This window comes from Cryptomeria japonica, chromosome 5, assembly GCF_030272615.1.
Source record: "Cryptomeria japonica chromosome 5, Sugi_1.0, whole genome shotgun sequence".
Lineage (NCBI taxonomy): Eukaryota > Viridiplantae > Streptophyta > Pinopsida > Cupressales > Cupressaceae > Cryptomeria > Cryptomeria japonica.
The window spans coordinates 435,320,782-435,392,870 of NC_081409.1; positions in this window are offsets into that span (position 1 = coordinate 435,320,782).

Consider the following 72,089-nt stretch of genomic DNA (forward strand, 5'->3'; position numbering starts at 1 on the left):
TTACAGAGAACAAAGGCTTCAACAGCTTGAGATGCTTGATGAACAGTGTATAAATGCTCTTGAGCATATTCAAGCGTATCACAAAACTCTACAACGAAGCTATAATGATAAGGTTATTCAACGTTCCTTCTCAGTAGGTGACTTAGTCCTCTATGAGAATCAGCGCAATGTGAATGCCTTACCTGAAGAAAGGGGAAAATTCAGTCCTAATTGGCTTGGACCGTATATTGTTATTGAACATTATGGATCAGCTACTTACAAAATAGCGGGTGTAGACGGTACGCCTCTTAAAGACCCTATAAACGCTATGCACTTGCGTAGATACTATGCTTAATTCCTCATTCCTTATCATTCATCTATTTCCTTTCTCACTTCTTCAAAATTGGATAATATGTTAGCATATCTTTGTTAGAGCAAATAGAATTAAATGATGTTTTGTTTAATCTATATTGCTTCATTCCTGACAAGCATGTTTCTTTACTTTATGGTTTGTCTTGAATTCATTTATGTAAATTACAAAAGATTTACATTTTCATTATATTGACATATTATACAATGTTTTTATGTGTTAAGTTGAATCATGTCATGTTGTGTTTAAATTCAAATTAAATCACATTAGTTATATGATTCGTAAGCTTAATACATACTTTCTTCCTTATCATCAATGTAGTACTTGATCAAATATTTTAATTAAGTCACACATATATCAATTTAATCATGGAGCATTGAGAAATCAATCACATGGAAATTAGATTCAGAACATACATGTACATCTACCAAATGTGTTAGCATTAATCAAAGCAAAATATACATTGTTTTAGACATTAAAGATAACACGTTTGAGACAAAGAAGCATGTATATATATATATATGTGTGGATCAATATACAAAGGTAGGTCCCTATACATCCAAAATGTGACCTACCCTCCATCATAAAATCATCTCCTATCCCTAGGGCTGGTGGCTGGAGAGTGACGACTAGATGCTCCCTCCTGATCTGGCCATGCAGGTGGACCCATAGGGGTATACCGTGATATAGATCGTGAATGGCTCCGAGAGGAACTCCTACGATCCCTATCCATAAGGATCACGCGATACAAGGTAGCCTCGGCCTGAGCAGCTGCTAGATCACGCTGTGCCCGCTGAAGGTCCTCTGATAGAGCCCGCTCTCTCTCCCTCCATATCTCTACCTGTACTCGAAATGGGGAAAACAAATCATCATGCCGACCCGCGTTCCCTTGAGGTCTATAAGCAACCTGTGAGGAACTAGGGATCTACACTGTCGTGGAGATATCTGTCACTGCTTGCTAGATCAAGGAGTGCCACTCCTGCACATTAGCTGTAGCAGTAGAATAAATTTTGTGTTAGTACCATTTTATATCATCAAAACATCAATCAATCAATATAAACCTACTATACCTGGATCTCCCTCACACCAGTAGGGATCGTGATATGGAAGCATCTGTGACTAGGAACTACTAGGCTCCCCACGCTCGAACGATCTGTGCTCAATAGGTGCAGGTCTCCGTATCGCCTCATGTTCCCCCTTCTGGGGAATAACAGGAGGATCTAAGGCTATGGTATCATCTCCTGAATGGTGAGGAGCTACATCTGACTCCTCCTCATCATCTCTATCCTCCTCCTCGTCATCCCCATCCTCATCTGCATCCTCATTCTCCTCATCATCATCTCTCTCCTCCTCCTCGTCATCCTCGTCCTCCTCCTCCTCGGCGCTAGGCTGATCTCCTATAGGCGGATCAGGACCTCCTGCCTCCTCATGACCCTCTCCCTCCTCTGGCTCCTCCAATCTAGATCCCTGATCCTCATCTCGATCTCCATGCCTCCATGGACCTGGATGGCCTGTCGGGTGATCTGGTGGAAAGATAGGCCATGGGTATGATCTCACAAACCAGGAATGATACCTGCGTTGTGCCCTGGGATCTGCGGCATAATCAGTGACCACATCCTGGTCGGACCCCTCTATATCTATGATCTCGATATCGTCTATCGTCGATCTCGCTACTGCTCTGGGTCTAGGAAGGACTCGTGAGTGTCGAGTGTAGATGGGCACATTGGCTGGAACACACTGCTCTAGCCCAAACTGCCTCCGTACTCGGTCAAAGTAGAATGGGACTATGATGTGTGGATATCACCCTCTCAATAGGCAGTTCCTTTGTAGGCATGCTAACTGTCTCTCCATCCCATCCCATCTGTGCATCCGCAGATATGGTCTCCACATAGTCACCTCAGCTGTCAATCTGTCAAATGTCACTCTCCAATACAATAGATCTCCAAATCTCCACTCGCTGGTAAGTGGATAAGCAAATACCCTAGGTCGCTCGCTAGCCGCACTCATCAGATAGCTGACAGGCCTGGTGCATGTAAAGTGCTCAAATATCCACACCTGCAGAAGTGTGCATATCATCAAGCTGCAACCCTATCCAAAAACATACTCCTTGAGGTCGTGATAGAGATGTGCAAGCATACTCCGACCCCAGGTGTATACTCTCCTGTGTCTCTCCATAGCCCTGATGCACCATGTGAGACCCCCATGCATGTGCATACCTCACCTGTTAGGGCAGACAGCTAGTGCAATGATGGCTATCATAAGACGTCTCATGAGGGGCACCTCTCCTGTAGGATGTAAGAGCCAGCTGACCATGATACGACCTCTCGTCTCACTTGGCATGACTCTCCCTATGCAATATACCTGCTCCCTCTGATGATCCTCTACTGACCGATCGGTCGCATATGTCACGGTAGCTCCTCTGATTGGTAGGCAAAGAATGTGGTACACATCCTTAAGTGTCACCGTCATCTCCCCTACTGGAGGCTGGAACGTGCATGTGTCAGGATCCCATCGCTCCATGAGTGCCATCAGCATCGCGGGATGAAATAGAATGGCCGGCATAAGAATCATAGACCACAAACCTACTATCAACAATGTGTCTCTCTCTGCCTGAGTAAGCCAAGGAATCTGATCTCGCAAACTGCGAAGAATATGCCCCGCCGTGTGCTCTCTCATGTACGGGAGACCCTGCATCACAAAAACATAACTATAATCAATACTCAATCATCAAAATCATTCATGCAAATTGTCGAACATCATATGCTAACCCTGACATCTCTCGCCAAGTCCTGATTGGGACCATGGCACCCTGTCAAGGACCATGGCGCCCTGTCAGGGACCATGGCGCCCTGAGGGGACCATGGCGCCCTGTCAGGGACCATGGCGCCCCACAGGGACCGTGGCACCCTGAAGGGACCATGGTGCCCCACAGGGACCATGGCACCCTGGGTGGGACCCAGGGTCAGGTTCCAGGGCCCGCAAATGATCACAGAAAGTCAAATGCAGAAAATCAAAAGTTAACGTTCAGTCAACTCACCTCGTCCAGTGGCTCGTCGTCGATCACGGCCTGTCGCATGGTCTCAATCCTCGTAGGACGCTCCGATCGTCGTGAAGGCATGATGATGGCTATGTGGGCTCCGCTGCAATGAACAGTACTCAGAATCAACAAAGTGACAAATGCAAATGTCACTTTCAAGGTATATACTTTCATTCCTTTACCTTTACTTTCAAAACCCTAATTTTCCTCTTTCACTCATTTCATCATAACTTGAGTTTGGGAGATGTGATTTTCGAACCGTTTATTGCATAGGAATCGTATTTTCATCCCCCTACTCTCGGGATGTTCCAAAAAGTGCTCTGATGAAGCCTTTTCAGTGAACATCCCTCATCAATACTCTCTTACACAATTTGTCGTAAGTAAACATGTTACCCTGTTTCACCTCCCTAATAAGCAAGTCGAAACAGGGGGGGGCATATAGGTACTCACAAATTTCATCACTTTCCTTAGTAAGCATTAGGTTATTTTGTGATCTAACGTGTGTTTTGTAGGGTGCGGTTCCTAACTGTGTACTGCAGATACTGCTGGGGGCTTCGTCCGACAATTTATGGATATATCCTTTTTCAAATAATGTTTACTTTTCTGTACTTTAGCTTGCATATGCATGTAGTACTCATATGACCGCTAAAGTGGGGGCTAAATGTAACATCATAAATTGTATGCACTTGCTAAAGCAGTACAATTTAACACCTAGTTTAGCACCCGCCTTGGCGCAGTTGCATTTTGCATTTCATTTCCCCTTTAGCACTTAATTAATCAAATTAATTAGGTCTAAAGGTTCTATTTCATCATCTTCCACATCATAAAGTTGGGCACTTTCATTAAAGCGTGCCCCTTTCATTTTATTCATCCAATACATCACTTAATCAAAAACCCTAATTAGGCCCTATTCTGAGCTTGGGGGCTTGATTTCGGGGTCAAAACATCTCGAAATCACTTGTAACTTCGGGATTCTCTCTAAAATCATCATGTCTGAAGGACCTGAAAATTTGGTGAAAAGTTGTCGGGACCGTGGCGCCCGGAGTGCACACGGTTTCGGACATTTTTCTCAAAATTTTAGGAGCGCGATCCAATCATAAAATAAAGCTTAACCCCAAGAAATTGGCGGGATATTCAATCTCTAGGTCAGCCAAAAGTTGGAATTAAGACCTAGGGTTTCATACATAAGAGCTCTCTTTCTTCATTTGAAAGGATCCGAATTTTGTTTTCAGGAACCTCATATGCATTGAAAGAATAGATCTTTGAAGACTTCAACCACTCTCAACATTCATTCTCCAAGCATTCATCAAATCCATTCATTCACTTAGGGCTTTGAAGGCATTGAAGAGCAATAAGGGATCACCGACTGAAGATTGGCTTGTACCCCTCCCTTGGGGTTGGGTATGATTTCATGTTGTTTTCATGTCTTGGCATAAGCCTCATTATATCACTTACATTCATGCTTTAGATCACTTGGCATCTTGATTTGGAGCATTTACATTGTCATTTACAAGCAATTAGGGTTTACTTTCTAGGTTGCTCTAGTTTGCTTACTTGCATTTTAGACCTTGCACACACACAAGGTCTGCACACACATTACTTTTACAATACAACTTGGCTATTCGTGGAGGTGGAAATCACCGAAGTGGGGGTTTGACTAAGGCAAAACCCTATATAGCCACCCAAACACCTTTTTCAGATATAAGTGCAGATTTCGGGATTCAGACGACGCCGCAAGTTACAAATCCGAAAGAAGCAGACGGAGACGGAACCACACACCTAGTTTCAGAGTAGAAGACCAGGACAGGAGCGTGGGGTGCCCTGGTCCTGCCAGGACAGGGGTGCTAGGTGCCCTGGTACCTGGGACAGGGGCGCTTGGTGCCCTGGTCCTCCTGACAGACAGCAATTTTTAGTAGTTCGGACAGTTTTCCAGAGTGCAAAACAGCAGTTTCAGGTGCAGTTTCAGGTGCAAAATCAGGATAGTGGCACCCGCACCCCCATCCCGAACATTTCCACTCAGATTTTGACTCTGGGTACGCATTTTCATTCTTGTCTTATCTTTGTATTTACAGCTTTCCATAGTTTAAGTTCAATTCTTCAATCTTGTTATTAGTTCATACTTGCATTTTAGGGTTAGGAATTGAACTTGCACAATCTTACCTTTCAATTACAACAAAGGAATAGAAACCCTAATAGGTAGCCCATAGCTCTCTCTTTCACCAAAAATAAGTAGCCAATTGTGCGATACCTCTAGGCTCTTTCGTATTCCGTAATGTGTGACAAAAGGTAGGATTAGGACATGTTAGCATAGTCTCGCTTTTTCCCCCACACACAACCTCATTCTCCATTTGCATCTGATAAACCTACTCCTCCATGGCATCCATGGTACTCATCTCTTGAGTAATCGTTAGGACATCTAAATTGAGGTAGCATTTCTGGCAGTAGGACTAGTTGAAGTTCCTAAAAATTACGTGTCTGGTTGCTTATCTCTGCCTCTATTCTTACAGACTGAAGTTGAAACTAGTGATTAGTTTTTCCATATGTGGAGAAGGAATCATATGGCATCTTGAAGGTGCTAATAAATGACTGCATATTAGATTGCAGTTTGTCCTTCTGAGTGAGCACATCATCACAGAATAAATGAGGTTGACAAATCTTGTTGAGTAGTAGATTGCCCTCATCCATTGCATCTCTGATATCCTTTTGTGCCTTCTGAAATTCTGTCTGAAGCTCATTCAACTTCTTCACTAAGGCAATGTTTAGAGCCTTTTCATGCTCCTTTTTGGCATTTTTTTCTGCAATTTCTTCCAAGATTTGGACCTGGTCTTCCACAACTATACATAGAAACTTTAATTGAGCAAGTAAGGAATCGGTACTGGGGAGGTTTGTACTGGGTATCAAATTGGTGAGTGTTTCCACTGCAGTTTGGATAACATCTTCCTCCTTTTTCCTCCTTAGAGCATCCAATCGCTCTTGAGCAAGCTTAATGCTCTGCAGTAGCTCTGATTCATTTGCAGACTGGAGGTCAATAGGACTGGTAATGTCAGTCGATTTGGCTTGACTATCGGTTGCCTTTGGAGTCTCCATCTGAGTGCTCTATGCTACTTCTTCTTTCTCTTTGGCTCTTTTCTTGTCTTCTTATGCCTTCTTTTTCTCTTCTACTTTCTACTTCTCTTCCTCTTCATCCTTCTTCTTCTTCTTCTCTTCTTCCTACTTCTTCTTCTCTTGCTCCTTTCTCTTCTCCTCTTCCTTTCTCTTCTCCTCTTCCTGTTTCTCTTCCTTCTTCTTCTTTTCTTCCTCTTGTTTTTTCTTCTCCTCTTCTTTTCTTTTCTTTTCCTCTTCTAGTTTCCTCTTCTCTTCTTCCTTTTTCTTTTCTTCATCTTGTTTCAATTTCTCTCTCTCTCTGCCTGTTTTCTCTTGTCTTCCTCTTGTTTCTCATTCTCCTCTTCTTTTCTCTTTTCTCCCTCTTTCTTTTTCTTCTCATCCTCTTTCTTCTTTTCCTATTCTGCTTGTTTTGTCTTTTCTTTCTCCTATTTCTTCTTCTCTCCCTCTGCCTGTTTTGTCTTTTCTTTCTCTTATTTCTTCTTCTCTTCCTCTACCTATTTTCTCTTGTCTTCCTTTTGTTTCTCCTGACCTTCTATTTCTACTAGTGCATCCAGAGTAACATTGTCACCGTTTAAGGCATCAAAATCAATCGGTTCCATTTGAGTGGTGACCAGTTCTCCTTCACTGTTGTATACTTCATCCGATTGAGTGACTTCCGGTTCTTGCTCTGCTTTCCTGTTGGCTTCAACCACTCCATGCAGTATTAAAGTTGATTGAGCAAGGGAGTGGGTATCTTTGACCACTTCCAGAACTTTTCCTTCCAATAACAGGAGTCTTCGTCTTCTCATGAAGAAGAGGCCCTTATATCTCTCCACCACTTCATACAGTTCTATTTTAGGCACATCAGGAAAGTATTGTGCAAATACTTCCTCTCTTATTTCTTGTTCCTTTTCTATGGAAATTCACCACTTGTTGTTTAAAGAATTATATAAAGAATTAGGTGTCTCAGACTTAATTTATGATGGCCATCGGTTATTAATACATAAATAATTGATAACTTCCTATTCAACTTCTTTCTTTTCATCATCATTAAAATCATCAAAGCACTCTTTCAAATCACACAAGTAATTTTCTTCTAATATTCTTAATTGTTCTTTGACAATGTATTAAAGGTTTGTAAGAGGAAATATCAATATTTACCGGTGCAGATGTTGCCAGTTCATTCTTTGTCTTTTTCCTCGTTTGCCTAGTCTTCTTAGGCTATTCATCAGAGATAGTGTCCTCTGAGTCTAGTGTATTGCTTTTTGTCTTCCGCTTCCTCTTGAAGACTTTGGCAGGTGTCGTTTCCGGTTTCTTCTTTACTGGTGACCACTTGGTCACATTGGGACTTGCTGGAGTAACCGGTGCTGATGCTGAAGGCACTTCCTTTCCCTTCTTTACTGAGGGTTCTTGAACAGGTGTAACCCTTTCTAGATAGGTTTCGGTTCTCTTTGCTTTTGGATCAAGAGGTGAGGCAAGTGGGGTAGAGGCATATCCATCCAACATATCATACATTACCTCATATCCCATTGGTTCCACTTCTTCCTATCTAGGCTCAACTGCCTCCATTATGCACTCATCAACTTTGATGGCGAAGCAGATGTCTTCCTCATACTTTTTGACTATATCACTGTATATTCTTACCCTTTGGTTCATTTTGCATTTAAACTCATGAAAGTATTTGTTCAGCACTTCCGGATAGCTAGTTCCAACCGCTTGTAGGCTTTCCTTGATTTGCTTTGTCACCGATTGGTCAGCAGACCACTAAATATCACCTACTCCAGGAAAGTAGCCTTGGAAGTAAAAGAACAACCCAACCAATAGTTGTCCAAACTTAAATTTCAGGGCATTATCCTATTTGATCAACTTGAGGTTCAACAAAAGTTGTCTTTGCATACCAATGCATAGATCAAATGATGCATCTTCCTTGATCATCCTGTGGGTGGCATTTACCACTATAGTAGAGACAAAGTTGATTCTGCTAGCATGGAACATCCAGTATCCTATCACCATACATGCATATTTGACTAGATCATCCTTGATGGAATTGATAGTCATTCCCCATGAATCACTCATAAAACCGATGAGCTTGGTCATTTCCATCTTGCTGATCTTCCTTAGGGCTAGCACTTCACTGACGTTGTAGGAACTAGTGATGGCATGAATTGCTTCTAGTGTGATATCATGCATCTGCTCTAAGTACATCTTATCACCTTGTACTCTATTCAGAATGATTTGAATGTGATCATCTAAAAATTCTTCAAGAAAATAGGTTGCGTTGTGAAGTTTCTTCTTTTCTAGAATGTTGAATTTCGGTTTAATCTTCTTATCCTTTCTATAGAATAGAATCAATTGGGAATGGATCATCAGAGATCCTAGGTTTTCAATCTTGCAGTCAATGAAATCTAAAATGCCTTCTTCCACTATGACACTAGCGGGTATTTGAGATAGGGCATTGTATTTTGCCCTCCATTGAATGAAGTCTACAGAATCAATGGGTGCGCTAGAGCTAGCATGTGATGCTGAAGCCATGATAAACAAGGAATTTTGAAAAATACCTTCGTAGATTGAAATTTAGGGCTTTGCAATTTGAACTTCACTACACAGTCCTTTGGTTGCTGAAATACCGCTTTGTGTTCTACTCTTGTCCAACAGATGTTTGCTTCAGATTCTTCTTCAGGATTTTGATAAATTCTTTGAATCGCAATGTAAATCGCTTTTCTTCACTCTACACTTGAAAACTTCTTTGCTCAAAAAATGATAGTGAGAAATGATTTGAAAATTCCTTTTAAACAGATTCTCCACCTACCATAATAAATGCTCCACTATTAGGGTGTAAACCTTAATTTTGCCTTATACCATTTTCGGTCTTCTGCCAATCTGACATGTATCTCATACCGGTTAAGGTCTTTTACTGATGTCAACTGGGGGTTCGATATATTTCATCGTTTGCTCCCCCTAAGCTTTTCTAATGCTTAGTTTTCCAGTTCAGTGACTTCCACACTGGGTGCAGAAATTGGTTCTTCTTGAATCACTTCTTCTGGCTTCTTCTTCCAGGTTTTCTTCATATCTACTTGAACAATTTCAACATCAATTTTTCCTTCTAAAGTGACCGGTATATCGTCCGATATACTCTTTCTACTTCTGTAGAATCTTGCTGAATGACTCGGTTTGTTGCAATGATAGCAAACCATTCCAGGTGCTCTCCAAGGTCCATTATCCATATTTCCATTCTTCCTTCTGCATGTTGCAACAATGTGACCATGACCATGGAAAATCATACATATTTCTCTCTATCTAGTTTCTGCTTGATAGCAACTGCTACCTGACTAATGACTATAGGTATTAAACCGGTTTGGGTTCCGATTCCCAGAGGGTTCAGGAAAAACTCCTTGATTCCTTTGAGGATACCTTCCTGTATTGTGCATGACACACCTGCATTCAAATGCTCTATGCCCAGACTTGTTGCATGCATAACAATTACCATTGAATCTATTGGATCTAGGCTTATCATTTAGAAGATAAGGAAAATTATTGTAAGCCTTACTTCTACATACATTAGCAGTGTGTCCTTCCTTGAGACAGTTAAAGCAAACAGGTTTGAACTTTTGCTTACCTTTATCCTTTGATGCTGGTTGTTTCTTTGATGCTCCACTTTTTGTTCCAGAGGTCTCACCTTCCTCATATTCAGAGAAACCAAGTCCATTGGTATTCTTTTTTGGTTTAGTTGATTCAATCTTATGCTCTAGCTTGATAGAGCTCTTGTTGAATTTGGCAAGTATTTCCTTTGACTCAATGAGTTCTTTGGAAATGGTAGCATTGGATTTCTTCAAGGTTGCATTCTCAGAGATAGCCATGTTTAGTTCACCTTGCACTTCTTCATTTTCCATTTTGCTTCCATGAAGATAAGCGGTAAGTGCACTGATCTCTTGCTTCAGCTTGGAGATCTCATGATCTTTTTCTTTTACCAGATCTTCAACTTTCCTCTGGTTCTCAAGCTCTTGACACATTCTAATAGTTAGGCCTTCAAGTTCCCTTCTTAGGTTGGCATTGGACTCATTCAGTTTTTCAACTTCTTGAATTAGGGATTCCATGTCCGCTTCATCAGAAGAACTGTTTTCAGTTAGCTCCATCATTTTTTTAGCATGCTCTCTTCTTTTTGCCTGAGAAGCCTTATATTTGACCATAAGTTCATCATAGGCTAGCTCAGGCTAAGTGAGCCGATGAGTAAGTTCCCTCATAGTGTATTCCCCCATATCTCTTTCCAAGTGGTTAGACTTATAGAAAGGCTGGCTCTGATACCAATTGATGAATACTAAGAGGGGGGGGGGGTGAATTAGTATACAAAAAAATACTGTACTTTAACACTTTAATAGTCTAGCAGTAAACCGGTAAAATAGTTTAGCAAACAAACCGGTTAACACACATGCAAACCAAATAGCAAATAATGCATTCACCCATAGAAGCACAATCACCATAACACAAGATATTTTGACATGGAAACCCAAATGGGAAAAATCATGGTGAGATGAAACTCACAAGTAACTATCTGCAGAATAGTAACCAGACTGGTTAAGGTCATACAATGTTCTTTACTAGAATAGATCCTATTAGGAATCTCAATCTCTATTAGGAAATAAGTCCAATTAAAGACTACCTTGTGAGAGGATTTCAGATACACGAATGTGAACCACCTTGTTACATGATTTACAAAGGCTTTTCTGAGCCTACCTGGTTAAGGGTTTCTAACTTGTCAAAGATGTGAGTAATCAACAAGTGAATGATCTAGCAAATGGAACAGTCTACTTGATTAGATCCATTTTAGCTCATAGCTAATGCATTTCAGAATTACTTCAGTCTTTAGTAACTCCTTACTCTATTACAACTCACAGACTTGATCTTCTTAGTTAAGATAACACATTCAAGAGCTCATCAACCACCACGAACCCTATTAGCTACACACATATACTAAAACCCTAGACATGATGTCCTTAAAAGGAATCTGATTTCATGTCGGTCCAATAGGATTACATTGCAAGTTCCTAGGTTCATTGTATCTAAACACATTTGGTAACACGACACAAAATCACCATCAAAGTGTCGGTGGATGGTAACTCATCACAAAAATATACTGGTTGGTAACCCATCACAGAGTATTACCAGTTTGTCCAACTTTCTGATTACCAGTTGGTCACTCGAAGTAATACCGTTTTAACGGATTACCGATTGACAAAAAATGAAGACTAGGAAAAAGATAACTGCCGCTTCTGGCTCCTTTGCTCCACTCCACTTGAGATCCTTAAACCACTTGATCTCTCTATGCTGCTAGGGTCTTTATACTGCATGAGATCAGTAAACACTTTCTGCATAACAACAGTAGTCTAAAGACTATAACATGATACCGGTTTGGAACAATTACCGGTTGAGCATAATTCATACATTCTCAAAGTGATCTCATAGCAAGTGTGTGTCCATCAATGACAAACACAACATAATAATCAAAATGCCAACAGGAGGTGCTTGTATATTGCATTCTTGTAAAAGATTGTTAGTGTGCAAAGTACAACATATATGATGATAAATATGATAGTGCATAGAAAATTCAATATGCATCCTACAACAACATGTGGTGTGTACATGATTGATCTTAACATAAAAAGGTTTTACCATTTCAAAAAATCTTTGGCTAATTCTTATTTGAGGATGTTGGAGATTGTTGGACATTGTTGGACATTGTTGCTGCTAAGGATATATTGTTGTCATTGATGTCAACCTATTCCTATTTTTTTCCCAAGTGTTTGCAAATTGAGAAGATCTTATGATCCATTTTGCAATTTTGTTTTGTTGTATTGGTCCTTTGCAGAGCTCGGTATTTCCTCTAGTACATTCTGATGTGATCTGATAATGAGCTATTATTTTGGTATATTGTTTGGGATGGTCTTGTGCATCTTTCTTTCACAGGGATCATGATTCAGTGTTCTGCAAGTTATCTTTCTTCGTGATAGTTGTTGATTGGTTGTATTTTTGAGTTTCAGAAGTTGACAGATGAAGATTTGATCAGTGGTATTGATGCAGTTGTTCTTGATGATTCTAACATGCTTGCTGATGTTTCCTAATTTTGTCCTATTTGTTTTGATGATCTGCATTGATTGTTGTGTGAGTTTTTGGTGGTTTTCATGAACCGGTGATGTTCTTCGTGTTATGCGGTTTTCCTGGTGGTGTAGTGTGTTGCGGTTGGTATTAGCATGATTTCCATTGGAGTTGTGCATTTGGGAATTTGAATTAGGTCCATGTTATGTCATATAAATCATTATATTGGTCTGATGGTTGATCTTTGTATCATGTGTTGTAATTTTATAATTGTGAGTTGAGGGTTTAGCCGACCTTGTTGTCAAGGTTGATGATTTGTATATATAGGTGATATTATCATGTGATTTAGGTGTTGAGGTTGTGTTTGCATTATTAGAGAGTGGTGTATGTGTGATCAAGTGATTCATCCTTTGGTGTTGTGATTGAGGAGAGATTAGTGTTGCTGAGTAGACATCTGTGCTTAACCAAAACTATAATCAGGCATTTGGAGGTGCTATTCTTTCAGGTCATTTCTTCTGGATTGTAGTCTGAAACTTGTTGTAAGTCAATGAGACTTCCCTAAGGGTTGTAGCCTTCTGGGGCATTGTATTTGAGTAGTGAGCTCTAAGTAGTGTGGTTGAATGCATGTGCATTCCCCATTGTAATATTATCACATACTACTGTAGAGTATTATCTTACTGTGGGTAGGTTCCAACCATGTTTTTTCCCTTAACCAGTTTTTCCACGTCAAAATCTTGGTGTTGTGTGTTGTTCTTTCAATTTTTTTATCTTTGTTGTTACTATTGTTTATCAGATCTGTACTTGTGATTAAGTTTGTAGATCTGGTGAAGACTGATTCCCCTGGACCCCCCTCTCAGTCTTCCTTCATTGTTGCTACCAACAAAGGAAACTTTTGAAGGAATCTTTCATATAATTTTATTTCAGTCATACCCAAATAGTGTTTGGCATGTGGCTCATGATTTCTAGATCCAATTTTCCTTCTAACAACATCTCTTTGGTTGGGAGAAACCCTTGTTTTTTCATGCCAAAAAAAATCAATAAATGTTCTCAGTGCATCAACAACAACCTTGTCTTTGTGTGGCAGTCTACCCAAGAATGCCCAAAGAGAATTATTGTTAGGATCCTCTATTTTCTCATGCCTCTCTAATACTTTATGTAATGTTGTTCTACTTATGTTTAATGACTTACTTGTTTTACTTATCAAACAATCTTTTTAAATGTCTTGCTCATTATGGTTGATGTAATAACATGTCGAGTAACATTAGAATCTTTGGTACATGAATTTGAACCAATTGCTCAATATGCATCAAATAGATTTCTCACAATAGTTCTTTCACTATTACTTTCAGATGATATTAAGCCTAGAATTTTCATTGTCTCTCTAAATTTCAAATTTGTAATCATTTCAATAATTAATTGGCATCTTGCAGTTTGATTTAAGTTTTCAAAATAGTTTTGCCATATTCTTTTAACCATTATTCTACAAGTTAGTTCGTGTAATTTATTGGACATTGGCTTCAAAATATTCTCATCAATGTCAATTAGATACTTTAGTTTCCTATGAATAATTCTATGAGGTGTTAACGTTGGTGCATTACATGCATTAGGTACATTCATTCCATCAAATTGAGTCGGTGTATGTTCATCATTTGATTGATTATTCATTGTGGTCTCTTCTTCAATTGCATTAGGTTCATTTGATAAATCAAATGTTTTTGGTGCATATTTATTGTTTGTTTGATTATTGATTGTGATTTCTTCTTCAATTGCATTAGGTTCATTTGGTACATCTAATTGAGATGTTGTAGATGACATATCATGTCCCATTGTTCTTAGTTCATGTAATCTCTTTATATGCTACCTTTCTCTTTCCTTTTCAGCCTCTCGATGTTCGGTTGTTCGTCACTCATTCTTCCCCATCGTTAATAACTATTGTCCTAAATAGAATCATTTTGCACATATATGTTACAAAAACTTATACACCATAAAAATAAGTATTATCCTTATTTTTAATAATAAAAGCTATTAAACAATCAAAATAACATTAAACAAACTAATTAGAGCAGCAATTCAATCATTTGAACTCATGTAAAACAAAATGTTCACTTAATTTAATATAAACTATCATAGAATCACAGAATCAGTTGCAATGGGGCCTTCAACGAGTTCCAAAACTCCTTTTGTGGCCATTGAGGTCATTGACCAAAAAAAAATATGTGAAAGAAACATGTATGAGTTACTTTTAGTTAACCTGTATGCATATTTAGTCACTAAATATACCCCAACAAACCAACATTCATATTTCCCATAACCCATATGTGCTTCTTATGTTAAAAAACTGTATGCGTTACTTATAGTAAAGAAAGGGAGAAGGAAAAGGGAGAGAGAGATAGAGAGAGAGAGAGAGGGGCATAGGGAAATAGAGTTGGGGAGGGAGGGAGAGGGGGAGAGGGAGAGAGAGAGAGGATGGGAAAGGAAGGGAGGTAGAGGGGGGAGGGAGAGAGAAAGAGTGGGGAGAGAGAGAGAGAGAGAGAGAGAGAGAGAGAGAGAGAGAGAGATGGGAAAGGGAGGGAGGGAGAGGGAGAGGGAGAGAGAGGTTGAGAAAGGAAGCGACACCATATGACCCCTTAGGACACCATACAACCCCTTAGGATATCATATGGTTCTACTTGGGGTCGTATGGCATGCTAAGGGGTCATATGGTGTCATTAGTTTTCATGTAGGGTCATAAGGGGTCGTATAGTGTGCTAAGGGCCTGAGTGATCTGAACTTATTTTTGTAAGAAGTATTAGCACTGCATTTAATATGTAATAATGGTTCATCTTTCCCCCTTAGGACACCATATGACCCCTTAGGACACCATACGACACTACATGACCCGTGATGACACAATATGATTTCTTAGGACATCGTATGGTCCTAAGGGGTCGTATGGTGTGCTAAGCGGTCTTATGGTGTTGTTAGGGGTCATTTGGGGTCCTAAGGGGTCATATGGTGTGATAAGGGGGGTGATCTAAACTTATTTTTGTAAGCAGTATTGCACTACTTTTTATATTGAATAATGGTTCATCTTGCCACCTTAGGACACCATATAACCCCTTAAGACACCATACGAACCCTTAGGACACCATACAATGCCTTAGGACATCGGGTCATGTGGTGCACTAAGGGGTCTTATGGTGTCCTTAGGGGTCATTTGGGGTCCTAATGGGGCCACACATGTTACAACACCATATGACCCTTTAGGACACCATACAACCCCTTAGGACATCATATGGTCCTAAGGGGTCATGCGGTGTGCTAAGGGGTCATATGGTGTCCTTAGGTGTCATGTGGGATCCTAAGGGATTGTATGGTGTTTAAAGGGCCTATTTTTGTAAGCAGTATTGGCACTATTTTTTATATTCTAATAATGGTTCATCTTGCCCCCTCAGGACACCATATGACTCCTTAGGACACCATACGACCCTTTAGGACACCATGTGATGCCTTAGGACATTGTATGGTCCTAAGGGGTTGTATGGTGTGCTAAGGGGTCCTATGGTGTCATTGGGGGTCATGCGGGGTCCTAATGGGGCCACACATGTGTTACAACACCATATGACCCCTTAAGAAACCATACGATCCCTTAGGATATCATATGGTCTAAGGGGTCATGCAGTGTGATAAAGGGGTCTTATGGTAACGTTAGGGGTCATGAGGGGTCCTAATGGGGCCACAAATGTGTTACAACACCATACAACCCCTTAGGACATCATATGATCCAAAAGGGTCATATGGTGTGCTTAGGGGTCATATGGTTGTTAGGGGTCATGAGGGATCCTAGTGGTGCCACACATGTATTACAACACCATATTACCCCTTAGCACACCATACAACCCCTTAGGACATTGTATGGTCCTAAGGGGTCATGTGGTGTGCTAAGGGGTCTTATGGTGTCATTAGGGGTCATGGGGGGTCCTAATGGGGCCACACATGTGTTACAACACCATACAACCCCTTAGGACACCATACAACCCCTTAGGACACCATACAACCCCTTAGGACATCATATGGTCCAAAAGGGTTATATGGTGTGTTGAGTCATATGGTATTGTTAGGGGTCATGTGGGGTCCTAATGGGGCCACACATGTGTTACAACACCATATGACCCCTTAGGACACAATAAGACCCCTTAGGATGTCATATGGTCCTAAGGGGTCATGCAATGTGATAAGGGGTCTTATGGTGTCATTAGGGATCTTGTGGGGTCCTAATGGGGCCACACATGTATTACAACACCATATGACTCCTTAGGACACCATACAACCCCTTAGGACATCATATGGTCCAAACGGGTCATATGGTGTGTTAAGGGGTCATATGGTATCGTTAGGGGTCATGTGGGGTCCTAGTGCTGCTACACATGTATTACAACACCATATGACCCCTTAGCACACCATACGACCCCTTAGGATACCATATGGTCCTAAGGGGTCATGTGGTGTGCTACGGGGTCTTATGGTGTCGTTAGGGGTCATGTGGGGTCCTAATGGGGCCACACATGTGTTACAACACCATATGAGCCCTTAGGACACCATACTACCCCTTAGAACATCATATGGTCCTAAGGGGTCATGCAGTGTGCTAAGGGGTCATATGGTGTCATCAGGGGTCATGTGGGATCCTAAGGGGTTGTATGGTGTGCTAAGGGCCCAGGTGATGTGAACTTATTTTTGTACTAAGTATTGTCACTACTTTTTATAATGTAATAATGGTTAATCTTTGTCCCTCAGAACACCATATGACCCCTTAGGACACCATATGACCTCTTAGGGAAGCACATGATGCTTTAGGACATTGTATGGTCCTAAGGGGTCATATGGTGTGTTAAGGGGTCTTATGGTGGCGTTAGGGGTCATGTGGGGTTATAATGGGGTCACACATGTGTTACAACACCATATGACCCCTTAGGATACCATACAACCCCTTAGGATATCATATGGTCATAAGGGGTCATGTGGTGTGATAAGGGGTCTTATGGTGTTGTTAGGGGTCATGTGGGGTCCTAATGAGGCTACACGTGCTACAACACCATATGACTCCCTAGAACACCATATGACCCCTTAGGATATCATATGGTCCTAAGAGGTCATTTGGCATGCTAAGGGGCCATATGGTGTCTTTAGGGGTCTTGTGGGGTCCTAATGGGGCCACACATGTGTTAGAATACCATATGACCCCTTAGGACATCAAATGACCCCTTAGGACATTGTATGGTCCTAAGGGGTCATGTGGTGTGCTAAGGGGTTGTATGGTGTCGTTAGGGGTCATGTGGGGTCCTAATGGGGCCACACATGTGTTACAACACCATATGACCCCTTAGGACACCATAGGACCACTTAGGACATCATATGGTCCAAAGGGGTTGTATGGTGTGCTAAGGGGTCATATGGCATCATTAGGGCTCATGTGGGGTCTTAATGGGGCCACACATGTGTTACAACACCATATGACCCATTAGGACACCATATGACCCCTTAGGACATCATATGCTCCTAAGGAGACATGTGGTGTACTAAGGGGTCACTTGATGTCATTAGGGGTCATGTGGGGTGCTAAGGGGTCTTATGGCATCGCTAGGGGTCATGTGGATTCTTAATGGAGCCACACATGTGACAACACCATATGACCCCTTAAGACACCATATGACCCCTTAGGACATCATATTCTCCTAAGGGGTCATGTGGTGTGCTAAGGGGTCACATGATGTTGTTAGGGGCCATGTGGGGTCCTAATCGGGGAAAACATTTGTTACAACACCATATCACCCCTTAGGACACCATACGACCCCTTAGGATATCATATGGTCCTAAGGAGTCATGTGGTGTGCTAAGGGGTGTTATGGTGTCATTAGGGGTCTTGTGCAATCCTAATGGGGCCACATGTGTGTTACAACACTGTATGACCCATTAGGACATCATATGCTCATAAGGGCTCAATGGTGTGCTAAGGGGTCACATGATGTCATTAGGGGTCATGTGGGGTCCTAATTGGGCCACATATGTGTTACAACACCATATGATCCCTTCGGACACCATACAACCCCTTAGGATATCATATGGTCCTAAGGGGTCATGTGGCATGCTAAGGGGTTATATGGTTTCTTTAGGGGTCTTGTGGGGTCCTAATGGGGCCACACATGTGTTAGAACACCATATGACCCCTTAGGACACCATACGACCCTTAGGACATCATTTGGTCCTAAGGGGTCATGTGGTTTGTGAAGCAGTCATATGGTGTTGTTAGGGGTCATGTGGCATCCTAGTGGGGCCACACATGTGTTAGAACACCATATGACCCCTTAGGACACCATACGATCCCTTAGGACATCATAAGGTACTAAGGGGTCATGTGGTGTGCTAAGAGGTCATATGATGTCGTTAGGGGTCATGTGGACTCCTAATGGTGCCACACATGTGTTACAACACCATATGACCCCTTAGAACATCATATGATCCTAAGGGGTCATGTGGTGTGCTAAGGGGTCACATGATGTCGTTAGGGGTCATGTGGGGTCCTAATTGGGCCACACATATGACCCCTTAGGACACCATATGACCCTTTAGAGCATCATATGCTTCTAAGGGGTCATATTGTGTGTTAAGGAGTCATATGGTGTCGTTAGGGGTCATGTGGGGTCCAAGGGGCTGTACATGTATTAGAAAAATGTATGACCCCTTAGGATAGCATACATGGTCCTAAGGGGTCATGGTTTCATTAGAGGTCATGCGGGGTCCTAATCAGGCCGCATATGTGTTAGAACTTCATCTGATCCCTTATGACATTATATGGTCTTAAGGGGTCATATGGTGTTGTAAGGGACCATATATGATGTCATTAAGGGTCATGTGGGGTCCTAAGGGGGAGAGAGAGAGAGAGAGAGAGAGAGAGAGAGAGAGAGAGAGAGGGTGGGAATACAACATGCTAAGATATTGAGAGACAATATATATATATATACATATATACATATATATATACATATATAATACATATATATGTATATGTATATATATGTATTATATAAATGTACATATATACATATATATATATACATATATACATATATATACATGTATATACATATATATACATGTGTATATGTATATATATGTATGTGTATATATATGTGTGTGTGTATATGCATATGTGTATATAAATATGTGTATATATAAATATATGTATATGTATATGTATATGTATATGTATGTATATATGTGTATATATGTATGTATATATATGTATGTATGTATATATATGCATACACACATGTATATGTATATATATATATATTTGTATACATATATATGTATGTATATATATATACATACATATATATGTATATGTATACATACATACATATATGTGTATGTATACATACATACATATATGTGTATGTATACATATATATGTGTGTGTATATATGTATATATCTGTGTGTGTGTGTGTGTGATATACATACATATCTATTTCTATATATTTAAATGTTTTTATGTTGACATAACCCATACGGGTTGTTTTCTCTCTAAAACACCTACAAGCTTTTTCTTTTTATAACCCCATACGCGCTTTTGTATCTATAAACCCCATATGCACTTTCAATTAAAAAAACCTGTACGTGTTTATCATGTTTAGGTTTGTGAATAGGCATGGATGACAAGGTTGAGGGTTGGGAGTTTGATTTCCCTCCTTTTTGACATGTTTTGTTTTATCAAATTGGTTTCTCGACTTTGTCATCATCATATTTACACCTCATCAAACTGGGTATTTCTAAAACTGCCACCATATTTTCACCCATCTTCAAAGCTTTCTAACCATATAATTTTTTAAAAATTTGAACAAAAATGACATATTAATCTTGAATTTCTTTGAACCCCTTAATCTTATCCAATTTTGAAAAAAAATAGTAGTTTGGAAACTAGATTCAGAGTGCTACAATATTTTTTGTTTGAGTGTCTTCATATTTTGAGTGGACGAGTCTCAAATGTCTCCTCCAAGTTCAAGTTTAGTTGATTTTAGAAAAAAGGTGTCCACTTACACCCCCTTTTTGCACACCATCTTGGTGTACTTACCCATGGGGTGACACCTTTGGGAGTGTGGACACAAGTATGGTAAGCCCAAAGGGAAATATTTAGTTCTAGATGCCAATTAGGTCCAATGTCATTGATAGCCTTTTTGAGGTTTTTCTGAACGATTTTCTTAGCTACCTCGGTTTGACCATTACTTTGTCAGTAGCAGGAAGATGAAAAATTGGTCACAAAGTTCATGAACATTCTAGTATTTTATGGGCTGGGGTATTCCATACCAGAATATGATGAAATTGAGGAGGAATTTAGCTATCTATTTGTTGGTTATGTAAGTAGAATTACTTCTAACTACTTGGTGAAGTGCTCAATGGTTGTGAGTATGAATTTGTGTCTGTTAGAGGAGGTAGGGTTGATCTTCCTGATGAGGTTGAGTCCCCACTAGGAAAAGGGCCATGAAGACATTATTGGCTATAGATCCTTTGTTGGCATGTGAATGAGATCACCATGCATTTGACATTGTTGACATTTCTAAATAAATTTATATGCATCTTTTTCCATGGTCAACCAATAGTATACAATGTGCATGAGATTTTTGGCCAAAGTGGGACTGCTAGAGTGAGCTCCATAAATACCTTTGTGTACTTCTCTTAAAAGTGTTTCCACTTCTCTTGAATTGAGACATTAGAGGATAATTCTATCAAGACTTTTTTGATATAAGGTTTATATGATGATGACATATCAGGAGGCTTAACAGATAAGGGTCTTTCATTGGTTATGGGGCAATTCGGGGGATGAGTACTGGTCATGGAGGTAAGAATATATGTCTTTGTATCAGGGTGAATTAGGACCAGTAATTACACACGTCAATTTAGATTGGGGAACAACATGAGTGGGGACCATTAGTTGTGTCGTGCTCTATGAAGTGTACCTGTACCTGCAAACACAATGCACTCAATAAATCATTATAAGCAATGGTTAGTAGATTAAATCAATGAAATGAAAAACCATAGCTAATCGACTTATTGCCTCCTAGTAAATGCGAGTATGAAAAATGCTCTCAGATCTTAGTATGCAAATTCTAGTGACTTGACTACACTTAGATGGAGGATTTGAATGATTAAGATGCATGATCTTAGCAAGAATAGCATGATTAAGCTACATGAATTCATGATTATCCTAGCATGATTAAGCTAAGATTTAAGCTAAAATGAGCATGATAACATTGCTAAAAATTGTAAACTATAAGCTAGATGCCTATAGTAACAATGCAAATGAGCTAAAATTGAGCATGAATTAGTAAAGTGGCTGAATTCGTGAATTGGCCATTTGTTCTCCAAAATAGGGTCTATTTATACGATTTTCCAAGGCTAGGGGTGAGTTGGCATGAATCAATGGTTGAGATTGATTTGAAGATATCAATAGTTAAATTGGAGGAGGTTGGCAAAGGGGGTTGGATTAAAGGGAACACTTAGTGACAAGTGTCACAAAGGTTCTAGAAGATGTTGGATGAAAGGGGACAAGGTTGTAGGTAGAATGGGTTAGGTTTAGGAATGGTTAGGTCTAGGAGTGGTAGAAGTTAGGAGAATTTTAATTTAGAAATTCAAATATTAGGAAAAGGCTAATTAATTTCAACAACTCATGATTTGATTTGTTTTAATTAATTAGGGGATTTAGAAGAAATGATTTTGCATGGAGGGAATTAATTAATTAAAGGGGTGAGATAAAATGAACCTATTTAATAAATCCTTAGATTTATTAATAAGTAGATGAATGAGAGATTTAATCAAATTGCTTAGTGAATTCAATTAAATTGGGGACGAGGGATTAATTAAATAATTGCTTATTTAATTAATTATCTTCAAACCATTTTTAGGTGTATACAAGTTGCTCTACTAAGAACTTGAGATCTGCCACATTACTTGGCATGTCAAGTAAAAACCCCATTGTTGCTATTACATTTGTATCCTTGTTTTTTATAAAAGGAACTTTCTCAAAGATGATATGGGCAAAGTATTGCTTAAAATAATCTACCATACATTTGTATGGAAAAATATTGTTATCCTTGGTTAAGTAGTCATCATTGACTAGCTTTATTATTAGCTGAGAGTCTCCATACACATAAAGGTCCTCAATTGTCCACTGCATTGTTGTACAAAGCCTAGTGATGAGAGCCTCATATTCTGCTATGTTATTTGTGAAATGGAAATTTATTCTAAAATACTTTAGGATTGCATCCCTTTGTGGTGTTATTAATAGGACTACACCCTCCACTCCATGATTAGGATAAGACCAATCAAAGTAAAGTTACCACTTTGTGGAGGCATCTATGGTAAATACTGATTCGTTAGGAAAATCAGTTGGTATAGGTTGGTCAACTAGAATTGGAGCTTTTGCTAATTGATTTGCTATTATTTGTCCTTTAATGTCCTTCTTATCCACATACTCAATTTCAAACTCATTGAGGATCATAACCCATTTAGCTAACCTATCAGTGAGGGCTTCTTTGTTCGAGAGGTACTTGAGTGGATCTATCCTTGCAATGAGCTTTACTTTATGACTTAGCATGTAATGTCATAATTTTTGTGATGAAAAGATGATGACAAGGCATCCATACTTAATGGGGGTGTAATTTAGCTTATACCCAACCAATGTTTTGTTGATATAGTGAATTTATCTCTCTCTTCCTTGGTCATCATGTTGTGCTAATAGAGCCCCTAGACATGAGTTTGTAGTAGAGTTATATAATAACATAAGTCTTCTAGGAGTAAGCAGGACTAATACTGGTGGTGCTAGAAAACAATTCTTCAATGCTTGAAAGGCTTCCTCACATTGGTTTTTCCACCTTAATGATACTCCCTTTATGAGTAGATGTTGAAAGGGTTGATACTTATCCACTGACTGAGCAATGAACCTCCTAATTGATTGCAATTTTCCTTGTAGGCTCCTTTACTATTTCAGGTTTGATGGAGGAGGCATTTCAAGAATAACTTTCACTTTGGTCGAGTCCACTTTGGCTCCTCTATTTGATATGATGAATCCAATCAAGTTTCCTATTACGGATGGTAAGAGAAGAAAGATGATCAAAATTGACAACTCCTACCACTCCCCAAAGAGAATTTTTAGGCCATGGAGGTTTGTCTTATTTGCCTCTATTGAATATATTACCTTAGACGGTAGGTTTACCAGGGCTTATGGGCATCACTTCATCCTTCTTAACCATTTCTGTCATGGTGAAAGGGTTAGCCTTCCCTATTACCTGGCCTATTCAATGTATCAAACTATAAAGGAGATACAGAAGGACCCTAAAGGTGATCATGCCCTCCACCAGGGGCTCATGGTACTGGTTTACAAAATGCTAAAGGGAAAGTGCATTGAAAATCCTATTAAAGGCAAAAATGCCAGAGATGAGACTATGGAGAGTAAGGATAGTGGTTTCAACTTTGATTCTAAGACCGAGGGAGAGTCAGAAGAAACTAGCAAAAAAGGGAGGATTAGGGCTAAGAAGAGGAGGATTATTATGGAATCTGAAATGTCAGACTCTGAAACTGATTCCCTTGAGGAAAAACCTGTTAAAAAGAGGAAAGGGAAAGCCTTTGGAAAGAAGGCTCAGAAAAAGAACACTAAAAAGGGTAGCAATTCTAATCTCAATTACGTTTTGGCTGAGTCTGAGGAGGAGGATGATGATAATAAGAGGATTGATAGTCAAGACAAAGAAGGGGAGGGTAACCCAGTTAAGGATAATTTGGAGACCGTGGAGACCGTGAATACCATTGGACTGCATAACAAGGAAAAAGGGGGTCAAAGTGATAGTGGTGACAAAGATACCATTAAGGCCTTCTGTGAGACCATCACTACTCTGGTGAAGGATATTAATAGCTTGAAAACAGATACAAAGGCCATGGCAAAAATTACAGTTGGTGACAAACCCTTGGCAGAGCATGTTAAAGAGTTAGTGGTCGTTCTACATAATGCACAAGCTATTGAATGTATGGTTTGAAAAATCTTAGCCACAAAGAAAAAGGTCAATGAGATGGGAGATAGAAAGGAAATGGACAACAAACTGAAAGATTTTGGCAGGAGAATTGATAAGCTGGAGCACAATGTCAAGCAGATTGCTGACCAAAATTTCCAAATTCTTAAATCTTCAGTGGACAACATGAACATCTTTATCAACAAGTACAAGAACAATGCAGAGAAGGAAGGTGATAAAGAGTAGGTGAACAAGAAGGGCCATGAAAGGAGGACCAGAGCCAACACAAAGAATAAGGTCGACATCGAAGGTCATGAGCTGGAGGATATGAAGACCTCGGCAAACAACATGAAACAAATGGTTGTTCACGCTGAGGAGATCCTGAATAGTATTTAGTTCCAGTTGTTGTCCTTGGTTCTATCTCTTTGCTGTCTTTTGCTTTCCTATTGCTATCTGTTCTGAGTTTTATGTAATTAGGTTATGATGTTTAAGCTGGGCCCATCCTGTGGGTTCATTTTGACTTTTTGAAGTGATCGGGCACTTTTTTATGCTTTTCTGTTCTCCGGGCTTGTAAAAGGTTCAGGTACCTTTCAAATACCTATTTTTACTTAATCAAAACACTAAAGACGCATTTTTTGGATTTAGTCAAACTTTATACTATTCTGGTTTGTCAAATATTTGGGCTAGAATAACAAGGTGATTTTTTCTTTGGTAGGTTTGGCTAATATATCATTTATGTAGTCTTCCATGATGTCATTCATCATGTCATGAAATAGTGTGGTGATGTCTCTTTGATAGGTCACTTTGACATTATTGAGTCCAAAGGGCATCACATTCTAGCAGTAGGTTCCCCATGGCTAGGTAAAATAAGTTTTATGTTGATCTTCAGGTGAAATTAATATTTGATTTTACCTAGAAAAGCCATCCATTAATGAAATCATTTTATGTATGACAGTAAGATCCACAATCATGTCAATGTTGGGTAGTGGAAGTCATCCTTCGAATAGGCTTTGTTCAAGTCTTGAAAAATTAGTGCAGATTGAGATACCCCTATTTGGTTTTGTTATAGGTACCAGATTTGAGATCCACTAGGCATAGTCTATAAGTCTAATGAAGCCTACCTCTAGCAACTTTTTCAACTAGACCTTGATTAGTAAGGCTATCAGAGGATGCATTTTCCTGAAATTTTTTTTGTACAACTTTGCTCCTAGAAGAATAGGTAGATGGTGAAGAACCAATTCAAGATTGAGACCTAGCATATCTACATAAGACCATATGAAGTTGACTTGTCTCTCTAAAAAACTTGATGAAACTCTCTTTTTCCTATAGATTAAGAGATTGTGTGAAATTAGCTTTACTTATATTTTTAGCATCACCCAAGTTTACATCTTTTGATTACTCAACTAGTAGTAATGATCTTTCCTAGTCAATGGGGAGACTGTCCATTCTTCGATCCTTTGGTACCTCAGAGAGGTTTTCACCATTAGATACGTCTTTTATTTTTGCTTTTCTACCGTCAAAGAGTGGCTTTTGATTTTCACCCTAGGATCAATTATTTTCATTTTCTTTTTTCTTTTTTATTTTATTTTCATGACTAGATTGAGGACAAGCTTTGCCAAAATATGTTTCTATGTCAAGATTTATAGTGAATCTAGCCTTACAGTCCCTAATTGGTATTCCTTCTTGAAGAAGTAACCGGTGAGGAGGGACCTCAAAGAGATCAATCCAGACCAGACAACAAGAGTAACACAATGAAAACACAAAGATATGATGGAGGCAATGCATAAAAGATCATTTTATTTCATGAAAATTGATTACAACCAACCAATAACAACCGAGTTACAACATAACCGACAAACAGGCCTGGTAGAACATACAAAATAAGTCACAACTGGGACCTTGAATCTTAAGATTTATCTTCTATGCTTAGTCTAGCTACTTGATTCTTTGATTGATTCCATTCTAATGCATAATTACAATTATATATATGATACAAAGGATTTGGTCAGCCCAAAAGGGATCAAAACTCGAAGAACAAGACCTAAAGTGTAAAATCAACAAAGTCAGCCTTCGCTAAGAGATTCCTTCAGAAAATACAAAAGATGAAGTGTAGATCATAGGAAAAGGCCGCCCACACACCAAGGAACATCGAAACCAACTCCCAAGGCTCTGCAAGCTTCAAAAGGGGTTCCGGTATATCACCAAAATAGATCCAAGCAACTGGTAACAAGAAACTGTCAACCAGTAATAGGAAACTGTCAAGGAAACTGATAGTGATATCTTGCCAAAAAAGTATCCAAATGTGATGCAGTCTGTAAATAAGAAAGATGATCAAGTCTTCAAGTAGAATCCAACTCCACAAGATCTGGTGAGCCAAAACCGAGACACACAAAAAGAAAAGTTGAAACTGCAAACAAAAAGAAAACAAAAAGGAAAATGTTTTTTGGATGATACAAGATTGCTATGAACTGGGGATGCTCCTACATTAGACATCCAGGGTTATTAAAAAAGTGAACCTCTCACTTTGCTAGGGTCATAGGAAAACCAAGGTGATCTACCTCTACTTGAGAAATCCAAGATGAATCTTCAATTGGTCTGTCTTTCCACTTCACAAGATACTACTTATACTGACTGCTTTAGGTACTATGCCCAATACTACAATCCAAACTTTCTTCAATTTGATTCGGTTCCTTCTTGGGAAACTGCTCCTCCAAGTCTGCAATACTATCCTCACTGAATTCTGGTTCATGATACTCATGAAGATCTACAATGTTAAACACTGGTGAAATACTCAGACTATCCGATAACTCCACTTCATATGCATTTCCAGAACTGAACTTCCTCAAAATCCTACAAGGTCCAAAAATTTTGATCTGCAATTTGTTATAAGTTCCAACTAAGAATCTCTCTTTTCTCAGATATACCATCACTTCATCACCAACTTCAAATTCCTTATGTCTCCTATTCTCATCTACCTTCTCCTTATACTTGTTGTTCATGTCTTCCAAATGTTTCTTAACCTTAATATGCAAGGTTGCCATGTGATCTGCAAAGTCTTATGCTTCCGAACTTCTTTTGTCTTCACTCCTAATATCTCTTAATTCTGATATACGTCTAGGATGCACTCTGGTAACAATCTCAAAATGTGTTCTTCTGGTACTCCTATTTATTTAATTGTTGTAGGAAAACTCTGCTTGTGTAAGAATCAAATCCCAACTTCCGGTTTTATCTCCAACTAAAAATCTCAACAAATTTCCCAAGCTCTGGTTAACTACTTTTGTCTGTCCATCAGACTGTCGGTGAGAAATAGAACTAAAATTCAAATCTTTCTTCATCTTCTTCCAAAGTGTTCTCCAAAAATAGCCAACAAACTTAGTGTCTCTGTTTGAAACTATGCTCTTAGGTAATCCATGCAATCTCACCACTTCTTTGAAAAATAGGTCCACTACATGTAATGCATCTGATGTCTTCTTACAAGGTATGAAATGAGCCATCTTTGAGAAAATATCCACTACCAAAAATATAGAATCATTCCCTCTTGGTGTTTTAGGCAATCCAAGTACAAAATCCATGCTTATATCCTCCCAAGGTCTTACTAGTACTGTCAAAGGTTTATACAATCTCACATTCTAACTACTACCCTTTGCAATTTGACAAACTCTACAAATTTGCACATATCTCTTAACATCCTTATGAATCTAGGGCCAAAAGTACTTCTCACTCACCAATGCTACTATTTTGTCAATACCAAAATGTCCAGCTAGTCCTCCACTGTGTTTCTCCTTTATCAAATTCTCCCTCATAGAACTCTTAGGTATGCACAACTGAACTCCTCTAAATAACATCCCATCCTAAATGAACTAATCCAACCACTTGCTTCTATCTACCATAACCGGTTCTCTACATCTTTTCCAAGGTTTAGCAAAATTCGGGTCATCATCATACAAAGTCTTCAAATCTTCAAATCCTAATATTACCTCTCATTTCTGTCAGCAAATTCCTTCTCCTATTCAATGAATCAGAAAATTGTTATATTTCCCACTTCTATGCTTCAAAGCAAAGGTGTAACTCTATAAGAATTCTACCCATCTCATATGTCTCTGATTCAACTTACTCTTATTGTTCAAATACTGCATATCTTGATGATCTGTATACAACACAAACTCCTTAGGAAACAAGTAATGTCTCCATTTCTTCAAGGCTTGAACTATGGCATAAAATTCCTAATCATATACTAAATATCTCCCTTGGACATCATTCAATTTCTCACTGAAATAAGCTACTGCTCTCCCTTCCTAACTAAAGACTGCTCCTATTTGTTGTTCCACTTGCATCACAATCCACTTGAAATACTTTATTGAAATCAGGTAAAGCTAACACAAGTTGCTCAGTCACTTTCTACTTCAACAATTCAAAACTTTTGTTTTCTCTGGTGGTCCACTTGAATTCCTTCTGATCTCCTCTCATGGTCTTAGTCATAGGGTTGCAAACTAAACTGAAAATTTTTATGAACTTCTAGTAAAAACTAGCCAATCCATGAAATGATCTTACCTCTCCAATTCTTTTTGGTGAAGGTCACTCAAAAATTACTTTTACTTTCTCAGGGTCCATCTTCAAACCATCCTCAGATATCACAAATCCCAAATAGACTAACTCATCCTTCATGAAAGTACACTTCTTAATATTTATCAGCAACTTTTCTTCTCTCAACCTTTGCAAAACTTGTCTCAAATGCAACAAATGTTCCTCTTTTGTCTTAATGAAAATCGGAATGTCATTCAAATATACAATAACAAACATACCCAAGAATTTCTTTAATACCTCATTCATCAACCTCATGAAAGTACTTGGTGCATTAATCAACCCAAAAGGCATCACCAACCATTCATACAGTCTTTCATTTGTCTTAAATGTTGTCTTCCACTAATCTCCTTCTCTAATCCTAATCTAATGATATCCACTTTTCAAATCTATCTTTGTAAAGTATTTTGCTTCACTCAAATAGTCCATTATGTCATCCATCCTAGGAAAAGGAAACTGATATTTCATTCTGATCTTGTATATTGCTCTGGAATAAATACACATTCTCCACTCTCCATTCTTCTTAGGTGTTAATATTGTTGGTACTTCATAAGGGCCCAGAGTCTCCCTGATCAAACCTTTCTTCAAGAGCTCTTGCACTTGTCTATTCAGTTCTTCATTCTCTATTGATATCATCTGATGTGCATCTTTGTTAGGCAAACTAGCTCTGGGAACCAAGTCCATGCAATGATTGATACTTCTCACAAGTGAAAATCCATTAGGCACATTATCTAAAATTATGTCTTCATATTCTGTCAACAAATCTTTTATCTCTTCTGGTTGTTCTCCTTTTGGTTCCGATTTCTCAGTCTTCTTAGGAATTAAGGCAAAAAACACATTCTCATGTCTCAATCCATCCAGGAATTTCCTTCCATCTACCAAACTAGTATTCATACAGACTTCATTCTTCAAAGGTTCCTCCAAAGGCACCAAGGTTTGCTTCATCCCATTGGCCACAATAGTGTATGTATTCATCCTCCCATCATGTATTGCCTATCTATCAAACTACCAAGGTCTACCCAACAAAAGATGACAAATATCCATAGACATAATATCACACAATAATTCATCATGATAATTCCCAATTTTTAATTTCACCAAACATTGCTCACTTACTAACAACTTATGTTCATTCTGAATCGATGCTATCTAATAAGGTTTACGGTGTTTCAATCTCTCCAAATTCAACTTATTCACCATCTCTTCAAAAACAAGATTGTTTGAACTACCACTATCAGTAACAACTTTACAACACTTACCAGATACCTTACATCTGGTCTTGAACAAATTCTTCTTGTGCAAGGGTATTCATCTCCTCTGGTATGACACAAAGCTCTCCTCATCATCAACAATTCTCCATCTTCCAATTTATTGTCTGATCTGGTGGGTTTTCTTCCACCACTGCATCTCTTATGGTATTCTTTGTCTTCTTATAGTTGAAAGAATGATGTCCTTCTCCTCCACACTCATAGAAAGTTCCTCTAAATGTTCTCTTGTCTGGTCTTCCAGAATTCTCATTCTGGTAGCCATCTAGTTCTCTCCTCCATAAGAAATTTCTATATCCTTCTGGTATGAATTACCTTCTTTGTTCACTTCCTTGTCCTTGTTTTGATCTGTACAGGTTCCTCTACCTCTGGTATATCTTCTTCCTCCTTTAAATATTCCTCTAGTAAGCCTTCCACCTCCACCTCTCTGCCTTTGCTCATGTTTTTTGATTAGCTTCTCTTCTGCCTTTAGGGCATACTATTAAGCCTCTTCAACACTCTCTAATTTGATCAAAATAAGTTCATCTTGTATAGACATCCTCAATCCATTAAAATATCTTTCAACTTGTTAAACATCATCATCAATATGTCTAGATCTGATATTCAACTTGTAAAATGCCTCGGTGTATTCCTTCACACTAGATTCCCTTTATCTCAAATTTTGCAACTTCCAAAACAGATTCACTTGATAAACAGCTGGCATAAACATTGACATCAACTTAGCAATCATCTGATCCCATGTCTTAATCTTCTCTTTACCTCTTCTCTTTCTATCAACTTGCAAATGCCCCCACCAAAGAGCTGCATGACCTTTCAACCGGGTACAGGCATATTTCACCTTTCTTTCTTCTGCAGTGCTTTTAAAATCAAAATATTTGTCCATCTCTGAGATCCAATCCATCAATTCATTTGAATCCAACTTCCCATCATATTCCAATGGCGTAAAATGAGGTTTAGTACACTCCCTACTCAAAACCCTCAAAAACCTTTCCTCATCTAGATCAACCGTACGTGGGTTTACTTGTTTTGTCAAGGCTTCTTCTCCTTTATCTTCACTTACATCTTCAATATGTCAGCCTCTTATTTGGGTTGTCTCCATGTCTTCCAACTGAGTTTCTATACCTTGCAACATCTCCATCATAGTAGGGTCTGCATTCCCATGCACTCCATCATTCTTATTTCCTCTTCGTGCCATCGTTCACACTGGTCCTCTACAGCTGCAAGTTAGATACACAATCCACCACCCTACAACAAAAATTTTAGGACACACAACCTCTGGAACAAAAACTCTCTCTAATACCACTTGAAGTAGTCACCGATGAGGAGGGACCTCAAAGAGATCAATCCGAACACTAGCCGGTTGTTATCGGTTGGTTGTAATTAATTTTCATGAAATAAAATGATCTATTCTACATTATCTCCATCATATCTTTGTGTTTCTATTGTGTTACTCTTGCTCATCAGTCCAGATTGATCTCTTTGAGGTCCCTCCTCACCAGTGACTACTTCACTTCTCTAACTCCTAAGTATTTTACAATTGCTTCATCATTTTCAAACCATTCTAAATGAGGTGGAGTTTTTTGAGTCCAATCAATAAGCTAAGGGAACACAAGGCACATATCATCATCATTGTTGGAATAGGAGGTATAGGTTGAGGTTAGGTTATAGGCATAGGTATCAAAATTGTGTCTCAAGGAATTAGGGTCAAACTCTTTGTCTTCAAAAACTAATATCGTCATTACTGATTTTTTGGTAGCCATAAGATTTATCGACAACATAAGTACTAGCATTATATAAGGAATCCCATTAATAATTGTTGGAATCAGTCATGACATAACTCTCCTCTTCAAATTCTTTGATAAATTAGTCACACTAACTTCTTCAAAGGGAGACAATAGGGTATTCATGGTTTCTACTAGTAATGGTATGTTGCTTCAGCTTGTAAATCCTTCTTCCATTTGCCCATATCCCAATCCTTTATGTCTAGGGTTCTTTGTAGGAAGAACCAGTTCTATCACTCCTTATTTTTGTGCTCCAAGCCCAGTGGTACCATCATATCCATGCCTTTATAGCATTGTGAATGATTTCTCGTACTGCTCTAGGGGAAGTTGAACTAGAGATGTATCTTTCTTATCTTGATATAGCTATTTACAAATGTCTTCTTTAAGGGATTCATCATTAAATTGACCCCATCTAACAAAGGAGGCAGAAGGTGGGTAGTGAACTATAGATTTCCATTTGCACTAATCATTATGGTTTGATTGTGGCCTCTTAAAGGATTTTAGTGATATGGATAGCTTCCCGATATAGAAGGCTTATATGTAGGAGTACTCTCTACATCCCTTATCATTTATATAAAGTTTAATATCAGGTTGGGAAGTGGAAGGAGCTCATGTTTCTAAGAGTGACAAGGACTCAAAATGTGATGTGAGTGGAGCTTCCTAATTGATCAAAACTTAATTATCAAACAGAAACAGATCAGTTACTCATTTTAGATTTAGGGTCCTTAGGTTATTATAACACTGGAATGGATTGGGATCTTTGTTGGCAACAGACGCTATTCTAGAAGAGATTAGTGCATGAGGATTGTTTTTGGGTTGTCATTGATGGCAAATTAGACCAGAAGAGTCATCTGGTATATGCAAATTCATTCTACCAGAAGTTTTGCTTAAGTTTGGAAGGTGGAGCATAGTGTTTGGTAGAGCATGGGTACATTGAGAAGAACTTGATTTTGGGTGCACTTTTTTGTTTGCAATGGAAGGGGTAGTTGATTTGTTGATTGGAATTTCTTATTTCAAAATCCTAGCTTCTCGTGTTGATTCTTGTGCAAGTTTGATGATTGAGTATCTGGTATTTCAGGGAGAACAAGGTTATTTTGGTATAGCATGTTGTGTGGAATCTCTAGAATGATTTTGTTGATTAGTGTCATCTTTGAGGTTGTTGTGTTGACTTGTTTGAGGCATATTATTTTATTTTTTGGTCCACATCAACATTTGTAATCGGATAGAGCCGAATTCTTGTTACACATTTCATCTTTTTGGAACCGACATGTTGGTGACCTAATCAAGTGATGCAAAAAATAAGGCCAATCTATATGAGCATTTTTTGATTCAAATGTGGTGTGCGAAGATTATATGAGTGTCTGTGTGCAGTTTCACATTCTCTATCCTTATATGTGTGCTCTGGTCTATGACAGAGCAAAGAGGAACAAGGACGTGTGCTAGAAGAGTAGAAGTTGACTCCTTGTGCTTAATCAAAACTGCATTTTGGTGCATAATCAGAACTGCATTTTGGCTTTGTAGATGCTATTCATCAGTTCAGACAATCGGTTATCATTTAGAGGACAGTAAGTCCTCTAGGGGTTGCAACCCTCTCTTTTGTAATTGAGTAGTGAGCTCTAGGCAGTGTGCCTGAATGCATGTGCATTCCCCTTGTAATATTATTATACTCCTGATCATAGTATTATAATATTGTGGGTCTCAATCCCACCATGGTTTTCCCCTTTCTGAGTTTCCATGTAAAAATTCTAGTGTTATGGTTTTATGCGTGTGTGTATTGAGTTTCTACACTTTTCTTTTATTTATTTGCATCTGGTGGTTTAAGAATCAGTTAAAGAAAGTTATAAATTGCAAAACATTGATTCACCCCCCCTCTTAGTGTTCATTGATTCAAATAATTGGTATTAGAGCTTAGTTCCTCCGAGGAAGCCTAATAGCTTGAGGAAGATCCGGGATAGTGAAGCAATGAAATCCAATTTACAGAAACAACTTATTATGGCACTTAAAGATCTAGATACAATAATAAAAGAAGCAAATATCTTGAGAATAAATCTGAGCGATGCTAAAGACTTCATTGAGTATTTGAAGGAGAAAGTGAACATATTCAGAGAAAAGAGAAAAGGAGCTTATGGACAAACTCAAGGAAAAAGAAGACCAAAGCATTGATGACCAAGCCTTAAAAGACAAGACAGATGAATGTGAAAAACTTGCTAGAGATAATGTAGTCTTGAAGAATGAAATGCAATCCATTGTAATGAAGTTGACAAAGAAGATTGAAGAAAGGAATAAGAATGAGAAATGCTTGACTTGGTCACTAAAAGATAGATCAAATGAATGTTGTAGACTTAATCATGAGAATGACCTGCTCAAGCTTGAATTGATACAATCCAGGAATAATGAGCAAGATCTTGAAAAAAGATCATAATTCTAGCTTAGCTAAGCTGGATGAGATGCTACAAAGTCAAAAGAATAAAGGTGATATGGGAGGACTTGTATTTGACAAAGGAGAAAGCTCCAGATCTAGTCAAAATGATGCTAAACCTTAGAAGAACAAGAGATCTCCAATAAGGAAACCTAATGCTTATAAATTCAATGGTAAATAATTTGTTTGCAATAAATTTGGTCATATGACAAGTCAATGTACAAGTAGGGAAAATCAGAACAATTCATCATTCTCTAGACAATGTTCTAATTGTAATAGATATGGTCATAAATCAATTGTATACAAAAGTATGGTAAATAGGAGAAATATAAGATGCTATGCTTGTGGAAAATTTGGACATATTGCTAATCAATGCAAATCAAGGGGAAATCAAGGCAATTCTAGGCTTAATCAAATAAACAACAGTGTTTACTATGCTTACAACAAATCCGATCACATTGCAAATTTCTGCAGAAGCAAGAATATGAACCAGAATGCTCTGGTAGACAAGAATAAGTCAAATAAGGGCAAAGAAAAGGTTGAAGAAATAGGAGAGCAGTACAAAAAGAAATGGGTCAAGAAGGATGATTCAGATGCAGTGAATGAGTCTACACCTAATTCCAGTGCTAGAACCTCATCTGATAACTAAGGCACTTGGCCTTAGGGGGAAGCTCTTCATGTAGATCTTAAATACCCCCTATCTAAGATCTGTAACTAGCCGCGACAAGTTGTTGATGATTGTGAATGATTGTGTAGTCATTCCTGAAGGATCTCCAGATGACTTCATGTTGATTTGTGACTCTGAATAATATTCATGAGATACAGAGCCTCTAGAAGAGTTAGGGTTGCATATTTATTATACCTAAAATTTAGGTATGCAGTGGATAGAAAGGTGATTTAACTCTTATTTCTCACATTGTGTTCGAAGAAAAAGAGCAGGAGAGCTTGGCAAAGTGATTGTGAAGTAAACTTAGAGCTTTGAAGAGATTCAGTGAAGATTTCTTGCATCTGGTTGAAGACTAAAAGGTATTTTTTAGAGTTCAAAAACCTTCTCTGTTCATAACCTAAAATTCAACAATGGCATCATCTGGTGTGGCAACTCCATTGGTTGTTGACATAGCTGATAGGGAAAGGCCTAAACTTAGGAAACACTCATATAAATCAATGGAAGATGATCTGCAAGGGACATTTTCATTTGTTTTGTATGGTGTTCTACATATTGAAGACATTATGGCTTACATCCATTGCAATTTTAAAGAACTTGGGAACATGGAAATGTTGAAGCTTTACACAAAGAACATGATAGATGGTATGGAAAATCTTAAATCTGAATTCAAATCTCTCTAGGACATGGGTTTCATCTAATTCATGAATTTACCGGTCTTTGAAAAACCCAAATGGATTAGATTCATTCTGAGTAGAGTTCATGGCAAGTTCATATGGCTTAACAAGCCTCACAAGATCACGAAGCAAGCAATCAAAGTTGTAACATGCTTGAATTCAACTGGTGAAGTTCATGGCCTAAGGAATGTAAAGAACATGACCATGATAGAGGTAATCAGTTGCGAACATGATAGAGGATCGATGAAAATTAGTGACATTATTGAATATGATGTTAGATTTACATCCATGGTGATAGGTTACAAATTTTATCAATCCAACAAAGATAACTTAGTATCTAGTATGACCATTTACGCTGCTTTTTGAATTCTTAGGGAAAATAAGCTCAATGATATGTGTGAGGTGCTCCGAAATGAGCTCTTGAATAATATGAAGAAGATAAATTTGGATAAAAATAATGTATTCAAATTTGGTACCCTGATTATCTACTTGTACTTCTATTTCATGAATGAGGTCCCCTATGTAGTAAAATTTCAATGGGCCTATGACAATTTGGTGGTTGTGCAGATAAAGGAAACTCTAGATTGATTGGGTGATGCACAAGCCTAAAGAGCTACTCTGTGGGGTTATTTTAAAACTTTCCCAAGGCATGATGCAGAGAAGGGAAAGGATCCCTAAGGAAATTATGGAGAAGTATGAAAACTCCATATTCTTCATGGTGGACATCGATCAATTCTTGTTGGAGGTTATTGAACCCAGGATAGTTTGGATCATACCCATGGGGTATGTTAGTGGTGATATTATAGATGCATATGCTCAACATCTCCTAATAAATTTGATAGACACTACAAAGGAAAGGTTTGGAACATATAAGGAGAAAATATTGAGTTTGCACTCTCAGTTCACCAAACCTGGAATGTAGAGGAGAGTAAGGAAGGAAATGGAACAGTTGGCAGAAGACATGGGAATCACAAAGGAGATAGTCTAAAGGGCCTGGGAGAAGAACATCCTAAAGGAAGAGGACATAGTGAAACCAAAGAAGACCAAACAAGAATCTCCCTCCTTGAAGCCAAGGAAAACAAGGAAGCCAACACCCTCCTCCGGTGCTCAAAAGCCTATCCCTCCACCTAATCCTAAATCTAAACCATCCAATGGAGCTGAGAAGAGGAAGAAAAGAAAACCTGGAAGAGTTTATACAACAACCACTATGGAAGAAGAGATTGGATTAGATGAAGCAGTGAGAGAAGTAAAGAAGAGTGTTACTGGTGCTAGGGTTGTGAAGATGCAATCCTCCGGTGGAAGTCAGACTAGCAAGAAGCCAAGAGTTGAAGCTGATCCATCCAGTATTAGTCTCAAGTAAGTCAAGGAAGCAATAACAAAACAAGGTAATCTCAAATTTTTATCTTATTTTTATGATTGTTTAAATGATAAAGGGAAGAGGTCTCTAGAAGAAGCTATTATTGTATATTTGAATAAGTATAGCAGGGTGCTTATTAAGATTTCTTGTAAAGTCCCTAAGAGTTTGTATAATATCTTAGATATGAGAAAAGAAACTGCTAGAATAGAAGAGGAGAGAATTAGGGAGTATGAGTTATTGCAACTCTGTCTTGTGATTGCCAAGACAAAAGATAGAATTCTTAAGGAAAATAAAGAAAGATTCAAAAGTAAAACCCGTGTAAACAAAATAATGATTGGTAAAATGAAGAGGTTCATAAGGAGAGCCAAGAAATTTTGAGGGAAATAATAAATAAGTATGAGTATGATGTAGTTCTTATAAGATCTCAGGAAAGTGTTCATAAGTTTGTTCTAGAAGTCCTTGGGATGCCAAAAAATGCAAAACCAAATGTACAATCGATCGAACCTATTGTTGTTGTAGATATTGATAGCAGTCAATAGATTGCAGACTCCAGTGAATCAGATCAGGATCCTCTAGTGATGAATGTTGAATCAAAAAAGAATGTTGAGAAGGTTGTTGATGAAAAGGCAAAGGATGCAAAGAAGGAGAAGGAGAAGGATGAAGGCAAGATTAAATAGGATCTGGTGGTAAGAGACACTATGGAATCTGACAAGGGAAAGCAGATAATAAGTGACACTGATCTCATTCAAGGGCCTATCAATCTCAATTCATTATCTCATGTGCAAGAACTCAACTTTGCAGCTCTAGCTCAAGCAAATACCAGTGAAGACTTGTTGAAGTCTCACTTTGAAGACGAAGAGCTTATATCTTTGGCTACAAGTGTTCTTGAGAAAATTTTGCCAACATTCAAGAAAGACACTCATGAATCACCCTCTGATAAGCAGTGAAGTATGCTTAAGGCAATAGAGTTTCATTTTGAATCTCTTGAGAAAGTGACATATGTAAAAAATTTGAATCATTTTAATGCTATGTGATTAAGGACAATTTTGAGAATAGTTGAAGGTGATAGGGTCAGTTTGATAACCAGTGTGAAAGGAATTTAGGGGGCATTGAACAAAGGTGGAAAAATATACAAGTCATGTCTTCTATTGCTGAAGTTCACTATAGAACTTGATAAGAAAATCAAAGAATGCGAAGGACAACTGGTCGGTATATCTCAGTCCTACTCACCCTAGGTCATTTTTGCAAGTAATTATGAAGCTCAGGTGATGAGCTTGAATCAAGAAATATATAGAATAATTGGTAGAGTGGGAGAGTTGAGGAACCTGGTCATTCCCCGGTTGGATACTCTAGTGAGAAATCAGCAAGATGCACTGAATAAGACTGTTCCTTTAGATCTTCGAGGACAAAAAATGCATGCTTACCTTTTTAGTGCTCTGTTAAACATTTTGGAGAACTTGAGGAAAGTTTGGGATGATCATTTGCAATCAATGAGGACTATTTTTGCAGACATCTTCAAATTTTTGTAAGTTATTCTGTATATCCTTGTACGCACAATTTCAAGCGAATACCTGCCTTTTCCATTGATGTCAAAGGGGGAGAGAGGAGAGTGAAAAATGATGTATATTCTCAGGGGGAGCCTATTAGAATCAAAGTTTTGAAATTTTGCAATGTATGACATTTTTGGTTTAACACTTAGTTATTTTTCACTAAGTGTTGCCATCAATGCCAAAGGGGGAGATTGTCTGCAAGAGATACTATTTCGGAAGAGATTAGTGCATGAGGATTTTTTTGGGGTTTTCATTGATGTCAACTCATATCAAAAGAGTCATTTGTTATATGCAAATTCATTCTACCATAAGTTTTTCTTAAGTTTGGAAGGTGGAACACAATGCTCGATAGAGTATTGTGTGTGTGCAAAATGGACTTGTATCTGTATCTGGAATACACAACACTTCAATTTTGTCATTAGATGCATGGTTAGTAAATCAATAATCAATGAATAATAAACCATTACGAAGTGACCCATTGCCTTCTAGTAGATGCGAGTTTAGATTTCTCTCAGATTGCTAAGTTATCCAATGACTAGACAACACCTAAACGAAGGATTTTTAAATCTATGACATGAATATGAGCTAAATGGATGCAAGATTTAAGCCAGATATGAAATATTAATCTAAAATGATTTAAGCAATATATGAATATTTAAGCTAAATGATTTAAGCAATATGAAATAACTAATATGCAATATCTCAATGCAAACTCTCAATGAACATAGAGAAAAAATAGCACAATAACAATAAATTCTTCAGGATCCTTGAATGAGAGATGAGAGCTCGAATTTATAGAAAATTTAGAAAGAAACCAACAACTGAAATCAAATGATGATGAGCTATCAATATTTTCCAAGAGGAAGCACAATCCAGGTGAATTGATGTGATTGGATACTTTTCTCAGTTTTAAAGGAAATTGAACTTAAATTAAGATAAAATCAGAAATAACTGATTTATTCTCTATTTCATTCAATTATAATATTTAATTATTTTAATTTCTTTCTCTGATATTATTTATCAATTTTTAATTTGTTTTTCAAGATTATCTCCAATTGATTTCTTTTCTCAATTTTTAAATTCTTTTTTTTTGTCAATTAATTCCTTTTTTGATGATTTGATAGCAAATTGATTTATTTAATTAAATATGCTAGGATATTCAATAAAATAAATAGGATAATTGTTTAAAAATGATTTACTTGGAATGATCAATTAATTAAATAAATATTTAATTAATATTGGTTGATTAATTTGCCATGTGACATTGATGATTTTAGAAATTTATTGTGTGCTCAAGATTTATTTTAATTCCCTTTGGTTAGGACCTTGGTGACATTGTTGAGATTAGGGGCTCATGGTTTAGATGACCATTTTTAGGGTATTACATTTTCCCCTCTTTGAATTAATGTGCGAGCAGCGCGTTGGTTCAAATAGTAGCTGATGTCTAGGAGATACCAGTTCTGAACTTGATTGATCATGAACTAGATGAAGAGCAAGGTATTCAGTTTGTTTTGAAGTGATGAAACTGAATAGAGTTGATTAAAGTGAAACCGATCCTGAACTTGATTGAACTAGGACCGATGAGAGAAAAGATACCAAACTTGAACTTGATTGATCAAGAAGCGGACCTTACTGATCTAGAACTTGATTGAACTAGACATAGTGAGCGAAGAGAAAACTGATCTTGAACTTGATTGATCAAGACATGATGAGCGAAGATAAACTGTCTAGCTTGATTCAATGTGATGAAACTGAACACCTGCTTAGATTGAGTGTGTGATCAAAGATACTCCTTAAACCCTTGATTGAGTTTAAATGAATAATCAGCTTGATGAAAAGCAATGCAACTGATTAATGTGAAGAGACTGATTCAGACAAAGACAATATCAGCTTGATATGAATTGATTAAACTAATATGCCCCTAGTGATAAGAATTTGTTTGATTTTCTTTAGTTGAAAAGATTTTTTCTCAACTTTTGATGAAGATTTAAAAATTTTCTTGACTTTGAAGATGTGAAGTCATAAGGTCATGAGTATGCCCCCTCGGGAGTGAAATCGAAAGATAGCGAGTGTACATGATTATAGGCAATTGTTTAGCAATGATATTGATTTGAGCATAAATGATTCAGAGGAATATTTGAAAATTTAGCGTTGATTAATGAGAAATTGAGCGCAAAATTGATTTGTAGAATAAGGAGTTGATGAAAGCGCTAAGTGGTCCAAATTTTGGAAATTGACTAGCAGAATGATCTTGAATTTTGATTTCAATCCCGAAAATGGAATCAGGATGGGCAAATTAGCTAAGGGTACAATTTTCATGTCCATCAGAGCAAGTTGAAAAATTAGGGTTTTGGCTATATAAGGGGTAAAAGTGTCATTTTCAATTCATTTTAACTCTCCAAGTTTGAAAATTCAAAAAGCCTTCTGTGAAGAAAAAATGGTGGTTCCCACACATGAGCATTGATTTGAGCGCCAGAGACGATATAATCAACCTCGGAACTATGAACCAACGGTAAGTGATCGATCTTATGCCTGTTAATCATTTCAAAATTGAATTTTTTTGTTGAGTTTTTCATGTTTTTGGCATGTTTAAGTCGAGCAATCTCGTTTTGTCATGCAAGACAGGATCCTGTCTCGTATGACAAACTGATTAAGTTTGTTTTATCATTTCAAGTTACTAGTTTTGTCATTCTGCATACACTTTTCTGTCATATGAGAAACTTCAAAAGAGCCCATTTTGTCATTCTAGGGCTAGTCCTATGTCGTATCAAATTGTTTTGTCGTATAAGACCAATTCTTGACTCATACGAGTTGCTGCCTCTATGATGTTTTGTCGTTTGGAAAACAATGAGCATTTTTTAAGGTGTAAACTTGAAATTTTGATTTTGCAGTTGATGGCGTTGGATTTGCAAGATGTTTTGCTTCCTTTATAGGCTAATTTGGAATGTTTCCTGATGATCTTTTATTTGATTTTTGCAGCTTCGATTGCCCCAAGTATTATTCAGATGTGTATATCCACCTACGATGACATTAGTGCATCAGTTATCAAATATAGACCGGGCCCATATTGATGCGTGCAGATTGACTCATCTTCTCGGGTTGCTTGATATCCATGTGAATCACGGTATGCTCATTGCATTAGTGGAGAGGTTCCATTCAGAGCATAATACATTTCATTTGCCAGTTGGGGAGATGACCATCACTCCTGAGGATGTATATAGGATTCTTCATATCCCTTTTGTTGGGGATAAGGTAGATTATGATTTAGCACAACGTCCTGGCCTTCTAGCCCCGAGGCAGGTATTTCATGATGCGGACATTCTGACACGATTGATCAGTTAGGGTGAGATGATGACCAGATACAGTGAGGACTTTCCACTGGCTTGCATCTTGGTAGGTTTCATCGGTTGTTTTCTTATGCCAGACCGGGGATAGCAGGGGTTTTTATGTGGATGGGGCAGGATGTTGGAGAGACTTGTTGAGCACCCCTAGAGATTAGGATGGGGTTCATGTATATTGGCACACATGTATCATGAGATGCATGAGATCGTCTACCGGGAGGGGAAGAGTATGGCTGTTGGGGTATTGATTTTACAGGTATGGGCATGGGAGCATCTCCTAGTATGCAGGCTGATTGTCGATGAGGCCAGAGATCCACAATAGCCCATAGTTTATAGATATGCTGAATATGTGATGCAGACCCATCTGGGCAAGATGGATTATTGGAGATGACAGCTGGACAATCTTATATGTCACATGGAGATCTTATAGGGGTTTGGAGCCTTGGGATGATTGGAGAGTTATGTGTAGAGACCTATTTGTGACCCGGCCTCTTATTTGTAGATCAGCACCAGTAGTTGAGCATTTTGTTGTTACTCGAGTGATGAGGCAATATGGCAGACATCAGGGGATCTCGCATGAGTTTACTATTAGGATTCCCACAGATACTAAGAGGGTGGGATGAATTAGTATCTGACCAGTGAGTAGAACTTTTTGAATTAAAACATGCAGAACATATTATAACAGTGTACTGGTATGCAAGAAATAGTGTAATAAACAGAATTAAGAACATCCACATGAAAATCACACCATAACACAAGGTTTTAATGAGGAAACCCGGTGTGGGAAAAACCTCGGGGGGATTTGTGACCCACAATATTCACTCACTGGCCAATAAGAGAATATCACTTACAATAGGGGCTTGCACATGCAAGAAGGCCAACTGCCAAGAGTTCACTGCTCAATGGGAAGTCTCACTGACTTACAATGAGGATTATACAAATCCAATATCTTGTACTGCTTTACAATAGCATCTATAATGCCTGATCCAGTACTGGTTGCTGCTCTGCTTCTTTCATAAACCCTTAGCCTATATTTCGCATAATAGGTCTGCCTAATATTTTTCTTTAACACTTCCTCACTCATACCAAATGTCTATAATGATCTCTTTTATATATAAGAGTCATTTTACAATTTGCCAAGTCAGCTTACAAAGTTTTTTACAATAATAAACAAAATATAATATAACAAAATCTTGTCGGCCTCTGTGCCAGTATACTTGTTTTCTTTGTGCCAGTGCTGGTGTAGAGTGTGATCTGCTGATGCCGGTATAATTCCTTTGCCGGTGCCATAGGATTGCAAGGTTGCCATCAATGACAAAACCTTCAATCACATACAATGTCTCATTGGAGTGTGCATATGCCAACAATCTCCTCCTTTGGAATTGATGGAAACACTCATGAGAAATTTCAAAAATGTATCCAAAAAATGTGAAGTCCAAAAATGTTAGCAAAAATGTGTGTGCTCCCCCTGAGCATATGATTCCTATGATATTGAATTTTCTTATCCCACTACTCCCCCTTTGGCATCAATGACAAAGGTTGTCAAGATGTCAGTAGAGTTTGTAGTTTCAACCTTGTAACTAGGTGGTTACAATTTGAAAAAGATCTACCAAAATCAAGTTTATACTATCCATAAACTTCTTGCTATCCTTTATTGTTGTATCTGTTCTCTTCACTGTACCGGTGAGATGCTGCAAATGCTCTGTTGGTGTTTTCTATCCCTGTATTAGTCCTCAGATACTTCCTTCCGTAGTGATGCTAGATAGTCCAATCTTGGACTTAGTTTTAATCTCAAATATTTTTCCTTATTCACTATTCTTTCTCTCTCTCTTTCCAATTTAAGTAAATCTTCTTCAAAATTTGTTATCTTCTCCTCAAAAATTGAGTGTATTAGTCGAGTTAACAAAATTATCTGCAAGTTTATTGATCTCATCCTGTACCTTGCTCATCTTTTTATCTATATCTACAGTCAAAAAGTTTGTCTTACAGGTGTCTTTGTACAGAGTTTTGTACTCTTTCAATAAATTACACAATTTCGGTAGAAGTGTGTCAAAAATTTTGGTACACTTCTTTATTTACTCATCAAAGAATTTCTGCTTTTCAATTTCTACTTTATCCTTCAATGACTCTTCCTTTATTTTCTTAATGTTTTCTGTGATATATTTACACAGTGTATCAAGTTATCCTAAAGAATCTTTATTGTCTATATTACAGTTAGGAGCAATTACCTTCAAAATTGGTATGGTATCATCAATTGCCTTATAAGCTTGTGAGCTGCAGTCTGTTATCTTTTTGATTGAATCTAATAGTACCTCAGTCACATTAGTTGATTTGTAGCCTGATGATGAACCAACATTCTGAGTACCGTCAGTGGAAGTAACCAAGCTTGTATTGACCTCTGGTAGGTCTGTTTGTGTCTACATTTCTTTAAGCAATGGTTTTTATATTTCTCTAGTTGCCGATGGCACTGTTTCCTTATGTTCCTGTTCCTGTTGCTGTTGTTCCTGTTGCAGATCCTTTTGCTCTATTTGTTGCATTATCTTAGTCTGAATCTCTGCCTTTTTCTCTTTGTCTTCTATTGGTTTCTCCTATGTGTTTTCAGTTTGCCCAGCTATCGAAGGCTCACTAGCCATGTCAGTCTTATCAGCTATATCTTTGTCTACCACTATGTTGATCTTTTGAGTATCAACATCCACAGTATATAAGACTTCAGGATTAGGATTACCATCCTCTACATCCATACTCTCGGTTGTCGGTTGATCTTCTGTAGCTGTTGTTTTTACCGATGGAGTAATCAAAGGAGGTGGGGGTAAGTTGTCTCTAACCTTGATACTAGGTGGTCCACCAACTTTACCTTTACCTTGTCTCTATCTTTCTGATAAAATTTTATGGGTTTGGGGTTCCTGTATTCTTCTTGTTTTTCTTTTTCAACTAGGAATATATCCCATCCATTTTCTATTTCCTCAGTCACCTCATTAACTCTTCCAACCATTAAAGCAATGCGCCGGTGTGCAGTAGAAAATACTGACCGGTTGGCTTGAGCAATTAGGTCATCAATTTCTTTGGGTGAGTTTACCGGATATATAGTAAGTAGCTTTTCAATCTTTATTTTCTTGTCTAGTTCTATTACTACTTGTCTTCTTGCTTCCAGTCTCTTAAATAGTTCATCTGGAATTTCATTGACTACTTCCATCAAAAACTTCTTATACATGTCCATATGCAATATAACACTATTTTCAACTTGTTCTTTTTCATCAGCTGTTAAAGTGTCATATATTTTCTCTATATTTTTCAATTTACCTTCCTCTATAATTTCATTCAGCAGTATATCAAGAGGGGCCAAGTCTTTGTTTGTCCTCTTCTTCTTTTTGGGTGTCAGTTTCTTCTTCTTTGGTGTAGCCTTTCTTACCGGAGATCTCACTGCTTGTTGTTTTTGTCTTGTCCTCCTAGGTGAGGGTGTGGTTGCCGGTGAGGGATCTCTTTTCCTTACAACTCTTTTGAAAGTTGTAGGCATGTCACTCCCTGAAGAAGTACCTACTGGTGATAAGTGAGTTTCAGGTTGTGAAGTTGCTAACTCATCCTCTGTTATACCAGTTGTCTTCAACACATCTTCTTTGATGGCCTTTGCTTGTCTGGAACCTTTCCTTACAACTGCCTCAACCTTTTTCACTCTTTTCTTTGATTGTATTTGGCTTTCAATAGTTTCTACACTACCAAATATTTCTTCCTTAGGTTCTCTGGGGGCTTCTAGAAGCACTTTATCATATGTTTCAATTATATGATCATATGTTTCATAGCCCACCTTGATTACCTAAACTGTCCTAGGGATGACTGCTTCCATCTAGATTTCATCCTTCTTGATTACAAAGCATATTTCATCTTTGTATTTGTCGACAATCTTTTGTGATAACCTGATTCTTTTCTTCATTTTGGCCTTTAATGCTTGAAAGAAGTCATGAATATTGTTTTCCTTGTCTTCTCCCATGTTATTGAATAGTTTTGTTAACTGTTTGCCTACCGGTATATCATATCCAAGTTCTTTGTAGCCTATACCGAGAACATGTTTCGTTATATGTAGCATCAGACATACTAACAAATTTCCAAACCTGAAAGTTCCTTTCTTGACCTTCTTAATCTTTCCAAGGTTGTCAATTAATTCATCCTTTAACCACTCACATATATCAATCTTTGCATTGTCTGTGACCATATCATAAGCACTCTTAATGCATAAACTTGAAACTAAATTGAGTCTATTTGCATGAGTATATTTATACCCTAATATCATGCTGATAAATCTCACATTAATGTTTGTTACATCATTAACTCTTAGGGACCTTTTGTCGAATGTTGCACTAGTTAGGTTTGTAACTAGGTCATTGGATACCTTTTTGGTTTTACCTAGCCTTTTACCGGTGGTCGGTAACCCTATGACAACTTTCACAGCTTCCTTAGTGATTTTGTGGATTGCATCTAACCAGAAAAATTTGCCATGTACCCTGCTTAAGACTATCCTAATCACATCCTTGGGGAATTCAGGAATGCTAAGGATCTATGTAAATCCTAGGGTTTCAATGATCTTGTGTTCATCTTTTACATTGCCGATTTTATCACATATCACAGTTTTAAACATGGTTTTAATCTCTTCATCTCCTAGTTCCTCAATGTTGTGGTGGATGTACATTCTGGGGTCTTCAACATAGACAACTCCCTTGGGAATTTGAGAAAAAGCACCTAAGGTATCATCTTTCTTTGCTACCTCAGGAACTAACTAAAATATGGGCCTAGGTCTTTTTATCACTTCGACAATAGTAGGGTTTGCTATATATTCAATTGCAGAGGTTGATGCCATGATAAAATACCTTTTTCTACCTTTAGGATGGATGAATGCTTGGAGTGTTCTTGCCTCTTGCTCGAAATGCCTTAGCTCAGAATCTTCGTGCTCTTCATAGGTTTGAAAACTCGGTGAAATGGAATGGAGCCAAAACCTCAATTTTATAGTATCTTTTTGCCATCTACCACATTAAATGCATGTCGGTTAAGTATTCACTTAACATTGTCTATCGGTAAAAAGTAATTTCCAACTTCTTATCTCTAACCGAGGGAATAATAGCACGTGTCATTAGATTGCCAAACCCTCAAGGAAACTTTCTTCAATTAGATGAAGAATTTCCTGCCGTTGAAGCATCACTCTGTCCTACTGGTGAAGCATTGATTTGTTCTACAAGTGGAGGAGTATTCCCAATATTTAGATCAACTTTTCTAACCCATTGTTTTGAGAATTCTTGCTTAACTTCTTCAACCTTTTCTTTACCTTTCAAGCTAGAACTTTTGTTGTCTGTCGGTGATCCTTTACTTCTATAGAATTTTGCAATATGCCCAATCTTGTTACATGCATAACAAGTTACATTATTCTTCTGAATAGCTTTCCCATAATCTATGCCGGTTTGTGTTTTGCATTGATTAGATAAATGTCCAAATCTTCCACAAACATAACATCTCACATTCATTCTGCAATTTTCAGAGTTGTGACCAACTTTGTTGCATTTAGAACATTGACTGGTGGGTGTGTTGATATTTTAGTAATTTCTAGATCTACATTCATTTGCTCTATGACCATACTTATTATACTTAAAGCATTAGGTTATCTTACCGGTTTGCTATGATCCTGAGTATTTGTAGTACCGAAGCTTTCACCAACTTCAAAGCCAATTCCAGAAATGTCACCTTTAGGTTTTTGATTCTTCGGCAAGGTGCCAAGTTCCTTTGAGCTTTTCTTGAATTTTTCTTTATGTTGATTTGCAGTTTCTAGTTCTCTTTCTAAGACTTATTTTTGTCTCATTAGTTCATTTGAGTCATTCTGAGTATGCATCAGATCTGTCTTCAACATGTCATTTTCATAGCTAAGTCTTGTGTTCTCATTTGCTACATCACTTAGTCTTCTGGTCAATTCTTCTTCATTCTTCTTCCTATCCTCAATCTCTTTGTAAAATCTCATAGTCATATCCTACATCTCATTCTTTGTTGTCATGTTCTCTTGTCTCAACTTGCTTATCATATCATTAAGTAATTCCTTTTCATCATTTTCATTTTGCATTTTTTCACAAAGTTATCTTCTCTTATTTCTTGCAACAATAAAATTTTCTTGAAGTGCCTGAATGATATCCTGAGCTGCCCTTAAATCATCTTCTAGTTTGATATTTTTCAATTTCTCTGCATCATAGCCTGAAAGAGCTCCTTCAAGTTGCTTCATCAGATTTTCCATCTTTACTGGTGTCAAGATCTTCCTCAAGCTATTAGGCTTCTGAAAATAGAGGACCAAGCTCTGATACCAATTGTTAGGAACCCCACAGATACTGAGAGCGGGGGGTGAATCAGTATCTGGCCAGTGAGTAGAATTTTTTGAATTAAAACATGCAGAGCATATTATAACAGTGTACCGATATGCAAGAAATAGTGTAATAAATAGAATTAAGAACATCCACATGAAAAGCACACCATAACACAAGGTTTTAACGAGGAAACCCGGTGTGGGAAAAACCTCGGTGGGATTTGTGACCCACAATATTCACTCACTGGCCAATAAGAGAATGTAACTTACAATAGGGGCCTACACATGCAGGAAGGTCAACTACCTAGAGCTCACTGCTCAATGGGAAGTCTCACTGACTTACAATGAGGATTATACATATCCAAAATCTTGTACTGCTTTACAATAGCATCTATAATGCTTGATCCAATATCGGTTGTTGCTCTGCTTCTTACATAAACCCTTAGCCTATATTTTGCATAATAGGTCTGCCTAATATTTTTCTTTAACACTTCCTCACTCATACCAAATGTCTATAATGATCTCTTTTATATATAAGAGTCATTTTACAATTTGTCAAGTCGGCTTACAAATTTTTTTACAATAATAAACAAAATATAATATAACAAAATCTTGTCGGCCTCTGTGTCGGTATACTTCTTTTCTTTGTGTTGGTGTTGGTGTCCTGAGTGCCAGTGTAGAGTGTGATCTACTGATGCCAGTATAATGGCTTTGTCATTGCCGTAGGATTGCAAGGTTGCCATCAATGACAAAACCTTCAATCACATACAATGTCTCATTGGAGTGTGCATATGCCAACATTTACTGCATACACAAGTTATGCAGATGAGGAGAGGCGGGCATGGGGATCAAGGCTATCATATGCCTTGGGCATGCAGGAGTTGACTGGGTTACAATAGCTCAAGTGGGATTTCCTAGATGATATTGCACATGCAGGGGTATTGCCCTAATATAGGGATTGGTTTCAACAACACCCTTTCTTGAGATTTATGGATCCGACTGAGCAGACACCTCACATAGAGGAGATAGAGGATGATCCCTCTGAGTAGGCATAGGGACAAAGAGCTGAGGCTCTGAGGTGAGCAAGTGGTGATCCTAGTGCTAGCAGCAGCAGGGTACCATGTGGTGGTAGGCAGTAGTAGAGAGGAGAGGGTGGATCCCTAGGGACTATTGGAGTGAGGCTGAGTGAGTGAGGGTAGCGGAGGGTGGTGGAGAGGAGAGAGAATCTTTGAGACATGTTTGGTAGAGGAGAGAGGAGCAGGGAGGAGCCGGAGGTAGAGATGGAGGAGGCAATGGAGGTGGAGATGGAGGCAGAGATCCTATGAGAGATCAAGGGGTCGACGCAGCACAGTCGATGAGAGCACACTTAGCAGGTTTGCAGTCAGAGTTAACAGTGGCATAGACATAGCTGGAAGAGCGAGACCGAAAGCTAGTAGAGCTTAGAGCACAGAGGGATCATTAGTTAGCTGAGCTCAAAGCAGAGCATGATCGTAAGAGCTGAGCCTGATCATCAGGTGGTGGAGCTCAGGGCAGAGCGCGATCGTCAAATTGCAACGACGAGGGAAGAGTGAGACACTCTTCAGCAAGAGGTTCTCCATCAGATGAGTCGAGTAGCCTATTATATTGCAGCTTAAAACATAGCAGTTCCAGTAGCACAACAGGTTGTATCGTATTCACAGTATATGGCTCAATCAGAGGGAGCTCGGGCACCTAGGCAGGATCCGGGTCAGTAGGCTCCACCTCCTCCACCACCTAGCGATGAGGGAGAGGCAGAGAGCTAGATCTTTTTGTGTAGCTCTTATATTTTTTTGTAGACACACCCATTTTTTGTAGCCCTTACAATTCTTGCTCCGATGGGAGTTTGTATATGTTAGTTGACATTATTTTGTACCCTAAGACTTGATCATTATATATATGTGAGATCTTGATTTGACTTCACTGTACTTGTCTCGATCAATTTATGAGATGCTTTTCTATATGCTTTATTCTATATGTATGCATATTTGTTCAGTATGGATGTATGTAATGCAAATGAATATGGATGTTTGTTTTTGTTGCTTTTCATATGCAAATAAAATGGATGAAAATGAGTAATGAGTAGTGGGAATTTTTTTAATTTTTTAATGTAATAAGATAAATATAAATGAGTGATAATGAATGTATGAATCTATATAAAATGCTCATGTATGTAGCTAATATCTCAATACACAAGTACTCAATTGGAGAAATGATGAAGAAGAGACCACTTAGCTAAGAAATGATGAAGATTCAAACTCTCATTCAGAAGATAAAGAGATCATTGTTACCATACTGAAATCACTCTCAATTCACAAAGTGCAGAATGAAATGGAAAATCAGATGAAAAATGAAATGCAACCTAAACCTAGTCACTGGATTTGAAATGCTTAAGGTTCATCACTGAGCATTTTACAACCATAGTGAGCAGATTAGAGTTCCTTTCTTTTCATGTACAATATTAATTATCTCGTTCGCAATGACCCCTTTTTCATTCATATCCTTGGACAAATTTTGCAGGGACCTGGATTGCATGATAAAGAAATTCCCTCAAAACAGACAAAGAAATGATGGGAACCTCCCTATAGCATTCAAATAAGCAGATTCAAGGTATGTGTGGTGATTTCACCTTAATGTGAAGGCTCTTATCATAGACACCCAGCTAATTAGATGTTTCTACATCAGCAGAATCATTCCTACAAGCAGAAAACAAAGAAAATATTATGCCCCCAATTCTTGCTCCTCTTAGTCAAGATAGACTTCCTCGAGTTACTCAGAGGGATAATAATTGAAAAGCAATATAAAAGGCAACACACAAAGAAAATTTCATGCATATCTCAAACTATTTAGTGATTGTTTTTAGTAATGTTGTTTTGCTTGTGTACTCAGTGATAAAACTCTTCAGTAGTTAGCAGACAGATGACTGACTCGAAGTGGATGACCAAGTTTCACTGACCTAAAGATGACTTGGTTGATACTATTTAGGACATGTAAATTGCTCTGTCGATTATCCTAAGACTAGAACATTGATCAGTTTCAAGCCATGAGGGTTCCAATGAACCAGGATGTCACAAAAGTGACTGAAATATGTAGAAGTGAAAGCAAAGATGCATGAAAGCAGGAATGTCAATGTTGCGTTGATAGATGGAGCACTTGAGTATAAGAGGTTCCTGTTTGCCAAGTTTTCACCTGCTTGATAGAGATGCATTCATTTTATTTTTTACCAAGGTGCCTGTTTACTAGGTTTTCACCAAGGAATTTTCTGTCTTTTTCCTTTTTTCTTTTTTCTTTTTTTTTTTATTTAATTTCTTCAGGACTTTTTAGCTGCATAGGGTGCTGGAGCAGAGAATATTTAGGTGAAGAATTTCTTCATGTGGATGGTGTTGATCGACTCACGGAGTTGTTCTCCTTCCAATGTTGAGAGTTGATAGGCACCAGAGCCAAAGGTTGCAATAACGATGTAGGGACCCAGCCAGTTGGGTTCAAAATTCCCTTTGTTGTCTCGAAACTGTTGATTCCTAGGATTTTCTCTCAGAACAAGGTCACCAACCTTAAATTCTCATTTTCAAACCTTTTTGTTATAACCTCTAGACATTCTCTTAGATGATCAAACGCCACTTGTTGATGTTCATCTAGCAATTTGAGTTCTTGCAATCTAGCTATTCTATAGTCTTCATCAGTAACAAGACTTTGCAAAGAAACTCTTAGAGATGGTATTTCCACTTCAATAGGTAATACTGCTTTAGACCCATACACCAAAGAAAAAGGTGTAGCCCCAGTAGGTGTTATGATACTTGTTCTATAAGCCCACAGGGTGAGATTGAGCTGCAGATGCCAATCCTTTCCAGATTTATTTACTGTTCTGTGTAAGATAGTCAATAGATTCTTGTTAGATGCTTCAGCTTGTCCATTACCTTGAGGGTAGAACACAGATGACCAATGTTGTTTTATTTTGAATTTTTCAGAGAGTTCATTTAGATCTTTGTTCTTGAACTATCCTCCATTATCAGTTATAATGGATGAAGGTATACCTTACCTGTAGATGATATAATTAAGGATGAACAAAGCTACTTGTTTACCGGTTGCTTTGATGAGCAGAACCACTTCTACCCACTTAGTGAATTACTTAGTGGCAGTTATAATAAACTTGTGTCCGTTAGATGATGCAAGATATATTTGGCCAATTAGATCAAACGCCCACTGTTGAAAGGGACAATGTGTAACAAAGGGTGTGAGATCCCTTGCTGGAGTGTGTATAAGGTTCCCATGTAGCTGACACTTTTCATAGGTTTTAGCAAATTTTATAGCTTCTTTCTCCATGTCTGGCCAGTAGTAGCCAGCCCTTAGTAGTTTTTGTGCTAAAGTTAGACCATTTGAATGGGATCCACAAACACCTTCATGAACCTCGGATAATGTGTGTTGAGACTCCTCAGTTTCTAGGCATCTAAGAAAAGTACTATCCAAACCTCTCCTAAATAGGTCATTAGCAATGATGACGTACCATGATGCATTTTGGATTAGGTTTCTTTTTTCATTTCAGGAAAGATTAGCAGGGAAAACTTGGTCACACAGGTAAGAGTAAATGTGGCTATAGCAAGATGAATCATGTCCAATAATAGAACAAACCATCTAGTACTTGGGAGATTCATAGGCAGGATAATGTAACTCTTCCACCAAGAATTCAAAGTGAAAATTAGATTCATGTAGCTATGGTATAGATGCCAAGGTGGCCATTGCATCCGCTACTCTATTTGCTGGTCTGGGGATTTGCCGAATGATACAAAGGTAAAGTATTTCTTGAGATCATCCATCATTATCTTATAAGGCATCAGTTTCTCATCTCTTGTCTGATATAGATCATTGATTTGGTTGACAATGAGTTGAGAATCTCCATAGATGTGTAATTCAATAATCTTCCACTCAATGGCCAGCTTGATCCTATTTACCAAAGCTTTATATTCTGCAATGTTGTTTGTGCAATGGAAGAGAATCTTGTAAGCTTTTGGGATTGAATATTTTTGAGGAGTAATAAAAAGTATTACGACACCAGATTCATGTTTAGTGAAAGACCCATCAAAGAACATCTTCCATGATTGTTGAGTAAGGTGCATGATTGATTCATCTGGAAATTCTATATGCAGAGGTTGACTATCTTCAAGTGGAGCATCAACAATTTGGTCTACAATAACCTATCCTTTGATGGCTTTACATACCACATATTCAATATCAAATTCTGTAAGAACCATGACCCATTTAGCCAGTCTACCTGTAAGCATTTCTTTATTGAGAAGATATTTGAGTGGATTAATCTTAGCCACCAGCTTAATAAAGTATGCCAACATGTAGTGTCTTAATTTCAGTGATGCAAAGACTAATGCCAAGCATGCTTTTTCTATTATAGTGTAGTTCATTTCATAAGACACCAATATTCTGTTGATGTAATATATAGCTCTTTCCTTTTTATTCTCATCCTGTTGTGCTAGAAGTGCCTCCAATGAAGTATCTATAGTTGATATGTCTAGAATCAATGGCTTACCTTGAATCGGTGGCATGAATATGGGTGGATTAGAAATATAATCTTTGATTTGTTTTAGATGTTATTCACAATCTTTATCCCAGTTGTATTGAACTCCTTTCCTTAATACCTTTGTGAAGGGTTGAGCTTTGTCTGCTAGTTGAGATATAAAGCACCTTATTGATTGAAGATGTCCCTGTAAACTTCTTATTTGACCGATATTCTTGGGTGGAGGCATTTCCGTTATAGCTTGGACCTTTTCAGGGTCAACCTCAATTCCTTTCTTTGAAATTATGTAACCAAGCAATTTTCCTGATGTTACTCCAAATGCACATTTTTCAGGATTTAGCCGAAGCTTGAATCTTTCCATTCTATCTAGTATGAGGCCTAGTTCTTGAATATGAGTATATCTCTTCATGGTTTTTACTAGGGCGTCATCAACATAATCTTTCATATTTTTGTGCATCATATCTTGGAAGATAGTGGTTACTACTCTTTGGTAAGTTGCTCCTGCGTTCTTTAGCCCAAATGGCATGACATTCCAGCAAAATATTCCCCATGCACACGTAAAGGTTGTCTTTTCTTGATCCTCAGGAGCTATCTTGATCTGATTGTAACCAAAGAATCCATCCATTAATGAATGCATCTCATATCTGACAATCATATCTACTATCATATCAATGTTGGGCAATGGAAAATTGTCTTTCAGACATACTTTGTTGAGATCCCTGAAGTCTATGCAAACTCTAATAGATTTATATGCCTTTGATACAGGTACTATGCTTGATATCCATTCTGCATAGTCTGTAGCTCTAATAAATCTAGCTTTTAGCAATTTTTCTAGCTCAACCTTGACTAGCAATGCCACATGAGGATGCATCTTATGAAGTTTTTGCTTGATTGGTTTAACTCCTGGTGTAATAGAGAGATGATGCAAGATGATATCGCGATCTAGTCCTAGCATATCAAAGTATGTCCATTCAAAGTTGATATTCTTTTCTGAAAAGAGGTTGTTGAAATCTTTTAACTCTTCTGCTGATAGTGATTGAGCTAAATGAATGATATGTGGCATTTCTTGACTTCCAATATTGATTGGTTGAGTTGATTCAATCAATATTGAAGACCTTTCTTGGAAGTGACTTGGCAGCATATCAAGTATCTCACCTTCAGGTGCCTCAGAGAGGTTTTCACCTTTAGGTAAGTCCTTTATTTTCACCATTTTTTATTCTGACACCGCCACAATGTGGTTTTCACCATCAGATCTCTTATTTTTCTTTTTTTGATTTTGTGACTGAGATACTTGATGTCTATTCTAGTCATTTTCTCGCTTTGCTCACTGGTGGAAGAGTTCATTGGTTCCACTGCATGAAGATAGCAGGCTAGTGTGTAGTCATTGGAGAAGGTGGGTATATTCAAAGGTTGTTTATAAAGAGTACAGTCATTCAGTTTAGGATGTATCAAAGATAAAGTTTGAATAGGTTCAAGGGAGTTCACGGTACTACCATCATGACTTCGGACTGACCAGTCAAGTTCCAGAAGACTACCTTGCATAGGTGTCTCGAGACTAGGAAGAGTTACAAGACAATTATTGAAATTTATGTTAATATTTATTGGACCTAACCCAACCGACCTACTTCTAGCATCATCCCCTACTTCAGACTGGACTGCATATCATGGTGTGACAGTAACAGGGTCAGCAGATGACATCTCAACATTCATGACAGAGTAGTCATAATGTGTTGTTGACTAGTTGTTATAAATAGAGCTTTTGTCTGAGTTATCAGAGTCATAAGATGAAGTTTCTGACTTGTCTTCAAGTGGTTTAGTAAAAGTATCTATAGTATCAATACCTACATCTTTGATGCTGCAAGTTCCTTCATGATTTGGTTCATTGATCACTTGTATTTGACACACTTGTGGACATAACCTTGATGGTTCTATTAATCCCTCTCATCTTTTCCATTCAGCTTCCTCTAGACTGATAACTGGTCCTACTTCTATAGCTTCTAATTCTTCTTTTGTAGTTCCATACCTGATTTGTCCTATCTCATTAGAGGGAGAGTTAGTAGGTGAAGAAATTTCTTGTGTCCTTTGTTCCTCCAGCTGTTGTTCATAGTCTTCTTGTCTTTTTAGTCTGATTTCTTCTATTTCCTTTTGCATCTTTAAGTGTATTAGCTCTTGTGCATCATCTGCGATATCACTGGATTCTTCAGGGGTTTCTATAGTAGATGTATCTGATAGGTGGTCTAGACCCCATTCATACTCATTTGAATCAGTTTCTGAATCATCTACTTGTTGTTTGCCAGTATATGTGACCAGAATGTTCAGTGGTGCAAACAATTCTCTAATTCTATATACTTCTTCTCTCATATCCTCTGGGACTTCTACTTTTTGTAGTGTTATAGCTGATACAATCAAAACTTGATTACCATCTCCTTCCTCTCTCTGGGTTGGCAATTCTTCTTATTCATCATCACACTTGTTCTGAGTTTGTTGAGTATTAATCTCCTATGATGTTGAAGGTAGTACCTTTTTCCTCCACTTAGGTTGATGGTGAGGAGTACGTTTCTAATCTGATGACTTTCTTGGATCATATCCCAGTCTAGATTTATCATTTGTAGACTTAGTTTGTAACTGAATAGGTTCAACAATACCTTCTTGGCACTTTCCAAGAGGACCGGTTCCTGAATATCCCATGTGTTGAAGCATCTTATAGCCTGGACCATATTGTATCAGGGAAATATCACAATGTCATATTTCTTTGTTTGTACTATCTTCTTTGAAAAGCTATTTGAGAGCAGCATCCCCTTTGATTTCATCTACAAGGGAAGTAGAGGACTATATAAAGAGACCATCATAAATGACTTTTGGAGTTGAAATTTGTGGCTTCATAACCTTTGATGGTTTTCTCGACTATCTTGGTGATGGAGGAAGAGACATTAGTGAGAGTACAAGCTCTATCTTGTAGCCATCCATGGCGGTGTTTGTGATTTTCAATTTCTTCTCTAAATCTTTCAACAAAGATTTTGAACTTTCAACTGTAGAGGCTCCTCTATTATGAGGAACAAAAGCATCAACACTCTACATTAATGCATTGCAGGTATAGCTTTTATCAGTAGGAATACTGACTTCAATGCCATTATAAGGAAATTTCAAGCACTAATGATACGTAGAAGGTACTGCTTTCATTTCGTGAATCCATGGCCTGCCCAGTAAGATGTTGTATGAAAGAGGAAGGTCGAGGACCTGAAAGATGACATCTCTTTCCACAGGTCCTACCTTGATTGGTAATAGTACCAAACCTTTAGAAGTTCTTTCTTCTTCATCATAAGCTTTGCTTGTTATTTTCTTTGTTGGATCAATAACATTTTCAAAAAATCCCAGTTGTGTCAGTAGATTGTAGGTACAGATATTCAGCCCAGTGCCTCCATATATCAAAACATGTTTAACTCAGTGTTTATGGATCATAGCTTCGATGTGTAGTGGCTGGTTATGCAGGTGACTCAGTGAGTTATCATCTTCTTCAGAGAAAGTGAGGTAATAAGGTGAAGTTAGGTGACCCACCATAGATTGAAACCAATCTACACCTAAATCTTTAGGGACACTACTAGTGAGCAAAGCCTTGTCCAAGATCTCTCTATGAGAAGAAGAGATCTTAAGAATTTCCAAAATGGAGATTTGAGCATTAGTTCTTTTCAATTGTTTGATAATACTATAACCAGGAGAGGATGATGAAGCCAGCTGTTTTGATTTGGCCATGATTGTGTCTATTTGTCTATTTGAAGGAGTTGGTAGGTTTGATGTTGTTTGAGCGAAAGTTGAGGAGCTAGCTCCTTGGAGAGTAACCTTCTTTTGAGTGCAGGTTACAACATTAATAGTTTGTGCTTGATTTTGTTTATCTTGGATTATGATCACATTGCAATATTCAAGTTGGGAAGATTCAATCATGTTGATCACATTGTCATTGTTAGTGTAGGTATAATTGACTTTAGCACCTCCCTTGGATTTTGAGGAATTTCCTTGTTCATAAGTCGGTAAGGGATCTTTACAAGCCTTATGATCAGCATTAGTCACATGATTTCCAACAATGATTTTTCCAACGTTGATGAGATCTTGAATTTCATGTTGGAGTTTCATGCAGTTGTTTGTGTTATGTTCCTTCATCAGATGGTAGTCACAGTATTCATTCTCTCTCCACCATTTGGGTTTAATTTCTAGCTCATATGGTCTAGAATTGTCTGGCAATGTTATCAGATCATTTGCCAATAAATTTTTAAAAGTTAATTCATATGATTCATCTAGAGGAGTAAACTCATGCTTAGGCTTTGAAAGCCAAGGTTTCTATTTAAACCATTCTCTTGATTTTTTTGGTGGATTTTCTGATGCAGTTTCAACTGCCTTGAGTGCTTGTGTGCCACTAGCCAAGTTAAATATTGTGGATTTTGTTTTTGCTTTAATGGTGTCTACTACTCCATCATTAACAATGTTTCTCTTGTTATCTTTGTCATACTTATAGTATTTATTCTTTTCTTTAGAACTAGAACCTTGCGATGTTTCTTTCCAAAGTGATATATCTCCCTTTTTTATAAGCACATCTTCCATTCTAAGGGCATTATCTACCATTTTGTTGAATGAAGGATGTACTTGCATCTAGATTTTGTATTTCAATTTAGGGATTAAGTTGTTAACAAAGATATCCATTTTCTCAAAATCTAGAATTGTTCGTGAATATCTAGAGAATATCTTTCTCCATCGTTGGAGAAAAGTGAGAAAGGGTTCTCCTATTTTTTGTTTGGTATTGCAAAGCTCTATCATAGTGACTAGGTGACGAATGTTATAAGAGTATTGTTGTAGAAATAGTTGGATTAATTCTTCAAAAAAATTTATTCCCATAGGTATACTTGAGAACCATTCTATAGCTTGCCCCCCTAAACTTCTTGGGAAAAGGCGCATGAGATATGTTTGGTCGTGCATGAACTCCATACATAAAGCACAAAATTCTCTAATATGACCTTGAAGATCTGTATTCTCATCATATTTGTCAAACTTAGGCATTTCTATGTTTGAGGGAAATGGAGGCATGTAGAGGTTTTTGTCAAATGGGAATGGGCATAATGTGTCCAGAGAATATTGTTTTGGTGATTTGTCTTTGTTTTTCAGTTCTGTGATCTCAGTTTGTAACGCTTGTAATTGTTTGTTTATCATTCCCAATGGCGTCTCTTCATCTTTAGTGATGAGGGTCTATACATCATAACCAATAGGAAGCTTAGCACCTTATTTTGCTACTTCTAGGAAAGAGTCTTATTTTTCTCTAGCCATGATAACCTTCATCATTTCTCGGAAATCTTTATCCTTTTGACATTTATGAATATCTTTTTCTGGAGGTTTAGAGGCTTCAGATTCACTTGATGAGGAATCACTATTGGTATCATGGATAATGATGTCGTCATAAGTTTTGTGTTTAGCAGCTTGTTTTTCCCGCCTTTCTCTAGACATGGTGGGAGATAGGGGCTGACGAAAGATTGGTAGATCATAAACTGGTATTTGTGACGATGATGGTTTATCTGGGACAAGGTTTTCTACAAAGAATGGATTGTCGTTTGATGAAAAGGGTGTTCCTTTTCCTTTGTCTATTTTGCTGCGAGAACTTCTTGTTTGAATGGGCATTACAATCGACGAGACTGAGAGCTAGATGTGTTGCAGAAGTCAAGATCAAATTATAGCTAGTTGTTCGTTTAACATAGTGATTGAGTGAAGTAACTAAGATCTAGTCTAGTTTTAGGAATGATCTATCCTGTGTAAGACATTATCTAAGTTGTAATGCCCCGATGTAATGCCCTGTCAGGAAACCTTGAAGGGATAAAGCTAAAACACACAAATGGAGTGCAAATATTTTTATTTTTTTTAAGACACAACTTTAAGATACATTGAGTTATCTAAAGCTTCGATAACATAGTGGAAGACTAAACAATCCTAAGGAGTTTCCCAATGTGATTACGTAGCTTAACACCTAACTAAATTCATGACATTTGATCTAATTAAGCAGGTTATATTAATTACACGTTATTACTTAAAACATGGATATAATTTGTTCAGTAAATTAAATTATAGATAATAGGACACGCTCATCCATTAAGGTTGAAGATGAGGCTAACATGAGGAAATTTACCCATTAAAGTTAAAACATAGATAACATGTGGAGGTTCATCCATTAGAGTTAAAATTAGATAATGTGACGAGTTCATCCATTATAGTTAAAATATAGCTAATAAGACGAAGTTCACATATTAAGGTTAAAATGTAAATAACATAATGAAGTTCGTCCATTAGGGTTAAAATATAGATAACTTGATGACTACATCCATTATAGTTAAAATAAAGCTAATATGATGAAGTTCATTTATTAAGATTAAAATGTAAATAACTAAATGAGTTCATCCATTTTAGTTATAATATAGCTATTATGATGGAGCTCATTTATCAAGGTTAAAATGTAAATAACTAAATGAGTTCATCCATTTGAATTATGATTTAGGTAATATGACGAGTTCATCCAACAATGGCTATCCAATCATTTCGTTCAAACTTTTCCTTAACCATATACCATGCATCTAATTTCACTACATGCTTTAATTCCATCATAACCTAGTGAGTTTTTTCCATGCATACTTAATTGTATTATCAATAACTGAAATTGAGTACATTCTATTATTCAAATCTACATCCTTTCATGATCCACATTCCTGCATTTAATTAAGACAATTGCATACATGCATTTACGATTAATTTCATCTAATCCACTCATACATTCTATCAAAATGCCATCCACTCATGCTAACACTAAACATGAAACATAAGAACAAAAACATCACATAACACCAAATTGATATCGAAGTTCACCCCTAAAGGGCTACATCTCTGGGTCTGCTCAATTGCAAGACCCCTCTGATCATTTAAATAAGTTAATGATACATAAGGTTCACATTATTTACAATCCTGCCATCAAGGTGAACATAACCAATATACAAATGACCACATCGGTCAATAAATACATAAATGATCCCTACATAGAAAAAGATCCAATTGATCATATTAAAAGCAAATACCTAGGTCCATTGCCTGACGGTACTCTAACTAGAGACCTGACCAACTATGGTCAACCACAAATCAACACTTGACACCAGCATAAAGGACAAGACTAGTTATAACACCATTACAAACAACAGTCAAACTCAAGACCGAGGGAAAAAGTAGGTACCCCAATTCAATCCATACGACATGGTCCAACAATTCAAAATCATAGACTTGTCATTTCTTAAGCAAATGCGACCATAGAAAATTAAACATGCAAATGCATAAATCGGAAATGACAATCTACTTCCATATTGTTTAAACGTTACAGTTGACCCAGTTTTCTATTAGATCTTTGTTTTCTATCTATCTACTTTGTCTAAAATATGATATTTATATTTTACTAACTCACTATAGTTCATTAACATCATACAATAACATAATTACGTTATTATAAATTTCCAAAAAAAAATCACTTGAATATAATTAAATAAACATTGATCAACTAAAAAAAATACGATATGCATTTTCAAATAAAACATCATTTCCATTTTTGATCAAACATGATAATCAAATCTCATCTCTTGCAACACACATATAGACTTTCCAAAAATGGAAATACAAATTTTAAAAGAAATAAAGTGGATGATCATTTCCCCACATAAATTGATACCTCCTTGCATACATACAGGAAAAATAGCAATTAAATATTAATTAATATATATATATATATCCACCATTAATAAAATATATACTAATTAATAATTAATAATAAAATTACAAATTAAGTATTAATTAATATATATATGCATATTAATTCCCAATTAATACCATACATACTAATTAATAATTAGTATTTAAAACATACTATTTTAAAACTTATAATAAAATATAAAAAACAAACTTTTTATATAATCCCACATCGTAAAAGGCGATAGTATTTTTTAAAAATAATAATAATAATAATAAAAAAGCTAATTGAGGGGCCCACCTCCCTCCATAGTTTGGAGGTTGTGCCCTATCCACGAAGGCTGCGGCCACCATGGTGGACGCAGACCCACGGCCTCCACGTTGTGGGCGCGGGACTCTACGGCCACCATGGTGGACACAGACCTCTGTGGCCGCCATGGGGTCGCAGGTCTCTGCGGTCGCCATGGGGTCGCAGGTCTCTGCGGCCACCATGGTGGACGCAGACCTCTGCGGCCGCCATGGGGTCACAGGTCTCTGCGACCGCCATGGGGTCACAGACTTCTGTGGTTGCCATGGGGTCGCAGGCCTCTGTGGCCACCATGGGGTTGCAAAGCTCTGCGGAGGGTAGGGGCACGGGTTGAGCCTCGACTCCTCGACCCTACAACCCTAAAATCCACCATTAAAATTTTATTTATAATTTTATTTTTTAATATTTTATTATACATTTAATAATAGATTTACAAAAAAAAGAACAAACCCTAGTGCGATTTAATATTCACAGTCTCAAACAGAGACTTCAAACAGTTTCCAGAATGTCCATGGATAACAAATGATTAAATTTTCCAGAATAACCATGCCTAAAATACTCAAAATTTCATCAAATAATTACAAATTTCGAGTATAAAGAAGATCATTTCTTAAACAATGAATCCACCAAATTTCTAAACTCTAAACTAAAATGCACAGATTCAAAACCCAAACCCCATTTCAATCAAGAAATTTCTTCAAAGGAAAACAACCAGAAATTTTGTTTTCATTTTTTTTTTTTCCATTCAACAAGAAAACAAAATAAGAATCCTACCTCTCTTTGCATTCTTGGCAAGATCCGATGGAGAGCCCAACCTGCAACTCAAGAAGACCTCCCTTTCCTCCAAAATTCCCAATTTTCTCCATCCAAAAAAAAAAATTTCCAAAAAAAATCAACAACCCTAAAAATATTTTCCAACCTAGGTTAAAAGGAATAAAATTTGACCTAATCTCCTAATTTCTAATTTAAACACTTTTTAAATAAAAAAATGAAAAATCATTCTTTTCAACTATTCAAATAATCTAACTTGCTTTTCTAATTAAAATTAAAATGCTTCTCTCTCATTTAATTTTAATTTTCTCAATATTAACAAAGCTAACATTTATATTTCACAATATTAATGAGGGTAAAATATTTTAATTAAATTAAATTCCCAAAATCAATCTTTCACACTATATCAAATATATATATATAAATTAAACTTGATTTTCTAATAAAAATCGATTTTCTTAAATAACTAAAATTAACCTTTCTATTCCAAAAGCAAAAAAAGAATTAAATTATTTCTATTTCAAATAACTTTAAATCTTCCCTTTTCAAAATGCATAAACTAAAGGATTTTAAATTAACCATTAAATTAAACTTGCTACAAACATAAATAGAGCAATCTTTTTAATTAATGATTAATCACATAAAAGAACCTATTTATTTAAATTCCTCAATTACTAATGCGTAAATGAACACATTAAATCAAATTAAATACTTAGGATAAAATACTCAATTTTTACCACACGCAAGGCACGCAACCCAAGAAAGCCAACCAGATACATGACCCGCAAACCCAAACCAAAAGGGAAACTAACGAACCATAGGTGATGCTCACTTGAGCATGACTAGGGTAAAATGAGGGTTTTACGACCACCTAGCCCAAATTCTAAGGGCGAAAGAGGTATACTCAACCCTACGAATCCAAGTGAAGACGAACCTCGCACCATGGCGGTACTGTACCTGCAATCTCTTGCAACCAAGAGTCACGCAAGAATATATATATATATATATAATGAAGGTGTTAGCTCGAGATCAATAACAAGAATCAGGGAAACAATTAAACTTACATAAGAATCAATGCGAAAGCACATTAACAGGTACGCACAATAATCATAATATCTTACTACAACATTATATCATGATAAATCAACCATTCAAGAATGCCACATAAAAAGTCAACCAAGGTCAAACTGGTTTTACAAAGCTGACTAGGGTAGGGGCTCTACATAAGTTAACTTAAGTTTGATAAGATGTTGATTGAACTAGCTGGAAGATGATTGAAAAAATCCTACAATGCAACGGCAGGGGTACACTATCAAGGTTGTTTATGCTCAGGAGGATGGTAACCAGTTTTAGGCTCACTGTAGACTGTTTTGGGCAAGTTTGACATTTCTGGATTGGCGAAATCAAAGATTTGTACGACAGGTTTTATAAGACTAGACGACAGTGTAATAGCTTCAGGAAAATGACAATATTGTTTTGTACAAGTTGTTGCCTAAGACCGTACGACAAATGGGTATGTCTGAAATGATAAACTGATAAATGCAATGTTTTATCGTATGACATAGGATTTAGGATAAAATGACAGTTCTTAGACCCGAATGACAAACAATCAGGGCTCATACGACACAAGATGGAGGCTTAAATGACAGACTGTTAGGACTGATGGAATATCATATGACACAGAATATGAAGCAAGACGATAAAACAAAAGACTCATACGACTGTGTCTAGATAGAGGTTGAATTCTGAGTTTTCAATGATTGAGTATGACCAGTTTTGAGGCGGACTGAGTTTTCAATGACTGACGAGGACTCATTTTTGACACTGACAAAGTTTATCACTGAGTTATTTGGTACTATTTTCTCCATTTTTAGTATTCTAGATTCAATTTTAGGGAAGAAAACACAGGAAACACATAATATGAATAATAACTCTAATCATAGCATGCAAACCCTATGGAAGTTGGCTTAGAGAAGAAAACCTTTGCTTGCTGACTTAGGTACACACCCAATAGCTAATCAAAATATGGCCACTGAGTCTCATGCAATGGATTCTCAACACCGTATTAGCTGACTCCAAATGCTAATGGGGGCACGATATGGCAAGTGTCTTGGGAGAGTTACTATCTCTCTTGCACAAAGATTATCAACCTTTTGGAGGTGAAACGGGTAGCTTCGAATTTGAATTGGAACTAGTAAGGGATTCACTTGGCATATCGAGGTATAACCTCAATTAAGAGGTCTCCCAACCTTGAAAACCAATGTTTAATATACCCAAAGGTACAGAGGAGAGCTATTCCCGAGCATTGTCGTTGACTTGATTTTCATCAAATCACGTTTGTTTTATAGTGGGTTGGAGTACTTGACATTTAGCCATTCCCACTTGGGTCATTCCCGTCTCACTGATTGTAATGGCTATAGAGTTATTAGCTCCTCGAGAGGGCAAGCCCGCTAAAGATATACAAATCTCAAACTTTAAAGAAAATGCCTCAAGGGTCTGTATTTCTGATTATCTATACAGACAAGAGCATACTCTCCTGCCTCTCAGAATTTTCTTAAAACATGAAATACAAATTTGTTCTTTAATGGTGCAGGAGCACCCTTAAAAGGGCTCCCACCATTTTCTTTTTATTGTGTTCCTGCTTCTTTATGAAGCCATTGTAAATAAAATAAAGAGCCATGTGCTCATTGGTCCTAGTTAGGGTCCTAGTTGAGGTCTTAGGGTCTTAAGTCAAGATTGAGATTTTCTTGAAAATAGAGGGTATGTGTGCCTTTGAGGTGTTTAGGCGTCCTTCATAGCATGATGGTGTCCTTAGGTTATCCCAAGGTGGGCCTAGGAGTCCAGAAAAGCAACATTGAGAAAGTTGCTCAAAAGTTACAAAAGTTGCATGACAGCTTTTAAAAGTTGTCAAGCAACTTTTTCCACCTAGAGGTCAAAATCTTTAGGTTAGCGTGGACAACCCTAATATGGGAACACATATCAAGGGAAGGGTAGTATAAGTAGTTACAAACCCTAAGATAATGGGTTGGATGTCAGATGTTATACGACCCAAGCAAAGTGACTTGACTGTGACTGCAATTTTGTTGCCAGTCGGCACAAATGGAGTAAAAGAAGATTGTTAATGGATTGATTTTTGAGAAAAACTATGTGGAGTGTCTTGTATGGTGTATTTACTTCCATTGTGAGCAATTAGTTTAGGTTTTGTTTTGCAGGTTGTGTGTGTTTGTAAATATTTTGTAAATTACTTCCTCACTGTCCAGTTTTGGACTCGTTTGTGTCAATGGGCTCATAACTCCATTCCCCATTGTGGAATCACCATGAAACCATGGGGAATGAGAGTAAATACCTTGTACTATACTTGAAAGCTATCAGGGCCCTTGAAAAGGCAAGGAGGCCATTGAAAAACCCACTCCTAGGCGAGACTGGACAGTGCCCGGCTAGGAAGGGTTAAGTTGCAGAGGTCTTGGAGAGCAAGGAAGGTCAAAGGAGGAGGCACCCTTTGGAGGAGTTGTAGAGGGGTGAGTGGAGCACCATTGGTGTGAAGGAGGAGCTTCCACCAATCCAGACAAGGTGGCAAGAGCACCAAACCTACACTGTGACCCCGGCAGGCCTAAAAACCCTCTTAAAAACCCTGAAAAACCTTAAAATCCACCTAGGGTAGTGTACGGACACTTGGAGGCCTAAAACTTGAAAAATCCTTGAGTCCTTGCCAAATGAATAGTAGGTCTTTTAGGAAGTTTCACAAGAAATTCCATCATTTGTAAGAGGGAGCCCTAAAGGACCGGGTAGGAGGCCTAATTGGTCACAATCCTTGTAGCCCTATTTTGTAGGCAAAAGACAAAATTGTGAAATCGGTAAGGGGTAGGAAGCTTGAAACCTCTTGGGGGCACATGAATGGGTGGAAAAACAATGTATTAGACCTAACCTATCCTTTCTAAGACCTAGGAAGGTGTGGAACAAGTCAAACCCTTAATAGCCTAAGTCAGGGTTCCTTGAAACTCATGAGTAGATGAGACCTTAGGAGTGAGAATTCAAATTGTTGGTGGGTGGATTGGGCAAGGTCAGGGGATTCCACAAGTAGAGGAAGTCCTAGAGACCCTAGGGTGTGGTTAGAACACCTGGTGATCCAAGGAAAGGATCCAAGAGCATAGACTAGGCTAGTCTATCCCAAACCCCATCCCATCAGATTGGTATCAGAGCAAGTTAAAGATTTGGTGGACCGTGTATGTCTCTATACTCTAGTGAATCAGTAGGGGAAAGCACAATGGTCACCAATACAAAGATGGCTAGGGAGGTAGAAGAGCAGAAGGAGAAGAATAGACTCCTTGAAGAAGCTATGAGTGAGATAAGGGATAAGCTGCAGGAAGTGGTGGATCAGAGGACACAAGGACCTTGGGGTGAAAACACGAAGGATAAAGGCAAGAAAACTATAGACATAGATGACATTATACCTGAACTAGATCCCTTATTCAATGAAGAACCATTTGTAAAGGCTATTAAGGCCTTGAACACTAAAGCTTTTGAAGGATTGCGACATTTCAATGGAAGGATGGATATTGACATTGTCATGGAATGGATTGAGGGCATGGAAAACCACTTTGAGTGTGAAGGGGTGATAGAGGCTCAAAAGGTTAAGGTTTCCAAATCAAGATTAAGGGGAGCAACTTTAACATGGTGGAATTATCTATAGGAAGAGAGAGTTAGCATGGGGAAGCTACCTATTGCCAATTGGAAGGCCATGGTGAGTAAGATCAAGGAGAACTACTTACCAGAGGATTATGAAGTCCAACTTCATAAGAAGAGATAGGGATTGAAGCAAAAAGACCTTGATGTGACCTCCTACATCGAATAATTTCAAAAACTTTGTCTTAGATTCAAAGTCCAAGAAGATGAATCTATTAAGGTGGCTAGGTATCTAAGTGGCCTAAAGTGGAACATTCAAGAGGAGATAAGCCTATGGACTCCTACTACTATTCAAAAGTGTCATCATCTTTCTGCCAAGGTGGAAGAGATGAACAAAAGGAAAGGAGACTCTAATACCAGGGGTAGAGGCAGAGGTAGAGAACAAATGAATCACCGAGGTGGTTACCAAAGCAAGGCAAATGAACAGAGGAACCAAGGAGAAGCCAAGTTGACTGAACATGGTAGTGAAACCAATCTTAGAGGGGGCCATTCTAGAGGAAGAGGTGCACAAGGTGGTCCAAGTAGGGGTAGAGGTACCGGCAAGGGTAACTCCTACTTTACAACTATGAAATGTTACAACTGTGGACAATTGGGACATCCAGCCTATAGATGCCCTGACAAGCCCACCTCATCAAATAGTGGAAAGAGGGTTGCATATGCACATGAAGACTCTTCAAGTAGCAAGACACCTAAGGTGGACCATATTGAATCAGAGATTGGAGAAAATCTGATGTTCAATAGGGTCTTGATAAGACAACCAGTCAAGAATGAACCCAAGCATAGGAGAGCATTGTTTAGGGTGAGATGCAAGATTCTTGGTAAAGTTTGCAAGGTGATAGTTGATTCAGGGTCAATTGATAACATAATATCAGAGGAGGCAACCAAGAAGTTGAAACTCACAAGGATACCCCACACTAACCCATATAAGGTGACATGGTTGAATCATGAGCAGAGTGTGCTTGTCAATGAACAGACTTGGGTAGAGTTCTCTATTGGAGGATACAAGGATAAGATCTTGTGTGATGTGTTACCCATGGATGCCTGTCACTTATTACTAGGTAGACCCTGGCAATTTGATAGGAAGGTGATCTATGATGAAGAGGAGAACTCCATTTCCTTCAAGAAGGATAGCAAGACCTTTAAGATTCAGTCTTTGATAGAGAATGAAGAGGGAACTTCAAGAACACCTAGTGTCTTATTGGCTACTGGTAAAGAGTTCTTACACTTGCTACATGAGGAGGAGATAGTGAAGTGTGCCATCTTTGTGAAGCCAAAGGAGGAGGAAGACAAGTTGCAGGTAGAGGTACCCAAGGAGGTGAAGCAAATGTTGCAAGAGTATAAGGACATAGTGAGTGATGGAGCACCTGCAACACTCCCACCAAGAAGGTCTATAAGCCATCAAATAGACTTTGTTCCCGGAGCATCCCTACCTAACAAAGCTACATATAAGCTCACACCTGATCAAAACAAGGAGGTGGCAAGGCAAGTGTAGGAGTTATTGGAACAAGGACTAATTAAGAAGAGCATCAGCCCATGTGTAGTCCTGGTAGTGCTAGCATCAAAGAAGGGACGCAAGTGGAGACTTTGCACTGACTCAAGGGAAATCAATAGGATCACCATAAGGTATAGGTTTCCTATTCCTAGAATAGAAGATTTGATGGACTATTTAGGAGGTGCTATGTATTTTACCAAGTTGGACCTTAAAAGTGGTTATCACCAGATTAGAATTAAGGAGGGAGATGAGTGGAAGACTGCTTTCAAGACCACAGAAGGATTGTATGAATGGCTTGTGATGCCATTTGGACTCACCAATGCCCCAAGTACTTTCATGAGGTTGATGAATGAGGTGTTAAAGGACTTCACAGGTAGGTTTGTGGTGGTGTACCTAGATGACATTCTCATCTATAGTAGAACCAAAGAGGAGAAACTTGAGCATTTGAGGTTATTCTTAGAGAGGTTGCATGAGGAGAAGTTATCCATCAACCTAGAGAAGTGTGACTTCTTGAAGCAAGAGCTGGTCTACTTAGGATTTGTGGTGTCTAAGGGAACCTTGAAGATGGATCCAAGCAAAGTGGAGGCAATCTTGAATTGGCTTGCACCTAGAACAGGGACTAAAGTTAGGAGTTTCCATGGTTTAGCTCAATTCTATAGGAAGTTTGTGAGGAACTTCAGTGGCATATGTGCACCAATCCTTGACACCATAAAAGGAGGCCTTAAAACTAAGTTTAAATGGACTGAGCAGGCTGACAAAGCATTTCAATTATTGAAGCAAGAAGTAGCCACAAAACATATCCTACTCCTACCTACTTTTGACAAGCTATTCACATTGGAGTCTGATGCAAGTGGAATTGTAGTAGGGAGTGTATTGAGTCAAGAGGAAAGACCTATGGAATTTTTCAGTGAGAAGCTTAATGAGGCAAAGAAGTACTTAGCCTATGACCTAGAGTTGTATGCATTAGTGCAGTCACTTAAAAAATGGAGGCATTACCTATTTCCAAATGAATTTGTGGTGTTCACAGAGAACCAGGCTTTGAGTTACATTAACACTCAAGAGAAGCTTAGCAATAGACATTTGAAATGGATGGAATACCTCCAATCCTTCACCTTCACCATCAAGCATAAGAAGGGGCAACTCAACAAGGTGGCAGATGCTTTAAGCAGGAAGTTGTTGATAGTTCAAGAACTACAGTTGTAGAGCATAGGAATAGAAGGTTTCAAGGACCTCTATGAAGGAGATTAAGACTTCTCATTAGCTTACAAGGTTTGCAAGGAGTTTGAGAACCATTTCCATGGTGAGTATGCATATTACACTCTCCAAAATGGTCTCTTGTTCAAAGGTAATTAGTTGTGTGTGCCAAGAGGGTCCATGAGGGAAACCCATACCCAAAAGAAACACAATGGTAGTTTAAGTGGACACTTTGGAGTAAAAAAAACCTTGGATTTAGTACAGAGGTACTACTATTGGCCAAAGTTGCCAAGAGATGTGAAGAGGTATGTGGAGCAATGTGGTGTGTGTCAAAGAGCAAAAGGAGGATCAAGCAACACTAGTCTCTATCAACCATTACCGGTCCCAAATAGGCCTTGGGAATGTATAAGCATGGACTTTGTAGTAGGACTCTCCAAGACAAAGACAGGTATGGACAACATCTATGTGGTAGTAGACAGATTTTCCAAGATGAGCCATTTCATTCCATGTAAAACTACACATGATGCTAACTATGTTGCACATCTCTTCTTTAAGGAGATTGTTAGGATTCATGGACTCCCTTTAAGCATTGTTTCAGATAGGGACAACAAGTTCATGGGCCATTTTTGGCAAACATTATGGAGGAGACTAGGAACTAATCTCTCATTTAGCTCAGCTTACCATCCACAAATTGATGGTCAAATTGAAGTCATCAATAGGGTGTTAGGCAACTTGTTGAGGTGTTTAACTAAGGAGTATGGGCAGACATGGGATCTAATCATTCCTCAAGCAGAGTATGTATATAATGATAGTGTGAATAGGACCACTGGAAAGAGTCCTTTTGAGGTTGTCTATGGTAGACATCCAAGGGGAGTGTGTGAACTCAGGGAACTTGGTTCCATGGAGATGAAGAGTGGCCAAGTAGAGGACTTCACTCAAACCATCAAGGAAGTCCAAGAGCAAGTCAAGAAAGCCATCCTTGAATCCACTCTAAAACTGAAGGCCAAAATGGATGAAAAAAGGAGAGAGGTTCAGTTCAAGGTGGGTGACTATGTGATGGTCCATTTGGGCAAAGCTAGGATGCAAAGTGGTAAGCCTACCAAACTACAAATGAAGAGGGTAGGACCTTGTAGAATTCTAGCAAAATATGGTGAGAATGCCTATAAGGTTGAACTTCCTTCAGACTTAGCCATTTCACCAGTTTTCAATGTTGTTGATCTGATCATGTACAAGGGTGAGATAGAAGGGCAGACTGAGAACCAAGCCAAGGTACTACAAGACTTGGATGTGAATGCCTTACCCCAAGTGAAGCAGCCTGTAGCAGAAGAGATCTTGGAGTCAAGGGTGAAGAAGTCTACTAGACACTAGGTCTACATGGAGCACTTAGTGAAGTGGGCAGATCAACCTGTGTCTAAAGCTACTTGGGTGGAGGAGAGCAAGTTCAAGAAGCTTGGCATTGATCCGGGTCTTCTCGCTCCCCTAATTTCTTAGTTTTTTGCAAAGGGGGAGTATGGCATAGGAGCACTTTTCAAAGGGCTCCCACCATTTTCTATTTATTGTGTTCTTGCTTCTTTATGAAGCCATTGTAAATAAAATAAAGAGCCATGTGCTCATTGGTCCTAGTTAGGGTCCTAGTTGAGGTCTTAGGGTCATAAGTCAAGATTGAGATTTTCTTGAAAATAGAGGGTATGTGTTCCTTTGAGGTGTTTAGGGGTCCTTCATAGCATGATTGTGTCCTTAGGTTAGCCCAAGGTGGGCCTAGGAGTCCGGAAAAGCAACATTGAGAAAGTT